Here is a 72,089-nt window from a genome sequence, read left to right on the forward strand (position 1 = left end):
GCGCAGGATTCATCAGTGTGCTGGACGCTCTTGCGACCCCCTCCTCAACTGCACAACCGATGCGCCAGTTGTCCTCTGTGCCGTCTTCCCGCCCATGTATCACCTGGGCCCCCTGTGGAGCTGCCCCACAGCCCGCGGCCAGGCTGGTGGAGAGCACATCCCTGCCACAGTCGGGAGTCGGGGGTCCAGCAGGGGTGGTCCCACCACCAACTGGACCCCAGCAAATGCAGGATGTGCAGGCATCATCAAGTAGGGCACCTGCACGATGGCACCGGGGGATTCCATCAGCCCGGAGGCCATCGTGGTGGCAGAGGAATTTGGCATTGAGGCAGCAGCAGGCTCGGCGTGGGAGGCATCCTCACTCGGGGCCAACAACATCCCAGGGACAGCCATCGGCCGACGGGGAGGAGGACCCAGGACTGCAAGTGTCTTCCGTGTTGCAGCAGTTGTGCCAGCAAATCAATGCAGAGCGGCGGCGGAGAGGGCACGGCTCACGATGGTCAGGGCGGAGAACTCCATGCACCGGGCATTGAGGCGGGCTGAGAGCCTTGTGGTAAGTCGCAGGGACTTGGAGGAGTCCATGGCAACATCCCTGCAAGCCCTCGAGGGCAGGAAACAGGCCCGCCTGCGAGACATCGACGTGGAGTTCAATGATGCCCTGCCCCGGAACATCAAGAAGTGAGCCGTCGGACTAGCCCACCACCTTTGTACATAGTTATTTAGGCATAGGTTTCCTTTCCTTTAATTTATGATTTGGAGTCCACAGACTTTGCTCCTCCTTTTTGCATATAGTTCTGTTTTTGATTAGATTTTTGATAAGTTTCCTTTGTTTTTGGGATCATGGACCCTTGTGACTTGCATTGTGGATAGTTCCGGACATGTACATACATTCTTTATTTTTTTGACAATGGACCACTTTTCATTTTTCATGTCTTTGATTTTTATTTTACCTTGGATTTACCTTTCTTTTTGGTATTGCTTTGATAATTTGTTCATTTGCATGTGGTGTTTTGAATTTGTCATTTTGTTTTCTTTTTAATACATTTCACAAATCTTCATTATTGGTGTGGTCTACTCTCATTAGTTTTGTGCATGTGTCACTGTCCATTGCCTCTGTCATGTGTCAACACTGTGTGGCTCTGTTGGACATGTCTTTGGGTGCATGCGTGTGCTTTTTTGAATGTCAAGGCATGGTGCATTTAGTGGGGAGTGGGTACAATATACGGTTGTGTGTTTGGACTGGGGTGCTGCAGTGTGGCGTGGGATTTGGGTCGGCATTTCGGACATGGGCTTCTATTCTGACAGCACGTTGGGTGGGGGGGACATGTGTCGGGGCCTGCTGGCAGGTTGCCGTCAATGGGTGTGAGGTGAGGGGACATGTGTCAGGGCCTGCTGGCAGGTGCCCCTAACTGGTGGGGGGGGACATGAGTCGGGGCCTGCAGGCAGGTTGCCGTTAATGGGGGTGGGGTGGGGGGCCATGTGTTGGGGCCTGCTGACAGGTGTCTGTCACTGGTGGGGGGCACATATGTTGGGGCTCACAAGTGCATGGTGCCATGTGGGCTGCCTGCAGGGCATGGTCAGAGGTTGTAGGGGTGTCCCCTGTGGTGTGGGCTGCCTGCGGGGCATGGGGAGGGCACACCCGGGAAGGCCCACAATGCCAAATCGTGTGTAATGCTCACTCGCGTACCCCGGAATACATGTACCCCACTCGCGCCGGCGAAATCGTGTGTAATGCTCACTCACGTACCCCGGAACACACATACCCCGCTTGCGCAAGCGGAATCGCGTGTAAAGCTCACTCGCGTAACCCCAGATTCGCGCACCAGTGTGGTGAGGAGCCACATGCACCATGCCCACAGCCAGCCCACACCACAGGGGGGACTTTTGCCACGCATTTAGCCTGGGTACGGGTATTCCGAGGGGTGCGCAGGGAGTTTTACACACAATTCGGCTGGCGCGAGTGGTGAACACATATTCCGAGGGGTGCGCAGGGAGTTTTACACGCGATTGGGCAAGCGCGAGCAGGATACGCGTATTCCGAGGGGTGCGCGGGGAGTTTTACACGCATTTGGGCTGGCGAGAGCAGGGTATACTATTCCAAGGGGTGCGCAGGGAGTTTTACACGCGATTGGGCTGGCGCGAGCAGAGGGACGCGTATTCAGAGGGGTGCGCAGGGAGTTTTACATGCGATTGGGCTGGCTCGAGTGGGGTACACGTATTCCGAGATGTGGGCGGGGAGTTTTACACGCGATTGGGCTGGCGTGAGCAGGGGGACGCGTATTCGAAGGGGTGCGCAGGGAGTTTTCACAGGATTGGGCTGGCGCGAGTGGGGTACACGTATTCCAAGGTGTGCGCAGGGAATTTTACACACGATTGGGCTGGCGCGAGCGGGGGGATACGTATTCCGAGGGGTGTGCGGGGACTTTTACACGCGATTGGGCTGCCACGAGTGGGGTATGCGTATTCCGAGGGGTGCACAGGGAGTTTTACATGTGATTGGGCTGCCGCGAGCGGGGTACGCATATTCCGAGGGGTGCACGGGGAGTTTTACATGCGATTGGGCTGCCGTGAGCGGGGTACGCATATTCCGAGCGGTACAAGGGGAGTTTTCCATGTGATTGGGCTGACGCGAGAGGGGTACGTGTATTCCGAGGAGGGCACGGGGAGTTTTACATGCGATTGGGCTGGCGCAAGCGGGGTACGTATATTCCGAGGGGTGCGCAGGGAGTTTTACACGTGATTGGGCTGGCGCGAGTGGGCTACGCGTATTCCGAGGTGTGCGCAGGGAGTTTTACACGCGATTCGGCTGGCGCGAGCGGGGTACGTGTATTTGTAGGGGTGTGCAAGGAGTTTTCCACGCGACTGGGTTGTTGCGTGAGGGGCAAGTGGCATTTTTAGCGCAATTTCTTTTTTGGGGGGCTGAATGCTGGTCCACTGGCCTTTGCGCCATGTAGGGGATTCGTGCAGATGTTTTTGACGCAAGGGGCGGGGTTGGGGGCATAACTGGCGCTGCTGCAGAGTTGCTGCGCCATGCTGCGCCATGGCTGGTTATGGAGGTTTAAATCCATGAATACGCGGTGGGTTAAAATGGGTTTTGGCACACGCAACTGGTGCACGCTCCCTCTGTGCGCCAGCCGCGTGCGCCACTTCTGCGCTTGATTCCATAAATTACCCCCTTTCACTTTCCAGACCATGCCGTCATTAAATGCACAGTATTCGTACAGACATTTTGGATTCTAATAGGTTTTGGCAACAAATTTTCCCATCAATAATCTTCCCTGAACATGATTTTGATCAAATCTCAGCCTGGAATATGTTCCGTTGCATTTGGCACCCTTACTTATTCCCATTTTACATTTCCCACGAGATCCAATATTTCACTGTTTTTCCATTACTTCTCGGCTCTGATGTGCTTGTTAACAGTGGCTCCGATGAGTTTGGTGTTTAGGGTTATGCGCTTCACTGGAATTCTTTTTCCATGTGACATTGAGTTTTAGATTATTATTTTCCAAGTTTTAATGGCAGTCAACATTATTTTCAACCGACAGCTCAATACTTTCCTTTATTACCTTAGCCATCCTCTCTAATAGCCATTGTTTTGAGGGTGATACAGTGATTAATTATATAGGAAGTCCCATTTTCTGCACATTCCTTAATCTTTGAGCTTAGAAAGTGTGGACTATTGATGCTAACTAAGCACCCCTTCATGGTAACCCTCTTTCATAAATACCTCTGATGAAAATGGAATCACATTACCTTCCCTGAAATCCTTCACAATCTTGAATTATGGCCACTTGTTGAATCTGTCCATGATCACACTGGTAAATTAACTTAAAGTCCCTAGAATCTCAGAGGGACCTTAATTGTCTATGCAACGTTTCAACCATGACTCCTTTATAATTGGTAACCGTGTAAGTGGCTGTTTTAACAGTTTCATAGGACTTGTGAATGTTGAGGCAAGCCCTGAAGTACCTAACTTGCTTCCCAGGAACCGTGTCCATCCCTGGACACTAACAGTTATCCCCACGCCTTAATGTAGTGTGTGAAATACACAGAATATCTTCACATCAGGGACTCTACCAGGCGGAATACATCAACAACTTCTGCACCACCGTCTAACTATGATCGAAAATTGGTCCCGGAAATCCCTTTTAGCCATTAATTATCCTAGAATTAACTGTTTACTAGGTCACGGATGAGTTACCTAGGAACTTACTTTACTCTTAAGATTTGCCCCCAACTTTCCTCCAAGATGAAACAATTACCTTAAGAGGGAAGATTGCCAATCACACACTCTTCTATCGTTTAAACCCTGCTGCTTTTACCTAGTACAGGGTCTTGCACTCTTTGACTCTCCAGATATTTTGGACTACAATTCCCATCATCCCTAGCCAGCATAGTCAATGACAACGGATAATGGGTATTGTAGTCTAAAACATCCGGAGAGCTAAAGGTTGCAGACCGCTGACCAAGCAGATGCATAATACCAGATTCATTTCAAACTGAGAAAATCTAACGTCCTTTTCAAATTTCCTTTCACTCATCTACTAGAACATGTCGTAGGTGTGAAGGGTACATTTACTTACCAAAACCTACTATATAAGTAGATGTAGCTTCACCGCCATGCAAGTAACCTTCATACCAGCATCTTCCTTCTGACCTTAGAGAAGAGCAGTACCAGTAGGAGTTGTTCCTAATTTTCAATACACTTAGGGCCTGATTCACAGAAGCGTTTTATAATGGTGCAATCTCATTGAAAACCACTGTGTGAATCAGGCTCTTAGTGACTATCCATCAACACGTTTCTTGCGCTATTTATGACATGCTTGACCAGGACAATTGCAGGTTCATTATTCTGTCGTGCTCTCATTGAGCAGCCAGGGCCTCAAGATTGTTGGTGAAATTGTGGGAACAGTTAGCTGGACTCTTTGCTCTAGCTCCTATAAATTGTGTCTTCCTGCCCCTTCAAATTGTAGATTACTTGGCAGTCCACTGAGAGCACAGATGGATGGAACATATTGCTATATAGACGGATAGCTAGAGATGTCGCCAGCTGTTTTCTAAACAGGAACTAGCTTCTGCGTTTCGCTCTGTAAGCAAATTTGAAACTATACAGTTTGAACATATTATATAGGATTTCTCTCAACTCTAGACTGTTGTGCCTGTATAGACCCTTGCGGTTTTCATTCCAGTGGTGGATCGGCACATCTGGACCACACCTTTGATTACCAATTGACAGGGATGTACTTGAATGAACGATTTTTGACACAGTCTAAAAAGTGTGACTCATCCTGAAGAAGGCAGGTGTGATGCATCTGTAGTGATTCCCCCCAAAACCTTTGGCCTGGGACCTTCCTCATGTGGCCAGGGAAAGGCAGACACTTCCTGGTCCCGACCCTGGGAGTGGTGTTCTGCAAGAGGGTCACACAGGGGATGGAAGAGGTAATTGGGAGATTCCCCTGTGTAGCTTTCCCTGATACCCTAGTCTGTTGATGGCTTATTGTAAAGTGGAAAGAGTTGAGAAAACAAACTCTTTCATTGGGGCTTTAAGTCCCATAATTCACTTAGTACTGGGACGAGGAAGAGGAATGCAGAGGAACAAAGATGTAGATATGGTCAGATAATAAACAAGAATGACCTTCACCTGAGGGAGACTGGGAGGCATAAAAGGCCCCCTCAGGTGTAGGTAATACAGAAGAAGCAGGAGAAGCAGAAGAAGTGTGGGCTGTTTATGCTGCGAGAGGCAGGAATGGAGGAGCCAGAAGATGCCGGGGCTATTGTGAGTTCTGAAATGGTCTGTGCCTCTAGCAACCCAAACTTCAGAGGTCATGCAGCAGGAAATGTGGGCAGTAACGCTTGCCCAGGAACACTACGTTGTGCAGAGCTTTTGCAGCGGAACGGGCATCGTGTGAGCCGTCAAGAGGTCTTGGTTACCAGGGTTGCACCAGAGTCTCTCGCCGGTCAGGGCGACTCCAAATCAGCATGGCGGAGGCGATAACGACCAAAGGGACTGGGCGCATCTGGTCGTGAGAAGCAATGGTTACAGCAGTCCTGCGAACACACAGAGGAGCATCTGTATGCGATTTACCCATTGAGTCTGAGCCAAGCAAGTGACTCTGGGACGCTTTGTGGCAGGCCACGTGTTCCGTGCAGGCAGGATCACTCACGAGCAAGTGAAAGGCAGAATAAACAACGTTACGAATACCGAACTGTTATTAATGGGCAAATAACAGCTAATAAGCATGAGGAAGACAAAACTATTGCAGGCTTACAAAGGCAAGCTAATAGATGTTATGAATACTAAACCATTACAAACTTCCAAGGGCAAGTTAATAATTCTTACAAATACCAAACTGGTTAAAACTTGCAAAAGTGGCTGATATTAAGCCAAACGAAGTCCAGAAATTAAAGCGTGAGTTTGAGTAAATACCAACAACCTTGTGGGGAGGTCCTATTGGAAACCCTGGCATACCACCAATACCCAAGCCAAGAGGCCTTGTGAAACAGTCAACACCAGTCCACACAAGAGAGGTATGTTGGAGAGCCCCAAGGTTGTAACGGTTGCCACTTGGGTCAGGGGACACCTATCATTGCAACTGATGAAGACTCACATTGCTACAGCAAAAATAGAAGCAAGAAAAGACTTTATCATGAACGTTATCTTCGGTATTGATGCAGAAAGGAAAGAAAGGTGGCAAACCAGCTGCCGTTCTGTAGGCAGTTATCCAAAGGGAGATGAGCATTGTTTGTGGAAGGACCCTAATAAGGGTCAATTTGTTCTATTCACTGAAAGTTGCTAATATGTTTAGTTGTTTTATTTTTTAAATCTATTGTGCGTTTGGTTAAACAATATAACCTTAAGCACAGATATGTTTATGCTACAGAAGATCATTGAAGTTGCTGTTATTCTACTATCACAGTTACCATTGGAGCACTTATCTGTTTTGGTTCTGAAAAAGTAGACGGGCAGGCAAGTAAACCTGTAGGGCAAGAGGTGATTGCCCAGAAGAAACCTTGCGAAACGTTAAACCAGGTACTAGAAGTTGCAAGTGCTGAAGAGTGGTACTACTGGAAAACAAAATACTGAGTTGTGACATATGGGGGCAATTGTGAAAGCTGATTGAGGACAAGTTACAATTCTTCCTGCAGTTGTTATTGAAGCAGACCATTCTAACCAAATCATTGGCTGTTGCCAAAGATGTGCAAGAGTTCTTATTCCAGGAGGAGTGAGAGGCTATGACTTTTCTTTCAAGATATTTTTGGAGAGTTCGTATTCAAGGAGGCGTGAGAACCTTTGACTTTGACAAGATATTTAGTTTGAAATCAGAACTTTGTGTTAAAAATGGATTTCCTTGTTTTTCCTTTGAACTGTGGAGGAAATCCTTTTTTGGATCTGGCGAAGGGGAGTTTGCTCAGTCCATGACAAGAGACATTGATCATACTGTGAACCAGGTTATATCTTGTATGTATTTTGTTAAATTGAGTTGCCATATTATACCTTTTTACTTTGATTCTTGTGTAAGTGTGAGGGTCAGAGATCCCTTGGTTAGAGTGTTACCTTTAGTTTACTTTAGGCGGGGAAATCCTCGTTATGTCGTTATGGTAGAGATAATGAGGCTTTCATTCCACCTGTTTTATTTAATAAAATGGCAGCAGTTAAAAACCCTCAACCAAGTTGTCTGCCTCACATATCTCACACGTCACATGGGGTTACAGAAGCAAATAACCTAATGTTGTGAAAGCTATAGTGGCCCCGATAAACAAATGCTTGAAGTTGATTGTACGCATACACTTAGAGAAGGAATTAGGCTCTGCCATTGGCCAACAAAATGCACTAATGATGTTGAAATGTATGACTATTGTTTCATCCCTGCATTGATTTTGATCAATTGGATTTTTCAATTCTTGTTTGGATATTTTTTGGCAGATTATTTGTGTTATGTGCCATGTTATCACTACAATCTGAATACTATCAGATTGTATTTTTTGGAGTGTGTACACTTTTAAATATTTATGTATGGTCAAAAATGGATTTCTGTATGAAACCGATTTTGTACATCAAAAACTACAAAAAATAAATTCCAAATGTATTATTTTGGTAATACATAGTTTGTCTGATCTTTCTCCATACGTATAGATCACATGCATAACAATCAACACTGAAAAGGGACTTCCCTAAATGTAGTCCTATTTTCCTTGTCACGTTGTAGCAGAAGGAGAAGCACACATGTGCTAACACCCCGGGTAGGATTACCTTTGCAGCTTATTTTCAACTCACCGTGGGATTCTTTTTCTTTGAACACAAGCTCAAGTAAAAGTCAGAACTATACCTGTCCCACCTTTTCTACTCTCTGTTTTTCCACAGCTATCATACTGGGATAAACATTTCTTTAAATTCCACACCTGCTTTCCTTAAAATAGGTCAGTTCAGAGTTTATGAACATACATTGTTCACACATTCCATGGGCCCGATTCTCATCTTTGCACAGTGAGCGTGCAAAATAGCACAACTCACTGCGCCATTTCTTGACGCCCAGGCACCACTGCTATTCTCATGTGGGCCTGGGCGTTTTCGCAAAGCACGACAGTGCTTTCGCTGTAATGTGCCTGTTTCTAATGGAAAGAGGTGGCTTGCAGAATCTTGGCAGCATTTTCGTTAAATAACGAGGGAATCATTATTTAACGAAAATGCTGCCGATACACCAAAGTGAGCAGCTTCAACATTGCAGGATGTTGAAGCTGCTTGCTTTGGTGTACATGAAAGTGTCCATATACAACACGGGTGTATATGGACACTTCCATTCACACCAAACAAGGCTTCTTGTGGCACTCCTCCATACGGCACCAATTGTGTACCGTAGTTCAGCGCCAATTTCAAGCGCTTGCGACATTGGAGGAGTGCCACAAGAATAACCATGCAAATGCATAGTTAACGAGACTAGGTCGGTTTCCAGCCCTTCCTAGCAACCGGCACCCATATTCCTAAAGTGGCGCAATCATTCCGATTTCGGAATATTGTGCCACCTTTAGAATAGGGTGTAATTACCGAAAATGTTGTTAGCCCTTTTAACGACATTTTCGGCAATTACCACCCAGTTGAGAATCGGGCCCCATGTGTCTAAAATAGCCCTCTTTTACATTGTTTTTCTTCATACATCTGTTTCTGTACAACCTAGCTCAATCTACTCTCCCTCCTATTTTGCTGTTTGAAATCAACCCGTTTTGTTTCTTTTTTATTTTCACAAAATGTATATTGCCCTGAGGAAACACCTCCCATGGTGCAATTGCATGAAGGAATAAAAGCATGCATGCATAAACATCTTGGAGAAATGTGTATTTATTAATGTTAATCACACGCATATTTCATGCTGCACTATTGAGGTCCAGATTTTTGAGGACTTTGTGGCTCCTTTTTCAACTATTATAATTCTTATCATATATTTGTGTGATGAATACCTAGCGCTCCAGAGGGTCGGGAGGGTAGCTCAGGGGCAATGTGCTCGCCTTGGAAGCAAGACGACACAGGTCATACATAACCTATCATATCCGGCAACAGAGCACTGTCCAGGTCATTTCTAAAAATCGTGGCCATCCAACATACCTGTCTTGAGGTACCAGGGCCCTGCTAGCCAGCAGAAAATTGGGTCCAACTATAGGACAAAAGACAACTGCGTCCACCTGTAGGATCATCACAGTTATCAGTTACTGAGATTTTGGACCTCATTACGAGTATGCATGTTTCCCCGACAGCACACTCCAAGTTTGCCAGTGAGGTGCCTGATTTACCTCCAGCCAGGAGCTGGTGGTGCCTTTCCAGCTAAAAATTGCCAATTCCAGTGCCGCTTATACAGGAATTTCCTCTAGGGAGCCCTATCATTGCATTTTGTGTCTTTTGCAAATTCGAAGTCAGGTGTGTGTTTTCTTTTGAACTTCTCTGAACCCATCTGCTGTACTAAAGTATTCCCAGTGCTTTGCTCTATTATTTGACTTAGTTGCTAGTTAGTTACTAGGCCGCCTGACTGTGCTGTGCAGCCCCTCCTCTTTCTTCCAACTATCCTCCTCCACCCATTTGGCACTCACCATCTCTCTTATCATCTATAACTGCTACACTATCACCTATCCTACCTCTCTCACGAAGGCTGGAAGAAAAAAGCATAAGGAAATCATCCTGACCACCAACCCTGGCCTACCTATCACAGACACCTATGTCAGTGCAACTTCCAGACAGATCTTCACTCATATCCTCTTTTCTGTCCCCTTTCCAGATCTATGGACTCCTCATCTCATCTCTATTCTCTCACATCCTCACCCATTAATGGTGGCACTAAATGGGAAGTCCTCTTGGCAGGCTTCGCATCATCCAGGTGTATCATTAATGTCTATCACACTGGCACTATCTTGGTTCAGGGTCCTCAACCCAACCTCCTCCTCTTGGACCAGCATCTGCCATCCCTCATTAACTTCCTTCCCACTCCTGCTACTCCTTCTTCCACTCTCTCTCCCCCGCCCCCCCTCCGGCTAGTGTACCACACCCCTGTGCCCCTCCTCGGATGACCTTCAAAGGTGGAAACCTCTTGCATCTAGCCACGTTTAATGCTCGTCCTGCCATCAAACACTCTGTCAACATTTACCTCCAACTTTAAGACATTGACATCAATATCCTTGCCCTTGCCGAGACGTGGTTCAATTCCAGCTCTGTCCCTGCTTTGACTCCCTTCTCCCTGTTGGCTACAAGATCATCTCCAAGCCTCGGCCTAACCGTGCTGGCAGTGCTTTGCTCAACGGTGAGTGGGTCCCTTTTTCCTTCATACCCACCCAGCCTTACTCTTCCTCCGAAATCCTGATTTGCAAGCTGGTCATTTCCCCCACCTCCTCTCTGGCCATTGCCACTATCTACAGGCCACCTGGCTCCACCACCTTGTTCCTCTCTGAATGGGCCGATTTCTCCTCCTCTACCTTCACAACCACCTCTAAACTCATCCTCGTGGGAAATTCCAACATCCATCTTGAATCCTCTCCCACAGCATCCACTCTCTTCTGTTACCTTTGCACTTCACTCTCCCTCTCCATTCTCCCTTCTGCTCCTACCCACTCGGCTGGACACACTCTTGATAACTTAATCCACACTGATCTTTCACTCTCCTCCCCACTGATCACCAACTCTCTCCTCGTCAGACCACTCTCTCCTCTCACCTTGGTCCTCTGGGCCCTCCGACCACACCTCCCCCAGCCCTGCCAACCTCGATCACGAACATCCGTCCAATGAAACGAGTGTCAGCTGCTGCCTTCGCATCTACCTTCATCCCCTCTGCCCTCCCCTACAGAGTCTACCTCTGATTCAGCGCTCACCGACCTACATCTTGCCATTACTTGCCCTCTTGCCCTCAACATTCTTGCCCCAGTCATGAGGATCCACCTGAAACATGCCTCCAAGCGTAACACCTAATACGACTGCGAACTTGCAGCCTTGAAACGCAAGTGCAGAGCTATGGAACGGAAGTGGCAGACATCAGACTCACCCTCTGAAAAACTGGCCTGCCACCTACTCCAAAGGCAATACAGACTTTCCATCCGCACCAAGAAAAGGACCATGTCTCTGGTGCATCCAACAACATGGCTGGACTCCTTCAAATATGCAGGGAACTAGCCAACCCTCCCACAGTCCCCTCCTCACTTCTTCCCTCCCAAGCCTTCTGCAACACATTGACCACACACTTCACTGCAAAAACTCAGGACATCCTGAGCACCCCTGCGTCCCTCTATCCCTCCCTTTCCCCCACCTCCTGCCTCCTACGGCCACCCATCCTGCCTCTGCCTTTCTCTCCTCAATCTCTCCTATCAAACCTGATGAGGTCACCAGAGTTGTTCGCTCCATGAAGGTCTCCTCCAAACAGGTTTTCCTGTGCTCCTCCGGAACCTGTAAGGACAGTATTGTCTCTCTTGTCCCTGCACTTGCTGATTTCTTTTCCCTCCCTCCCTCAAGCACTCCCTTGTGCACCCCGTTCTGAAAAAAACCTTCTGCAGATCCGTCTTGCCCAGCCAACTACCACCCCATATCTATCACCCCCTTCCTTTTGGAAACTCCTGGAGAAGTTGGTCTTCCCCCAACTGACCAAGCACATTGAACTTGTTGGTTGCCTCCAAGACCATTCATCTGGATTTCGAGCATCCAACTACTCCTTTGAACACCCGTGAGGAACTGTTCGCATCTCTTGAGTCCAAATCTCCAGCTGTTCTCATTCTACTGGATCTCTTCTTTGCATTGGATATGGTCAAGCATTCCATGCTCATAAAACGGCTCCATGATACCCTAGATATCACAGAGCGAGCACTGGCCTGGCGGACCTCCTTCCTCAATGACTGTCCATGGCCATCTACTAGGGGCTCTCCCCATCTTCTTCGTCTGAAGCCAGAAACCTTGGAGTAATCTTCAACTCTTCTCCCTCACATTCAGGACCTTGCCAAGAAGGCCCTCTATCAGCTCCACCTCCTCAAAGGAATTCTTCCTTTCCTCACTTTCCCCCAGAAGTTCAGTGCCTCCAGAGCTCTAGTTTTCGCTAGGCTAGACTACCGCAATAGCCTTTTCCTCAACCTACCCTCTTCTTCTTTATGACCCCTCCAGCTTATCCAGAATAGGGCTGCAAGACTTATCCTTGGCCTCAAGCCCAGGGACCGCATCTCTCCAGCCCTAAAAGCTCTCCACTGGCTCCTGGTTGCTAGAAGGATCAAATTCAAATCCCTCTGCATCATCCATAAGAATGTCTGCGGTCAGGGACCACAGTATCTACAACTTGCTCTCACTAAATACTCTCCCTCCAGATCTATACATTCCTCCTGCACCAGTGAACTGGTGGCCGGTCTCTTTCCTCAGCAGGCTCCCTCCTAGGGAACAGCCTTCCTCTACCTTTTCATCTTGAGCCGGGTCTCCTCAAATTCCAGAAGCTCCTCAAGACTTTCCTTTTCACCTCCTCCTTTCCTTCCTCCCTCCTCTGCTAAACCCCACAGTTGCTGAGATTGTGACCATGGATCTCATGTGTCCTCTTGGGCCCTGGTCTCTCACACCCAATCCCCTTCAGCCTCCGTCCTCTCTCAGCACTTGCCTTGGCACCCACTGGCCTATGCCACCAAGGTCTGCACTTACTATTTATTGGCAGCCGACCACTCACCTAGTCACTTTCAGCAGCTCACTCCCTAGCACTTCCCTCTTGGTACACCTAGCACATACCCCCTACTCCCTTATCTCTTCTGCACTTTCACGTTCTCAATCCTCACAAGGCCTAGTAGGTCTGCCTCTATCTTTTCACTCCCATGTTTCCTCCTTGTTGCCCTGTGGGCGCTTTGAAACACAATTTACTTGATGTATACATGCCTTACAAATACACACTAAATAAAATAAATACAAATACAATATGGGACTCCATGGATTAAGGAATTTCCACCCTATCCGCGACCTGTAATCTGCTGGTAATTCCGGCAGACCAAGTGGCGGAAATTGTAATTCTGTCTGGTGGTATGCTGATGGGTTTCCCAGGGGGATACCACCTGACTTGTCTCTGCTTCTTCTGCCCCGATTTAGAAAAGTTTGCACGAAGGTGGACACAGCAACAGAAGTAGGTAAAGGTTGACCTGCAAAGTCAGGAACTGGTTGGCAGAGCGCAGACCTGTAAGATGGATGGTTGCCTTTCAAGAGGTGGCGTGGAGATGTTGTGTGGCATCAGAGAATGACCACTTTTCACCAGTTGGGAAATTCAAGGATGAGTCAACACACACAGTTGAGAAAGATAAATACTTTATTGATTGCCCTCTCAGCACCATCGTCCCGTTCACAAATTAGCAGTGGCTAACAACAAACCACAGTCCATATGCCAGATGAAGGGCATGCATTATTACCTGTGCCATCCAGGGCATGGTAAAAAATGAGCTATGCAATGAACAATGACACTGCATAGAAGACCGCAGTTTTGTGGCAGGGGCTAGTAAACGAGTAGGGATGGTGACTAGTAAATGGACTCACAACTATCAGAGAAGTCAGGAAAGACAAGCAGAAGTTGGCCGAAGAACTGGCAGCGGTAGAGATACTTGGACTGGCAGCTGAACTAGACAACCATACATGGAGACGCGAGTGAACAGCTGAGGAAAATGGAGATACAAGACCTAAGTAGTGATCAAGTGTTCAGATTACTTTTGCAAGGTAATGACAAGAATGTAGAGGAAAGGTGACCGCAAACGAGTGGAGAGACAAGGGGAGGAGACAAGTGTCTGGAGGTGTGGTAAGAGAACCAATGAGAGCTGACAAGAGTGATGTAGAGAGGCGCAAGGGGTATATGGAGAGCGGAGCAGGCCGCAAGTTCGCAAGTACAGAAAGACGGGTTGAGGGACTGGTCTAGAGATAAGACAAAACATGGGAGGAAAACCTAGAAAGGAGACGGGAATAGTATAGGGGCTGTTCCAGTCCATCCGTGAGGATGTCACTGCGAATACCCTGGTACTGGAACACAGGAGATAGAATGGAATGAGAGTTGAGGACTATTATTGAAATTCCACCTGAACAGCAGAACAGTGTGTATACTGTTCACTGAAGGTGGGTGAAATGTGGCATCCTGAAGCAGACAAAGGTGTTGCGGCATTGAAAGAAACTCTGAAGCGGCCGATCATGCTCTTCTTCTTTGTCCTTCCTCGCTCTCCTTAAGACACATCACAGCCATTATTATTGAGGCACAAGGTAAGACCTAGTGAAGGGGTTATAGAATATTTGAAGATGGGATCAAATGGGATCTATAATAACACATTGTTTAAAATTGTGATTCTGGTTGCACAATGGCAACCTTACACAAAGAAGAAAAACACAACATCCTCACACAATTATAATCACCTAAAAGGCATAACATTACATCTCACGTACGTGCAAATGGTATCCAGTCATTTTTTCGAAGACCAAAGTTTCGAATGTAAATGCTGAGAATACATCTTTTCGAAAAGTCATTTTTTCGAAAAGACATTCTTCCGAAATAAATTCTAATATGGTATCTAAATGAAGGTAAGTATTAGTGCAGGGCTGGGGACAGGGTTAGGGTTGGGGCTTGGGTTAGTTTAAGGGTTACATTAGGGGGTTAAATTAGGGTTAGGGTTGGGGTTAGGGTTAGGGTTGGGGCTAGGGTTAGTTTAAGTGTTAAAATAGGGTTGGGGTTGGGGCGTGGGTTCTTTTAGGGCTTAAATTTGGATTAGGGTTGGGGCTAGGGCTAGTTTAAGTGTTAAAATAGGGTCTAGGGTGGGGTTTGGGTTAGTTTAAGGGTTATATTGGGATTAGGGTTAGGGTTGTGGCCAGGGCTAGGGTTTAGGGTTAGGGTTGGGGCTTGGGTTAGGGTTGGGGGTGGTAGTGGGAGGTGTGGCGTGTGGGTTAGGGGGGTTAGAGGGGGAACCCCCCCAATATACACACAAACTTTAAAACGTAACAAGGGGCTGGCCAGTGCTGAAATTTCAGCACTGGACAGCTCCATATAACGTTTTAAAGTTACAAAAAAAGCATTGAAATGCTACTTTTAACATGTAAAAGTGTGTTTCTATTGAAACCAGTCCATGTCTATTGTCGACGGATTGGTTTCGATAGAAATGCACTTTTGCATGTTAAACATAGCTTGCCAAAGCTTTTGTTTTCGAAACTTTTGTTTCGAGGCATTAGTGATTCGAAACTTTTGTTTCGAAACAATCACTATAAACCCGTGCAAATAAATACCATGCGTGTATATAAACATAATTAACAATAAGCAGACTTTTTACTCTTGTTCACTTAAAACATTTCTGTTCCGTCCCACAAACAGAAAATACATAGGAATGAAAAAATACATCACAAGTACCAATCATATTATCAAGTAATTTTCACCAAGCCTGCATGACTAAGTAACCTAATAGAAGCCACCGTTAAAAGGTCTCCTCCCCTCTGTAGAGGCTATAAAAAAAAGTCAAAAGTATTGAAAGACGCAACATTATGTATATTTACTCAAAAGCAATCGTCTATAGTCTGGAAGTGCATATCTTCTGTTGTTGGGGCTCTGTAGACATAGTACAAAGGCCTACTTCCTTGTTTTCCAAGTTAGATCTACTCTGACAAATAAGTCAGTAAAACAGTAAGTTCAGTGTGCATCTAAGGAACTGGCTCCTCCAGTAAGCGTTCGGAAACTTCTTTAGATAGGCGTGGAGCATCCCTGGTGGTTTATCCAAAATAGACAGGCTTTGATCAAGTTTATATGGCCTTGCCCTATCTATGGTTTGCCGCCAATCTGTGTCCCAAAGCCGTTTCTTCACAGATTTTGGATTCGAGACCCATTCCCCACTCCACAACCACATTCCAACACAATAGAGTCTGCAAGATCTTTTTTTATATATTTAGCAATACATATATCATCCTCATAATAGCGTTTTGCAAGTCAATATATGAAGAACTCGGAAGAGAATCCATCAACATTCGGTACAAAGCCAGAACCTTCCATTTCAGATGGCAAAACAGGGATACCAACCCCAGCTCTAGCCGCAGCGCTACCAAAAGGAGACAGTTTGGCAGACCAAGAACTTTTAGCCACATTTTTGCTTCTACTCTTTTCCAATATAGGCATAGCACCATATAGCAAGGCTGGGATGACCTTCATTTTGTAAAAATCCAAGAGCGGCACTAATGAGAAGCGACAGAACTGGGCATATATTCTTTTCATCTGCGCTGCCAGTTGACTGGCCTTCTCCATCACTCATGTCACTAGAGAGCCTTTGTTAGGAGTAGCGTCCATATCGGAACTCAAATATGTTATACTTACTTTTGGTAGCAGAGGATGTTTATTTAGATCCCACTTAAAGTACAATGGTTTCTTGCCATTTTTCCAACACCTTATAATATGGGTCTTCTTCTCATTAACTTACAAGCTTGTTTATTCAGGCATATGATTCCGTTGATCTTGCACGGCGTTTCAGTCCAACCGGGGCCCTAGCTAATATGAACATTGTCTCCATCGTAAGGTACAAAACTGACAGAGCGTGTATCTTAGGCGGTGTAAAACTCTCAGACTGTAGATGGTCTCCCAAACCCGACAGATTAAGTTAAACAGGCAAGGGGTCAACACACAACCCTTTCTTAGTCCTCTGAAGGTTGCAAACGTGTAAATCGGTGACCCTTGCCTGTTTAATCTCACCTGCGGAAACACTGTCCTCATGCAAATGAATCAGAATTGATAATAAAGCAGGTGGACAATCCGAATTCCTAAATGTATTCCAGAGTAAGGAGTGGATGACAGAGGCAAACTCGTGGGAGAAGTCGATTTTCATCAAATACACTGGCACTGAATCCGCCTCCCAGGCTCGCTCCTGTATACAGCCCAGTATAAATCCATTTAAGGTGGCCGACAATCTCCTCCTGAAACCGGTCTGAAACATCGAGATTGGGTGGTTGTTTCCAAAGGATCCTTTTTTTAATAATTGGTATGACTATGGATTTTTTCCAAACAAATAACAAAATTGGGATTATATTTTTTGCAGAAAGCTCATATTGTGGAGTGCACACGGCTGGGCGTGGATCACGAGCAGGGAGGTGGTCTGTGCGGGAAGGCATGAATGACCAAGAGGAGAAATGTGGTCTAGGGTCTGTATGGATCAGAACAGATTGGCTTTAGTACACCTTTGACCGTCAGAAGGTCAGGCTCAAGGCTGACGTGGAGGTAGAAAGGAGTTCCAGAGGAAGGGGTCTTGATGAAGTGGGGACCAGCCACCAAAACCTGTGTCCTTCGACTGGAGGATGCACAGCATATGTTGTGACATCCAACTTAGGTGCCTAGTTGGTGTCTGTAAAACAACGGCTGAAGCGATTAACGCAACTGCTATGAAGCTCGCACCCACCAATTATCTTATAAGCTTTTGGAATCCTGTGCAGAATTTTATTTTAAATAACATAAATGTGACAGATGAAAAGGGAATTATTTTGTTGCAAAATGTGGTATCACCATATTGTATATTACGCTAATTTGAACTTCGCTAGATTGAAAGAATATGTTAGATGCTCGACTGTTGTTCCTTTCGTTTTGTACTCTGCATTGTGGATTATGATATTGAACTTTTTAAACCAGGCTTATAACCTATAGATACATTTGAAGGTGAACAATCATGCTTATAAAAACCCAGCTTGATGAAGTGTGCCGACTTAGAAATTCAATGAAAAAAAGTCAGTGGTATACAATACACACCCACTGTCAAGGGACAATACACAACGCGCTGCAGTATTCCAGTAATTGGATGGGTGGTGTGCCCCATACTGCTAAGTATTCACAGCTATTCAAATCTCATCTACAAATCCCAAGACAATTTGGCAGAACTGCCTTTTTAAATTCAGATGCATTCATCATCTTCGAACCTTGTTGACTGTGATTATACATACACTTGAATTATATGAGCACTCACAGTGGTATTTAAATACATCCGGCTTGGTCTGAATGTAAATGTCTTGCAACCAAAATCAGAACGCCAATCAAATGACTTTGATTTCCAACAAAGAGAATCATCATCAGAATTGGCAATCTGAATTCTCAAAGCGTGTTTTTGCCCAAGCAACAGAGCGACGCCATTTTGTGTTCAGCTGTCGCACACTGCATCTCTGTGTGCACTAACGATGGCTTCCATCTGCAGGAGAGCAACATTTTACATAAAGGCAACTAATTGGGTGCCCATCTGATGAGCCGCCCTAGCAAAACAGGGAGAGAGGACAGCAGACTCGAAATGAAAAGGGGACCCTGAGTGTGATCAGTAATGTCGCAGCTTTCTGCCTTTTAGATTCACATACAAATAGTCATCGCCTTCTCGCATCTTGTTATGACTGCTGCCATTTCGTTAGACATGGATAAGTCCCAATGAGACATAATAAAACCAGGCAGCAGAATCAATGTGGCCGTGGACGCTGCTGCAGCCTTCCTATTTTGTCTGTGTTATTACAGATGGGGGTTGAGGGTGCAGGGATACAAGCTCAAATTACTTTTGAACCTAGCAGGAAAGGAGCAGTCCAGGCTTCACTTCTAGGTCACATCCCTTCTGCACAGGACCAAAAGAAGAAAGCTCTGGCGTTTAGCATATTATATCAGTGCTGCAAGGCCAGGTCTGCAAGTCCAGACCCATACTACTCCAGTTGGTAGTGTGCTAAAGCCCCCTTTCTGACTCCGGCGGTCGTTTCACGGGGAGATCTTGACTGAGGGTGGGGAAGATTCCATGGTCACCCTTCCTTGGTCCCCATCATTTGGAAGGGAACAGTCACTGTGACACCTCAAACCCCTCATATATAATAGGGGAACCCGATACTCCCACCCTAGTGACCCAAGACGGGCCGCACCTGGTCCTGCAGAGCTGTAAGCATGCTTCCCACGAAGCCTGCAATGTCCACGGACCCTTTTGTGGGGTCTGCCGACCCGCTAACACACCAAGGGTCCACAAAAGCATGTAAAAGCTGAGAATATTGTTAAGGAATCACATGCATCAACAACACTGGACTTACCTGAAAAGCATGATAATTCAGGGCTGTCCTATCCTCACAAAACCCCTCGCAGCTCGCATACGAAAACCAAGATGGCCGCTGGACCTGATCTAGAGTTGGTCTCAGCTTGAACTGAGTCCAACTGCGGCTGGAAGCACAAGCCAATCGTGGGCCTTCAACAATGGGGAATAACAGCTGCAGACCCTTGCCCCAAGTGCAGCCCAGCTGGTGGGTCCATGGCCCTATAAGAAGGCTGCTACACATTTTGGCATTGTGGGTTATTGGAACAGGTTGCGGCTGGCACTTAGAGGAATTTCAAATGTGATATAAATACTGAGGTGGAGGGCTGTGGGCTGTTGGAGGCAAGAGGGGTCGACAGAGTCAGGACGGGGTGGTTAGGGTTTGGAGGAGGTGGTTATAGCAGGAGGAGGTGAATATCATGAAGATGCAGTCCCACCAGGCGGAAGTGGCGTGATGTGATTGCAGTAGAAGAAGGATGTGAACCTCAGGAGGAGGCAGTTACTGCAGGAGGGTGTGGAGAGAGTTTGGAGCAGGTGGTTGACGTAGAAGGAGGAGGTAAACATCAGGAGGAGGGATTTAGCACAAGAGAAAGTAGTGAGAGTTTGGAGGAGGTGATTATAGTAGGAGGAGGAGGGCACTTCGAGAGGAGGCGGGCTACAATGGATGGAGGTGGAGAGAGTTTGGAGGAGGCAGTACAGCAGGAGGAAGTGATTAGAGTCTGGAGGAGGTGGTTACATCAGGAGGAGCAGGTGCAAGTTGGGTGGAAGCGGTTGTATTCAGAGGAGGTAACAAAAGCCAGGAGGAGATGGGAATTGCTGTGGGAGTTAGTAACAAAGTCAGTAGGAGCAGGAATGAAGGGGGAGGCCAGACGGGTCCAAGGCAGGAGGGCGAGGAGGAGAAAGTGTGAGACCCTGACAAGAAGGACAGTGCAGTAGTGAGGACACTAGAAGGGAAAAGGCTTCCGAGGGAGGCAGTAGAGGAGGTGGAGTGGGAATCTGGACCCTAGAGAGCACCATGTGGGGCCTCCTGCCTCGAATTCAAAACTGTATAAAAACTCTGGTGATGGCTGGATGCAGTAGTGGGCCAGCCAGAACACACAGGAACAGACAAAGGACCTCTGTGGCTGGACTTTATGTTGAACTCTCAAAGGACCCTTAGTGCCAGGCAGTTGTAGAGTAGTGGTAGTGCAAACGCATACAACTACCTAGCTATCAGGGAGCCGCAACACCTGGACTGGTGGACTAGTCTCCTAAGGGTAAGAGACCTTTTTCTGTTTTTGAAGCCAGAGATTTGTCTACATATTTGCATATGTTCTGCTTTAATCCCCTTTCTTTTGGATCTTGTTATAGAAAAATGACTGTAAAGAGATAATTCCTTGTCTAGTCATTTGTGTGCCCCACCCGGCGCACATGACGGTAGCTGAGTCCTTGGTTCACCCAAACAGCCATTGGCATTGCTCTGGCTAGTGCAAAACTAATGCAGATCATTATTCAGGACCATGATATCTTTCCCCAGAGTAGAATTGTTAAGAGTAAAAACAAGTTACCTGGACCTTTCATAAGTGTCATTTTAGGAGGCCCAGTGCTAAAATGGTTTTTGAATAGGATAATTAATAGGACAAGTGCAGTCTAGAGAACCCCTCTTCCATAAGACAGCAAAGGTCTTATAACAACAGGAGCAATTGTTTCAAACATATACAATAGAAAAAGTAATGTATGGAAAGAATTCTGGTTCTTTGACTAAACACTGGGCCTCATCATGATTTGGGCGGTCATTGTGCCTCAGCAGATTTACCCTTACTGCCATGGTATCTGGCAGAATTACTGCTGTAATAGAACTTGGCGGGCGTGCGCACAACCCACTGGCGAGAATGGGAATTCTGTCCAGCAGAATTACCGCCAAAAATGAATATCTGACAGTAAATCTGCCCGGAATCGGTGGAATGACCATTACCGCCAGCCCATTCGGCAGTAATTACGCTGCTTACAAGATTACTGCCGGTGGAAATAGCGTCATCACCAGAACGGGAAGCACGGCGGCGGCCTTCTTGAAAAGTACAATCCCCTCTGAATCTCCCATTTCCTGTCGCCATCCAGACACCACACTTGGGAAAACATGTCACAGGAGATGGGAAAGTCCAAGCACCCCGAGAGGAGGCTGCGAAAGCAGAGGTTTACAGAGGCTAAACTTCAGGTCTTAGTAGACTAAGTTGTCTGACAAGGGAGGAGTTATTTGGCAGCAGGTAGGCGAGGACCTCAGAGACGTCATTTAGGGGTCGCCAGGGGTGGAAGGAGTGACCTCTGCTGATTGGCTAGCGACCTCTGCCAATCGCTTTCGACCTCTGATGGGACGTAGCCAAAGCACAGTGCCAAATGTGGGCTCCTACATTTTGCGGTTTGCCTCGCAGCTTTAAAAGCTTGTATTTAGAGCAGAGTCCTTTCCAGCATGTAACTTTCTTCGAAGGGAAGCAGCTACTGCCGTTTCAAAACTGGAGACGACAAGAAAGCCCACGCTGTCGGCGCAGCCCAGGCCGCTTTGCCAATCGGTGAGTGCGTATTTGCATTGGCTGCTGGCAGGTGGGGAGGGGCGGCGGCTGCAGTGCAAAAGCGAACCCCAAATTGTCTGCAGGCTATATTGACAGTGATCATCAGTCACCTGCCCGAGCTCCCTTCGCCCGCAGAGGCAGCAAAGGTTGCACTGGGTCACAGGCTTTGGAAAGGCACGAAAAGGCATGCACGTCCCAGCAGCGGGCCCAGCTCCATCTGAGCACAAAGTCGCCCCCCGTGGGCCACGAGGGCTGTAAATTAATACCCAGTCTCGGGAGAATTTGTTCAAATATGTGATATAGCGGCACAAAGAAAAAGCTCTGCTTGCAATTACTACATTATTTAACAGACTTTAAAAGGGGGCATTATTTTTTGGTTTGCCAGACACTAAAATGGCAGTGAAGCATTAGAAAACATATATTTGCTGTATACTCACGTTACAAAAGGACTATAAGCAAGCCGATTTAAAAAAAAAAAGTGTGTAATTAAAGTGTGCATGCTTTTCCTCAGTTTGGAGACCCGATTACCGCAGATAACATAGAAAGCACGCATTTGCTAGCCGAATACAAGACAAATTGCTGTAAAAACAAGCTTGAATTCTTGCTAATGTATTTCCCAAACCTGCCACTTTTAATGTTATGAAATACCTGGGCAATAAAATGCAGGATACTCTGCGCGTCTCTCCAATGGCAACGTTCTCTTTCTTTGAGTTTATGTAAACACTTAAGACTTTTAAATGGTATCGCGCAAATAAACCGAGTGCTTTCAGAGAGAAATTGGTATTGCATTTTTAAGACAGTCTAGTTTAAAAAGAAATCTATGTCATCCCAGTCAGAGCTCAAAGGCTTTGTAAATTAACGCCTCCTGCTTTAATAAAAGACAACAAAGTACATGTTCAGCCTTCACTTGGGTCCAATTAGAAGGCTTGATTAGCTTGTTTTCTGGGAATACCGCAAACATAATTTCCTGGCACTGGCAGATACAAAAAGAAAACCAGCGCAAGCCGACAATTCAGCACATGTTGGATACACACCCAACCGGGCGGATCGACATAAAGGGGATTTGGGTTCATACACTTCCCATCGCAACATGGACCTTGACACACTGCTACATATGATGATCCATTCTTGTATGAAATATCACAATACAGTGATATCGTAACCATATCTGTCTTGGTGTACTGAGGGATAATGCTGTATGATGCCACTTCTTGTGATGTCACGCGGGGGCGTGGTCAAATGACATCACACCCTGTGATGTCACTCTTGGGGGCGTGGCATTGTGATGTCACTTCCGCTACCCCTGGCGTTTTGGTGAAATGACATCCCTGGAGGACCTCTGGCCAGAGGAAGGCTGCCACCTGGTCCACAATCAAAGAAAAGGTGGTGGCAGTGGGCACTGTCCCACAGGACACTGAAGACCGTAGGAAGCGATGCAATTACCTAAAGGCCATGGTCCACAGCCTCATTGCCAGGCACAGGAGAGAGAGCGCAGCCACGGGAGCGGGCACTGTGGAACTCCATGCCCTGATACCAGGGAAGAAGGCCCGCCAGCTCCATACTAAACATGCAAGGTTTCGAGGGGATCGGAAGTGCAGAAATAGGAGCAGCAAGCCAAGGGGATAGCAGCCAGCACATCAGTCCCCGCCACAATGTGAATGCACTGGCCTAAAGCATGCGCCCCCCAGCACTGATAAGCACAATGGGCTGGGGAATGGGCAAACAGATGGCAATCAGTATAAAGGCACAGTGACTAGATGCATTTGTCAGGTAATGTGGGATCACGTAGTAATGCGCAAGCACTGTAGGGGAATGTGCATATGAAGCCATGGAACCATGAGAAGCACCCACGTGTGCTGTGACAGTCCATGTTCCCTGCGCCGCCAGAACAACCATAAATATTGGCACCATCAGAAGGCACTACTTCCACCGAGCAGTAGCTGTACTCTTGACCTCAAACCACCCATGCCCATCCTACAAAATGTGTGTAGGAAGAACAAACCTCATCTTGCATGAGTCTCTTGATAGCGCACATACATGTATGCAAAATGACTAACAGCATGTCATTATCCACCCAACAGGTACACAGTCGACTGATGCCGAAGAGGCGGGGCCTTCCACTGCCCAGGACACCCCCACTGCATGCAGTGCATCCGCCTCCACCCCTGCACAGACTGGATCTGAGAGCAGTGGGAGGAAGAGCTTGAGGGAGGCAGCAAGACCACAGGAGACCACCACTCTGTCAGCTGTGCCAGGTGTGTAGACACCCACTGTCCACATGCCGATGCAGGCACAGACACAGCCAGCCCCTCTGGATATGCCCAAGGATGCCTCCACACGCAGGCACCCACCCATCTGGCCCCTGTTACCCCCTTGTCATCTGTGCGGGACGTGCATTACCTGCGCCAGTCTGAGGCAGACACTGGCAGCGATGGATCTCCATATGAGTATCAGGCAGTATAGGAGGAAGACACAGGCTCGCCCTGCTTCAGCCCCATCCCTCACCAGAGCCCACCACTAGTGCCACAGAAGACAATGGCAACAATATGGGTGAGGTTGAATGCAATGAAGGAGCACCAGGCATCCATGGAACAGCTGAGAGGCCAGTAGGAGCAGCATCTGCAGGCAATAAGCGACTGCCTCCAGGGATCATGCAGGAGGATTTCCCGGTCCCTCTGCCAGACCACTGCTGCCATCACCACAGTAGGGCAGAGGATGAGGGAACACACTGAGGGCATGTCAGCCTTTACCTATACCCTCACCTTCTGCAGCACATCCGGGGCCAGGAGTCTGAGCCCTCCACCTCCATCACCCACACAGAGGAATCCATGTCAAGCACCAAAAGGCGCCGCTCCTTGCACCGCCTGATACCAACGATGCTTGAGCAGGCTGCCAAGTGCAAGAGGCGACAGAAGTTACATTACATGGCACTTTTTGTACATAGTCACAAGGCAGGTGGGTGTGGAGGGTGTATTGGGGTTGGTGTGTTGGGGGGAGGTGGGTGGATAGGGTGTGTTTGAAGGGCGAGGAAGTTGGGGAAGGTGTGTTGGGGATGCTTTTTTAGTATGCTAGTATCACATTGTAGTTCCCTTGAAGCAATGTTAGCACATTCCTTATTGTGTGCATTTGTTTTATTGATTACATGGCTATATACAGAGATACATAGCATGTGATAGTCTATGGGCCTCATTACACGGTAGGCGGTGAGCCATGGCGCTATTAGCGCCATGGCTCATGCCGGTAAAATACCGGCACCGCCTTGGTGGAAAGGGGATTTACCGCCCCATTCCAAGGTTGGAGGGGCGGTAAATCCCCCTTCCACCATTGCCCTTCCCCATTCCCATTTCTGCCCCATAGGGCTCTATGGGAATGGGGAAGGCGCTAATTACGGCACCGCAATTTTGCGGTGCCGTAATTAGCTCCGAGGTCCCTTTGCGGGTTGGATTTTAACACCTGGAAAAAGCAGGCGTTAAATCCCCCAACCCGCAAAGGGACCTCGTAGTAAGGCGGTAAGGATTTACCGGTACCGGTATTTTACCGGTACCGGTAAATCCTTACCGCCATCCGTGTAATGAGGCCCTATGAGTTGTTGCTGAATGAAATGACCCCCCCCCTACCCTCCTCCCGCTCACTGTGCGGCAGCAGGTAGTGAGTCGTCGCCTTCTGGGGGTGGCATGTCCGCATCAGGGGGCAGGAGGACATTTTGCCTGAGGCAAATGTTGTGCAGCATCGCACAGGTAAGAGTAATTTGTCCAAGCGATGCTCTCCCTGTTCAGCCAGTACAGGGTGATCACCTGGTTGTCAGTTAAGGTCCAGGGTGAAGGCCTGACCCGGGGTCGACTTGCATAGCATCTCCTCCTCCTTTTCTCTGCGATCTGTACCCTTGGCTGCTCTTCCAGCCTCTGCAGCTCAATGCAGAGCAGTAGCAGCTGCATGTCCAAATTCACAATGGCTAGTGGCAGCATGGGGTTGGGATGTGTGTTTGGGGAAGGACTGGGGCTTATGAATCCCCTCTGAGGGGATTGGATGCACCTGTGGCTTTATTTCCATCACCTGTATACATTTACCTCCACCTTGCAGGTGGAGGCAACTGCACTGTGCTTTTGGCAGAATTCCTGCCCATTTTTGGCAGTATTTTGGTGGTATTTCAACTTGTAATGCGCCGGATATAGCATTTCTGACCTCAGCGGTAATTCCACCAGCAGAATTAGCCCCTGCGCTAATTTCGCCAAATGCTGACGGTAATTCCACCATCTCTAATTCCGCCGGGGCTAATTCCGCCAACGGAATTACTGCCGACTCCATATTCGGCAGTATGGTAAAAGTGTGGGTAATTCAATTACTGCCACTTTTACCGTGTACCACCAAACTCATGAGGCCCTTTGTGAGATACCCCTTATCTTGTGCAGTTTTTTTCTGCTTTTTTGGCTAAACACTTTGTGAGACACACAAAACACTGGCCACGATAAGGGGGTATCTCTCAAAGTTTTTAGCCAAAGAAGCAGAATCATGTGATTGGCTACAACTATGGACTCGTGCGCATAGTGGCAGTCACACCCACCACACAGAGGCACATGCAAACAGACAGACAGTCACACATAAAGAGACACACACTCACAAATACACATACACACACGCAATCATCAGGCACACACAATGATGCAGGAGCACAGACATACACAAAGGGACACAAATATCCACACACTGTGCAAAGTCACCTTTATATTGCAATGTGAATGACCCTGGGGAACTCTTTGGGCGAGGGGACATAAATGGTGGATGCCCCAGAGCTCATTAAGTTGTCCTTCAGGGACTTCTGCAAGCCTCAGCAGCTACCCAATGAATGGGAAAACCCTCATGCCATAGTACAAAAACCGTGTCTAACATTTAAGACACTCCCGTCCCCTGCACACCCTTAAAACTGAACAAACAGTCAATCTATTTATATCAAGTATTGAATTTTACTTGCATAATATTGTAGTTCACTAACAAAATAGTATTCATTACAAACACATATCAAAGTATATTCGCAGTTTCAGTTTCACAACTATGTTTTTGTAAAACAGTTTATCTCCCACAACAAACAAAAAAGTTCTTGGTTGTGAAGTATTCAAAGCTCAACGCATTTCGAGAGTGAACACCTTCTTCAGGAGCAAATCATTCTGAAATAATATATACAAAAAGACGATTCAGGGTTGTGTTATCCTATACATTACAAAATGTCTATTAGTCAGTATCAGGGATGTACTTGCCCTATAAGTTTCATGATCATCATCACCTTGTATCTATAGAGAGATTACTCAGTAAGAGTTAGATCAACACTCTTAAGATTATACGTCAATGAGAAAACAAATCCTCATGCCATCAGGGGCTTTATGAATAAGGAGGGAGGATTCCCCATATTATATTCCAACTGCCTCCCCATCCCAAGATTTAATCTATCCAAAATCGGGGGTTGCAGTTTCCCCGTCAAAGCGGCCCAACTTTGGAACTCCTTGCCACACCCCATCAGAGAAGACCAACCTTACCTGAATTCTCACACATAGACCTGCCCTCCACCTCTGCACACCACTTGCCCTCCTCTCACCCAACTATATTAATTCTTACTGCAATTTTGTATATAGATTGTATACAATTCCCACTATGTATGTTACCATATGATGTGTTGTATCTATCACCCTGAAACTTCTGTACTCAAGCTTTGTATATCCTGTAACTGTTGCACCCTGATACCTCTGGGATCTGGTTCGCATTACAAATGATTAAACAAACAAACAAACATATTCATGTGTTAGTACTTTCGGACCCTGAAAATAATCACCCCGGGATGCCTCTGATATCTCAACAACAGAAGTATGTGCTTTGACAAGCGCTTCAGGTTCCGCTCGAGGTTCCATGTGTGGCTCAGGACTAGGCAAACAGCGGCCCAGATTGCGCAAGTCCTAGCATGGAACTGTAGGCGCATGAAAATCATATGTCAGCAATGAAGCACGGGCAGAACAAGTGTCCAGACTTGTTGCAAGGGCACTGACAGCAGGAAACAAACTTGTTTTCAATTGATAGAGCCTGAATGCTGGATTGGTCAGCCAACGTGACACTGCTGTCTGATCACCAAAGGGCAGACAGACCTTTTGAGATCTCTGACTGGGGGGGCAGAGGTGTGGGACAAATCCAACCATTACCACATGCACAGCACATGCCATTAAGTGAAACTAGAGGTCAGACACCAGAGGAGGAGGTGGACCTATTAACAATTCACCTCTCATGAACAAACCTACTGTCATGCAATGCATCTCGCTGGGGCTGTGTACCTGTTCTTTGTAGCTGTTGCTGTGGTGAAGAAGCCAGACTGCCGGGGATTGCAGTGCAAAAGAGAGCGTAGTGTGGGATGCCAACCCAACACCTCCCCGAAGGAAACAGGGAGTCCTGGATCAACTCCACATGGCACGGGACGACATTTCCTTGATTTGCATGATGTAGGGACAGTGCAAGCACTGGCAGGGAAGGCCACACAGTATCGCTGACGTCCTCAGTAGATAACTAGAGAGCACTGGATTCCAGTAGAGTTGGAGAGATGTGCAGGCGTGGATTCTGCAGCGAAAGACTGACACACCCCAGAGGAAGCATGGATCACAATGCACCCAGGACGATAGCTGATAAAACTAGATAAGGAGAGCATACGAGTGGGGTAAGAGGGAGAGCCAGGGAACAACAGGAAGGAGAGAGGAGACCCACAGAAAAGAAGGAGCAAGGTCCAAGGAGTAAGCATGCCAAGGTGGCCAGGAACAGGAGCAGGATACTGGCAGGTGGAACGAGCAGAAACTAGTTCCCGGGGCAAAGCACGGTTTGGGACAAAACTGTGTTGAGACGTTGCAAACCAGTAACTGCTGGTGCCTGAAATAAAGTGCGAGGGGAAGGCGAGGCTTGAAACACAAGCTGTTGATGCCGTAAAGCCAGAAAGACTGCGCATGCACAGATTACCGGACACGGACACCCGCACATCCACGCCCACAGAACTCGATGCTCGGATTGAACGAGTCTGTGCCAAATGCCAGCATGGATACAACTGCCACGTTAGAGCCCAGGGACTACATCGCGTTGAGGTGAGTGGTGTAACATCTACTAATTGGGGACACAAAACAACCAACCTGCACACTCATTTGGACAATTACTAGCAGAGCCCAACCATGAAACAGTGGAATAGGCCTCCTGATTTTGAGGTTGTTAGGATCGAGTTCCAGAGTTTTTAGTTGTGTTACCATAAAGCGAGAAGAGCTAGAGAGGCAGAACTTGCCTTGGCCAAGCCAAATAGGTCATCTGGTAGAAAAGATACAGAACAAGAGGCAGCCATGCCAAGTGAGTCATGCTTTTGAACAGGCCAGGCTCAGAGAAAAGGCTAGACAAGAGCCTGGCAGAAGCCAGAACTTCAAAAGAGAAGATGGAGACTAACCTGCTGGGATCTCTCACCCAGATACTGTTGCTAGCTGCAAAGCCACCAACATCAACTACAGAAATGTGCATGCTTGGATAGACCCTTGACTGGGGGTAGGGTCATAATTACTGCAGCCTGCAAATTACCTTTTTAGGGCAAAGAAAATCCTACCCAGAAGAATTCCTGACACAAAAGAGAAAGCTACATGACTAGCCTCTGTAGTCACTGGAGAACCCCAAGAGAAAGAGGGGAATCTAAAGGTGTTGCCTTAGTCAAGCGTGCAGAGACCCCTAGAGCAAGGGAGGTATGAGACAGGGCTTTTCCCATGGGCATTTTCAAGGCTCCTGCATCCCAGACAGGACTCAATGGCAGTATCATCTGAAAAGCTCAAGATAAAAAACAATACCTGTCTTCCACCCTGGGGTTGTGGGGTATCTCAGGGATTCTTTCCCGGGTGCAGATGCCACGGGAACTTGTGATTTAGCATAGAGACTGCACTTTGGACTCAGGACACTACGCCCTTTGAGAATAGGCCCCTTCACCTGATTTAAGTTAGTCTTCCATACTTGTAGGTTTTCCCAAAGAAAACCCAGAGAGAAATCTCCCTATTTTGTTATTTAGCTCTTATGGTAGGTCCTGTGGGAGTTTCTCTCACCCTACAGTACTTGTCATCAACGTTTGCAATCTTGTCCGAGGCATCATGTGCCGTGGGTCGGAATACCACATATCGCTCGCAGAACAAGCACATTTGTGTTGCCCTTCTTGGAATGGTGTTGGCCAAAATCAACATTGCATGCTTCCTGCATAGGTACTTGCAAAATCCATTTATGAATGTGCTGCCTTTATTTGCATATATTGATATTCATAAGAGTTTTTTGTGTGGTGTTGGATTGTTTTTATTAAAAAAAAGAAGCAGCCTCCAATTTGTTTAGTATCTGTCTTGTGTAAAAAATAGATATAGCGCATAATGTGTTAGATAACATATGACTGCACACTGCTCGCATTCACAAAATATTACATATGTGAATTAACACAGGAGGAAACGAATGTGCTTTGTTGTGACTCTCTGAGGACATGGTACACAGTATTCTAATAAAGTAACACTTTAAGGTCACATTTTCCCTATCACTTTGGGTGGTCCCTACCTATTTTACTAATTTAGGTGCTCATAAGTCAGTCGTGAACGTCCAAAGAAATAAGTCTGCTGTCCAAAACCACCCTAACTGACCGTACCAGTATGAAAACTAACTAGGTCAGGAAAAGGACTCCCTTCTCTTGGGGGTACTTCTATTACCAGTCTGTAGGGTTTTCTTTAATTCACAATCTGCAAATAGTCTCTTGAGACTTCTTGATCAGTCTCTTTAGTTCTTCAAATGGGCTATTGAGTTTTTTCTTCTCTGTGGGAATCCCTTTTGGGGATCGCTTATAAGAACTATACTCCTGTTTGTTGGTCTCTGGTTATTCTTAGAAGGTATTATTGCTCTGGCAGGCTTTCCCTCCTGGGCAATTATAGTTCAGCTTGTTTTGGTCTGCTTGACGTTGTATGTGGCCCCTTGTCCAGTTCCTCTAAACCCTGGCTCATATCTTTCTCTATGTTTGGCATTATTTTCTTCTTGTACAGGATATAGACACTTTTTCCCTTCCCAGGGGTTTTGTGATACATTGTTCTTTTCTCTCACTATTCAGATTTTCAGTTACTCTTTCTCTTGTAACATAACATTTTGATGCTTTTCCTTTTCCCCAGGGTATTATTATGACTCTTATTCCCTCGCATTATTCAGCTTTTCAATAATTCTTTCTCTTGTATCACAATATTTGGAATTAATTTGTTTCCAGTATGCCTCGGTTCCATAGCTTCTACTGAAATGAGTTGCTTGTGCGGTACAACGATTACCTCTGGGCCTCCTGTGCTTTCCGTTATTCCTGTTACCTTACTTCTTGAAGCTGAACATCTTTGGGAGCCTTGCCCCTCAGGGACCTTATCTCTGGTCGTAGACCGCTGTCACCTTCCCTTCGCTGGCATTTCTCTTCTCGTGTTCTCTCGTTTGCTTGCGGTGTCCCAGTGCTTCAATGCGTGACCAGACACGCTGTGGATTGTTATTGTCAGTGGTATCGGTAATGGTTTGTGGACAAGCTTTACACAACAGATCCTCCTTCGTGGTCTCACTACCACCTTCTCCTGGGCTCCTGCCATGCCAGTTTCTTGTGCTTTAGGTCTGCCGTAGCTCTGGTGTCCCGCTCTGCAATATCGAGCAAGTTTCAAACTCGCAGGCTTACTGGTTTCAATCTTCTCCATGTGTTACTCAGCTTGGGGGCTTCCCAGGCCTGCTTATGCATTCATCTCTCTATTATCTTGAGTGCACGTTAATCAACGTACTCATCCCAGTGGATTCGGTGTTTCTTCCTCCAAGTCTTGGTATTTCACAGTTTCTGGTAATTTTGAGCATCTCATGTAGGCCACAGTATGCACAGCTTTTGGGAGTTCCTCGCCGGAACAGGAGCCCTTGTCCCCTAAAGGGGTGTCTCTCCCAGTGAGGACCCACTTGACTCTACCCCCAGGGTGGGTTTTGCAGAGCAAGCTCACCTCCCTAGCCTCACGGGGTGTGGGGGGCTCCCCATTGGGGAGAAGGGATGAATTCCGTCGATTCGTCACAGCATTTAGAAATCAAGGAGCTTTCGTTTTCTTTCTGTGCAGGGCGTTTGGACAGATGCCACTTGATGTGTGGTGCAGTCTATCTGCATTGCACTGTTCGGCCATGGTCGCCATTTTACTTAGGGGTTTATTTTGTTCTTTTTTCTTATCGAGACAAGCACTTCTAGCAAGAGAAAAAGGGTCCTATGTCCAAATGTCACTTTCAAGTTTAGTATCTTAAGCCTGGGACTCGCCGGGTATGAATGTGAGGTCTGGAGCAAAGTCACGCAAGGAGTACCTTTTTTTATTCCATGACAAGCTTGAGGCCAAGGGGGAGACCTACACTAATGACACTGGGGTTACCCCTTTACACTGCTAGCCACAGGAAAGAACAATGTATTGATGCATATGTCACAGTGCCAAGTAGACTCTATGTTGAATCCGTTTTTTTTCTACTAGCCTTAACCTCTTCTGTTAGCTTCAGAATAACACTGGCTGTATACCACTTATCGTGTGTACGGTGTGATGAGTCAGAGATAATTCACCTAGAGAACCTGGCCTGGAACCCTTCTCATGTGGCCAAGGAAAGACGGACGCTTCCTGATCCTGACCCTGGGTGGTGTTCTGTGGGAGGATCACATGAGGGAGGAAACAGGTCGGGATGAATGGGAAAACCCCTTAAATAATTTTCTCAGACACCCGACAATTCGAATGGCTTGTTGTAAAATTGAAACTGTAGAAAAAAGGTAATTTGAACACTGGGGGACTTCAAGTCCCATAATGCCCAAAGTAGACGAAGAACAGGGATGCAGAGGCACTGATCTGCAAGTTGCAGGTTAATAAGGCTAATGCACCCACCTGACGGAGACTGGTAGGCATAAAAGGCCCCCCAAGGTGCAGGCCATAGAGAGCAGCAGAGAGCAGTAGGGGAAGGTGGAGCAGTTGCTGTAACTCCACATTGAAGCTGAAACTGAAGAAGGGAGACGCCGGAGTCACTATAGTTTGCAGTGACGGTTCTGAGAGGGTCTCTTCCGTCAGAGACTTTGGTTACAGAGATCGTTCAGTAGGAATTGTTATATGTGAAAGCCTTCCTCCGAAGGTCATTGTTGCAGAAGTAGCACATCAGGAAGCGTAAAGCTGAGAAGCTTTCCCCATATTAAGGCAGGCTCTGGTGGCAGGCGAGCACCAGAGTACCTTTGGAGCAAGGAACATTCCTTTGCTGACCAGCGCGGGCAGGGGAAGACAGAGTGAAGCAGTTTTCTGTGCCGCCCAGAGCAGAAGCAAAGCGAGCAGAAGCGCAGGCCAAACCCATCGACTTCACTCGGTTTATAGTGACATTTTCGAATCTACACATTTTCAAAATGCCATTTTTTCGACACCAAAATAAAGGAAAAAAAACTTCCGAATGGTTTTTTTTCAATTTTATTTTTTAAATGGGGGGTTTCCCCCAAGCCCCCATTTTTTTTATTGACACTTTTTATTACTAACGAAACAAAAATAAAACATAAAATAAAAAAAAAACATTCAAAAATTTTTTTCCGCCATTTTTGTTTCGACAAAATAGCATTTCGAAATGTGTTTTTGAAAATGTAACTGGATACCAGTTCACTCGTATGCTCTGACCCCAGAGCTCTCCATATAGGCCCGCTGGCCAAGCCCATGAGGTTTTAATATTGAATGAATGAAAGAGGAGCGAAGTGGCAGAAACACAATTAGTACACGGCGAGGGGGGTGTGGCGGCCTCCCAGCCAATGGGGAGGCTCAGAATGCTGGCATACCACACAGTAATCCCACTGCCCTGAGCCTCCTCACGGCCGGCGGCCGCCATCTCCCCTCAACGGGGAATCAGGTAAGTCTCTTCCCACCACATCCCCCATCCACAGAATTCCCTTCCCGCCCTCCCACCGCCACTTACCTTCTTTTCTATCCATTTTGAGAGCGGACACGCTGGGAATCATCAGTCCCCAGCGCGTCTGCTTCCAATCTGTGACCGGCCATCCTAGATAGGAAGAAGGGACTACGTGTAGGCCCTTCCCCCTTCCCATGGTGTCCATTTTGTTTGTTTACGTTTTTCCTATTTTTTCAATGGCTGCCATGGAAAGGGAAAACAGACTTAATTTTCCCTTCCCCGGTGGCCATTATTTAACTTTATTTTTTCTCTTCTGAAATGCCTGAGCTTTTCGGAACAGAAATCCCGGTCTAACGGGCCAGGATACTAATGGCAATAAACCCCTCACCTGCAGACCATTACTGCATAAGGTAAAACCCCAGGGGCCTTTGTTAAGGCCCTCACTACGCTATGGCTTGTAACTATGGGCCCCGGGGGCATTACCTTATGCAGTAATGGCCCGCAGGCTCAGGGCTTATTGCCTTATTATTACGTATGTCGAATTGATATGCAGCAGAAAGATCATTATTCTAAATACCAAGCTAATACGAAGTGAAGAAAGTGGCAATATAAGAACTTGGTGAACAGGCCAGCCAAGGTTCATTATAATTTTGAAGGTCAGAAAAACTACCGACAACACAAGAGGGCAATTTTGTTAGAAATTAGAAACCAACAAATGCCAAAAGACTGCATTAACAAATCAATTTAGAAATAATCAACTTTGCCAAAGCCAAGATAGAGTAATTAAGAAACCAGTTGTTATAGACCCTACTGTCAGGGGAGAAACAAGCAATAGGAGGAACTGACCTAAATAAGCATTGCCTAAGCCAAAGATGATCAGGAGAAAGAACAAATGATTATCAGCATTTGGTTAATGCAAGAGTGGGAAAACAAGAATGGCAGGAAGGCTGCCCTTCTGACAGAAGGTGTTCAGGAGCAGAGGAGTGTAACCTGTATTGTATGTGGCAATCAAACAAACAGCATCAATGTGTCCCATGTTTTCCAAAGTAGTCAAACTTGTTGCTGATCAAATCATAAGACGTTCTGAGTTATGTGAAGACAAACTAAACCACAGAAGTACTCGTGAAAGTAGTAGCACTTTTACTAGCGTTGGCAGGAGAGTACACCAGGACAAATGGACCTTGGCAGGTGAGTGGACCAGGCAGAATTAATTGAAGTACTGTGGTGTGGTTAACAGTGTTGACTAAGAAGTGGCAAGACCACAAAAGCACATTGTGAATAATTGTAGAACCACCCTGACAAATCAATATTGCTGATGCATGTAATTTATGAACTGTTACTGAACTATCCTAACAGAAGCCTTTTGTTGATCTTGATGAACTGTAGAAGTATACTTATTTTCTGAAACAAAGTTGTGTAGAATTCTCTACCCCAAGTGGAGAGAACAAAGATTTGTTGAACAATTCTTGAACTGTTGGTCAAAATCCAATTGAGAGACTTGTTGGAACTATATTGGAACTCTTTTGCATGACAGGAATTCTTTATTCTTTAGAACTGTCTGTTGAAATCCTGATTGAATCCAGGTAAGGGGGATTCGCCCAGGTTACAAGGAGAAACCATTACATGGTCTTGAATATAACTGTTAATTGTGTTGTATCTGAATTACCATATGTTACCTTATTGAGTTTGTTGTATGTACAAGTGTGAGGGCTTTGTTAGAGTATTTCCTTTAATTTATTTTAGGCAGGGAAATCCTCATCAGGTTAGGGATAGTGGGGCATGTATCAAACCCTTTTTGGGTTTAATAAAATTGTATCTTTTGAAAAACCTTCACAAAGTATGAGTAAGCTTATGGCTGAATTCGGATGGATTTGTGGAAAGATTTAACCAAACTCTAAAACCTCACTCCGCCCCATCACACCCACTCCACAAAGCCCCTTCCCCAATCCCACTCAACCCACTGCCCTGGATACCTCACAAACACACTCACCTCTCACAGACGCACCCCCTGCACCCTGCATCACAATGATGTATAGACTAGAAAGACTTAGAGCTCGCACACTGACTGCAGAAATCAGCACACAACCCCCTCCCATAGAACACAGAAACTATAGATTGAGCTCCCGCACCACTTCCAAACACATCCCTCGCACTGAACTTCCACATCCCTACAAACAACCACCCACTAACCACGCCACACCCCACAATACCACCTCACTTAACATATCAGATACGACCACCACTCAAACAAACCACACACACCTCACATCAAATGTGCCCTCTTCAATGTCCGATCACTCCCAGCTCATGCATCTGATATTCATGACCTCATAACCAACAATAACATTGACCTATTAGCCATCACAGAAACATGGTTACATGAAGCATCAGGCCCCGCTATTGCACTTGCACTACCACCTGGCTTCACCATACTCAGACAAGACAGACCTGAACGAATAGGAGGCGGAGTAGCCCTCATCTACAAGGAGAACCTCCAGCTCCGACCTGTCAGTCACCCCTCGACCAGCAACTCTGACCTCTTATCGGCCAAACTCACACTGTCACCGAAACAGTACCATCAATATTCACTTACTATACCGTCCCACAGGCCTCACCCCAGACTCTCAGGAAAACCGCATCCACATTCTCAGTAATAATATCAAAAGCTCCACTAAAACCCTTCTACTAGGAGACCTCAATCTGGGATTCAATGATGCTAAAGACAAACCTGCGGTCACCCTCACCAAGGAACTCAATGACCTGGGCTTCACCCAGAAAGTGGACCATAATTGCCTCGCTACTATCACCTCTAACAACTCACTGCCCTGGACCGATCAGAACTGTATCGAATTCTCTGTTCCCATCACTAAAAACCACAAAACTCTGACCCCTGCTATCGCTGTACAAGTCAGAAGCTCTAAAAAGTTTAAAGAGGATAACCTGCACCCTTACCTCAACACCCCCGAACTAGCACCCCCTTTCGCTAATGACCCCAATATCCTAGCAGACATCTACAAAGATGTCATCACTAAAGCTATTAATGAAATAGCACCACTCGAATGAAAGAAATAAAAAAAATCACTACACACCAACTCTTGGTTCACTGAAGAACTGCAATCAATGCGCTCCCGCAAAAGAGAAGCACTAAAAAACTGGCAAACCAACCACTGCAGCAGTGCCAAAAACAAATTCAACTTAATCTCCCACCAATACAAAACAGCCATCACCGCTGCCAAAGCCAAGGCCTTCACACACGAATCTCTAATGCCAAATCGCACTCTAAAGAAATCTACGCCATTTTTAAAGAGCTCATCTCCTTCCCCAATACACCTGATGAAATAATCAAAGATGGAGCTTGGTGTGCTAGTATCCAAGCTGCCATGCTACACAAAATTGACCTTCTCCAAAAGAAAATCAAAGACCACTGCAAAGCATTACCTCAACAGACAGGAACCAAGCCTACTAACTCCACACCCGCCTCGTCTAAGCCCACCATAACTGACTTTTCCTTCAGGGACGTCACTGAACCAGAAGTTATCAATTTATTAAAAAATCTCAAACCCTCCCCTTGTAAAGACGATATATGCCCGCCCAAGCTCATCAAAGACTGCGCAGACTGCTTTGCGCCGATCTTTACGGCCTTAATCAATGCATCCTTTAAATCAGGCATTATCCCAGCTAGCCTCAAAGAGGCCTGGGTCCGCCCCCCTCCTAAGAAAACCTACCCTTGACCCCCTTCAACCCAACAATTACAGACCGATAACTACAGTGTCATTCCTCCTGAAATTATTGGACAAAGCCGCACACTGCCATATCCAACACTTTCTGGAAACCCATTCCATCCTAGGGACCAGGCAATCAGGCTTCCGGAAAGGACATGGCACCGAAACAGCCCTGGTGGATCCAAAGATTGAGATCACCAAATCATGGATAAGGGCAAGCTAACCCTTTTACTCCTCCTAGATCTCTCAGCCACATTCGATCTGGTTGATCACAAGACCCTCACCTCACACCTCACACACTCAACCAATTTCTCTAAAGAATCAGCTCTCTGGATCACCTCCTTCCTTGAGGGACGAACCATGAAAGTCTTCTCGGACACTGCTAATGCCACACCCACTACAATCCATTGCGGGGTCCCTCAAGGATCCTGCACTGCACCCACACTTTACAACATGTTCACTAAGTCTCTCTTTGACAAACTCGACTCACATGGTATCACGTACACAAACTACATGGATGACACACAAGTACTTCTACCTCTCTCAGGATCATATCACGAAGACGCCAAGTCAGCCCACACAATCTACTCCATCATCCAGGCTTGGATGGCAGTTTATGGCCTCTGCCTTAATGGAGACAAGACTGAGATCATGATACTAGGTCAACAGAGCACCCTAGACAAACTGTAGACCAACTTCTCCATTGACAACTCCATCATCCCCGTATCCACAGCTGTCAAGACACTGCGAGTATACCTAGACTCCTCACTATCAATGACCAGACAAGCCAGCGCAATCACTTCCTCATCTGCGCATACCACCAAACTTATAAATGCCATCAAGCCATACCTCTCTCAAGACCTAACTGCCTTTCAATAGCCAGAGCAACCATTGGAGCCAAACTGGACTATTGCAATGCCCTCCTAGCAGGCACATCGGCAAAAAACCTTAACAGACTACAAGTCACACAGAACAATGATCTCTGGGCCGCTCTTAGCATCCCAAGAAGAGAGCATATCTCCCAGGCCAGACACTCAGCCCAATGGCTCCCGGTTAAAGAGTGGATCACACTCAAAATCCTCACCCTCACACACAAATGCCTCTCTCTTTCCGCCCCGTCCTACCAATCAGAGACCATCTCCAAACCCTCCTCCTCATGTCCCACCAGGATGCAATACACCAACCTTCTCCATATCCCACGCATCAAAAAAGCCAAAGCCGGTGGCCTAAGCTTCCCCTGCATTGCTGCCAAGTCCTGGAACGCTCTTCCTGCAGACATTAGAGCGGAGAACTCACTCCCGATTTTTCGTAGAAAACTTAAGACCTCCTTCCTTGCACAATAATATGTGACACTTGCTAACCTATGTAAATATACTGCACTGTAAATTTGTACAAATGTCATACCTGCTCCTGTAAATTATGTATTACTTGTGTATATGCAAATAAGATATGTCTGTAACAAGATCCACGATGCCCCCGGGCTGACGTGCGCTCTACAAATCTGAATAAATAAATAAATAAATAAATAAATAAATAAATAAGAAGTTAGTAGAAGCTGATGGAAAACATTGGGACATTGGAGGTCATTACAACCCCAGCGTTAAGGGTTAACGACGGCGTTAACCCTTAACACCGGATTCCCACTTTAACGCCTGCTTTTGGCAGACGTTAAAGTCCATGGCTCTAACCCGCCATGGTGCTAATTACGCCGCCGTAATTTACTGCGGCGTAATTAGCGCCTTCCCCACTCCCATTATGCCCTATGGGGCAAAAATGGGAATGGGGAAGGGAAAATGGGAAATGGGGATTTACCGCCCCACTAACCTTGGAATGGGGCGGTAAATCCGCCATCCACCATGGTGTAAACAGAGTTTACACCATGGTGGTAAAGTTGGTGCACTTAGCATCAAGGTTGTAATGACCTCCATTATGATACCATGGGCCTTCCTGGCAGGAGGAGGCAAATCAGCCATGAATAGAAGTGTGCATGTACAGGCCAGCTAGACACACATCATATACTGGCGGTAACCTGAACAAACTTGGCTGGCCTGCCTCATGCATAATAAATAGTTCTGCCGGTCCTATATATATGACATTTTCACTGGTTGGTAAACTATTGCTTGACATTATACCCCATTAATAGGTGGACATGGCACATTACAAGCCCACAACCATTGGCTAAGCAAGGCCAACTCTAAATGGCTTGTTGGGCCGGACCATCAGTTTTTAGGTAAATGCTCAGCAACTAAATCCAAGCTTGCATAAATGGTTTCTAGCCAGGGGTGGACTGGGAACCAAAGGTTTCAATGTGGCTCTATATTACAAATTTTCAGCAAGCCCAACGCTTTTCTTATCGGAAAATGTGGAAATACCACTCAAAGTGAGGCCCAGGATGCAGAGGCCTACCAGGAAATCTCCAGAGTTTTCTACAGGCCAGTTCCGTCCTGTTTCTAACCAATGAGGATACTAGTGTACCAGCATTATTGTAGTTCCACCCCTTCTGGAGCTACTTATATCTTTCCATGATAAGCAACTCTTATTGAGCCCACATTTGATGTCACTTGTTAAATCTTTCTGTTGGAGATTTCTTGTGATGGCTCTCGGTGGGTGAATCAGTTTCTCCAAATACCACTTTTATGTTTCTTGTTGAGTTGTGCTCATTAAATATCACTAGTTTTGGCATTTCTTGAAGTGTGCTCACTGAGTGCCCCTTGTGATAGTGCATTGGGGAGCCACACTCACTTCACAACACCCCAATGCCCGCAGGCTCATCACTCGAATCACAATCACCATAAGTGATTGATGCAAAGGTCCCTACGCAGTCTGGATGCCAGTGAGAGAATGGCAGCACACAGGCCACTGTCACACAGCACACAGCTTTCAGTAAAATGCTGTGTGCATTTATCACAACCAGGGCAGCTTAAATTGATGGAGCGTTGGTGCCCCCCGTCTGGTAAGTGGTTGTGGGGGATGGACAGGGATGAGGCTGGTCTGGTGATGTGATGGGGTGGAACGGAGAAGAAAAAAGGAGGGCTAGGGGAAACCAGCACAGGGAATGAGCAGCATAGCAGAAGGAGCTAGCAGCATTGAAACCTGCTGGCCTTCTGGTGTGCAGGGTGCAAGAGTGGCATTTCTGGCCGTGAAATTCTCACTGGACTTCGCTTCTGCTTGTTACGGTTTCACTGCCGCTGAAATGATGCCCGGTTTCACGCAGAGCGTGGTGTTTCGCTTCCATGTTGGTTTTGTGTAGCCAGACGAGAAACTTAAACAGGTATTTTTTCGATCCCTGCTAGTTTCAATCCGTGAGGTGAGAAACCTCATGCAGTTCTTTCTGAATTGTGTTAGTTTTGCACAGTGCCACGAGAAACTTTGCATGTTTTTTTTTTCAATTCGTGCTAGGTTCTCCTAGCCGTATAAAAAAGTTTGTGCAGGTTTTTTTTTCGAACCATGCTAGTTTCGTGCAGCCTCACGAGAAACTGTGAGTGCGTTTCCCCATCCGGGCTACTTTTAAAAAGCAACACGAGAAACTTTCCATAGGTTTTTCAGCTGGTGCTAGGTACGGGCAGTGACACAAGAAACTCTGAGCAGGTCTTTTTTCAATCCGTGACAGTTTTGCATAGCAGCACAGGAAACTTTGCATAGATTTTTCAATTCGAGCACAGTACGCGCAGCGACACAAGAAACTACACGCAGGTCTGTTTTCGATCTATGTTTAGTTCACGCTGCAACACGAGAAACTTCACACGGGGTTTTTCGATTTGTGCTAGGTTCAGACACTTCTAATTCTGGGGCATGGTGAAACAAGGCAAAATGGAACAGACGACCTAGGTATTACATGGGCCAGTGGAATGCTGCAAGCATTGAGGGATGCCAGCGTTCTTCAACTTCATTTGCACATAAATCCACAAAGATCGGAATTAGTCCTGATTGGTAAGCCCTATCTTAAAGTCAAGGCTTCGTGCTAGATTCAGAATGCCTCTGACAGTGGGGGAGGATCACCCCCTGCAAGTAGCATCAGTGCCTAGAAATCCAGGGAACAGGGTCACAACGCATAGACGGAATCACTCTCTTGTTCGGGCAAGCGGCTCCGCTGCTAATGAGACAACACAAGGTAGCTGGATATCCGTGTGGGGCTCTCTGGCGCGTGCCCTGAGGCCCTGTGCCTTTTATTGATGTGGTGATTCTCTCCTGGTGCATGTGCGCGGGTCTGCTTGCAGTGCACGCTGACAAAGCGCAACCACGTCGTCATGGCAACGCATTGCACTGCACATTCCTTTCCCCTTACAACAAATATGCAGCAAGCTCCTTCAGTGCCATTTTAGCCCCGCACACATTCCTTGAGTCTCTCAGGTGGTTGAGTGAGTCTCCCCGGTGGATATCTGCAGACTTCAGGAGAGGGTGCCGGAACATGGTTATTAGTTCGCTCTTCATCTTTCGGGTCCCAATAGCTGGGTGCTTTGTCCTCTTCCTGGCTGATGTGTTCCTGGGGGGGGGGTGTTCCAACAAGGGTACGGTTCATGAACTGGCATCAGCACAGGTCTCCCAGGAAGTGGTGTGAAATTAGATGGTTTCTGCGTGAGTGAGGACTATCCCCTCTGTGTGGTCAGCATACTCCCCACTCTAGCTGTGATGGTCAATGGGGCAGGGTTTTAAGATAGTGAGAAGTTGCTCTGTGGTGTTCATGGGTCAGTGTTCGGGCACCACATCCTTTGCTCTCATTATCATTCAATTTCTTTCTTTTCACTGTGTATTTCTGGATGTGGAAAGTCGGTGGTGTCCACTCGGGAATTGCCGGGGTGGTGGTTCTGTGGGCTCATCCCATGAGTACAGTGGCCGGTACTACTCCAGTGGCGGCATGGGGGGTCAAGCGCTAATCCATCAGGAAATGGAAGACGGCTCTTTCAGCACTCTCTTGCCCTTCAGAGACAATCCTCAAATTGGTATTGATAGTTCTCATGAAGTGCTCTGTGTCCTTACTCACTTGGGGCCAGCAGGATATTATTTTCCAATGTCTTATGCAAAGTTCTTGCAGGAACACCTGACTCTGAGATCCCCGGAACAGTGGTCCATTGTCAGTTTTGATCACCTCCAGCAAATCATGAGTGGCAAAAAGCTTCTTCAACTTTGGGATAACTGCTGATGCTGCAGTGCAAATAACAAATTCCACCTCCGGGGTAGTGGGATTTCTCATAGATCACAAGCAGAGTGTGTTGCATATTGGGGAGGGAACCTAAATCCGCACTGACATTGGGCCTCATTACAGGTCGGGCGGTCTGGAAATAACAGTGGCGGTAAACCCGCCGCCACTGTTAATTCCGGACTGCCCGATCCCAACTCCTGCAGGCGGGAGGTGATGTTCCCGCCAGGTCTGACCTGGCGGGCTTAACACCTCCCGCCTGCAGGCGGATGTGGAAACACCGGCACCATCACAAGATGGTGCCGGTGTTTCCACTTGGAAACCGGGAATGGGGATTTACCGAATTCCGCCTCCGGAATTCCCAGGACACCAGGGTCGTAATGCCCTGGTAATTCCGAGAGTCACGGAGGCGGAATGGTAATACGAGTCCGGCGGTAACCAGGCGGTATTACCGCCTCGGTTACCGCCGGACTCGTAATGAGGCCCATTCTCCCACAAAGTTTCTCCATGCGGTATAGATTGTATGGGGGCCTGTGGATTTGCCAGGAATGGGTGGGAGTGAGAGATTATCATCTCAATGTCTTATCGTACCAACCCCTGCAACCATACCCTCTCCCTTGGCCAGGACTTGGTTTTACAGCTGCCCTGGGGATCTGCATGTGCGAGGGGTACCACCAATCAGATGGTGAGTGATGTAGGGATCCCAATGCATGATCCTCTTAAAAGCCTCTTAAAATTATGTTATATCTAAATATCACAATCCTTTTGAGTTTAGAGTGGAGTTCCAACAATTTATGAGAAAAGTCCACCTTAAAGCATTTTTTGAAAATAATTCTTTTAATGGTTCAAAGAATTGTAGCGGCCTTAGAAATCCTTCTACTTTTTGTGCCCCCCCCCTCTTCCTACTCCCCTGAATCCATTGTATTTGAAAAGAAGGTATTGGAACATTTAAGAGCACTTGAATCTATGGGCATTCCTAGCCACTCCAACCTCAGTAAAAATGAACAGAGTACTTTAAAATCTCTAGGGTCGAATCCTAAAATCATCATTCGACAAGCAGATAAAGGTGGCGCGATAGTAGTTTTGAATAGAACCCAATACGTGGAAGAATGTTTGAATCTACTATCCAATACCAATCACGACAAGAAAATAGACAAGGATCCCAGAAATGAGTTACTTATGATTACTAGAGATAAAGTGACTAAAGCAGTGGACTTAGAACTCATTAGCAAACAAGAAGGAGAATACCTTGTGAGAGAGAATGGCAGAATTCCGATCTTTTATATACTCCCTAAGATCCACAAAAACTTAAGGAATCCCCCTGGGAGACCCATAGTCTCTGGAATTAATTCACTGTTGGAACCGTTGTCCAAATATGTAGATCGCTATCTCCGCCCGTTCATACCTAGCATTAAAAGCTATGTGAAAGACACCACTGATGCCATAATTAGAATTGAGGGCAGCCAGTTTAATCCAGATACTAATCTATTACTATGTCTGGACATATAGGCTTTATATACCAACATACCCCAACAGGCAACCCTCGAGGTTGTAGAAGAAACCCTCCTCAAAAGAGAAGATGATAACCCTGTTTCCAATTCTTTTATAAAATGGTGTACGGAGATGGCTCTGACGAACAATTATTTTCAAATCATGGGTCAGTTTTATGTTCAAATTGAAGGGACGGCCATGGGTGCAGCCATGGCACCGAATTTACCAAATTTGTACGTCAACATGTTCGAAGAGACAATCATATATCGCAGTCTCAACCCTTTTCAAGACAACATAGTGTGTTGGCTGCGTTATATAGACGACATCTTCGTCATTTGGAAGGGCAGTGTAGAAGAGGCAATTTAACAAATGTCTCAATGCACAAAACAGGTACCTTAAATTTACAATGAATATGAGCAATGACATGGTAAACTTTGTAGACATTTCGATATACCATCATCAGGGGACTCTACTGAGAAAACCTTACAACAAAGAGACAGATAGAAATGCCCTCCTTCATTTCACCAGTCATCATGCCCAACATGTGAAAAATAATTTGCCTTTTGGTCAATTTCTTCGTATCAAGAGAAACAGCAGCACAAAAGAGTCATATGAGGAAGGTGCCAATAAATTGATTACGAAACTCACAACTCGAGGATACCCTAAACGCCTGTTTAAAGATGCAGCCAAGAGGGCATTTAATAACAATAGAGAAGCCCTACTTGACCACCAACTACACCAGAATAGGACACGTAAGGAGAGTCCCTTGGTGTTCGTGAATACTTTCAGTAATTTATCCTATAAGATCAAAGGCATTATCAACAAAAATTGGGAAAAGGTGATGTCAAAGGAGACTATTAAACCACTAGTAGCTTTTAAGAAAAGTACCACAATACGCAATCTAGTGATGAGGAATGATATTGGAAATAATGGAAACAGAGAGGCCCAACAGACAAGACTGTGGAATTTACCTCTAGTAGTAGGACACCATCCATGCGGTAAATGCAGCATGTGTGCACAGACTACAAAAACAGTTAAAGTAGATTTAGGCCTCAAAAAAGAATGGAACATCACTGAGCATACAAACTGCAATACAGAGAATGTTGTATATGTTAGTAGATGCCCATGCCTAAACATCTATATTGGTAAAACTAGTCGTAAGTGTAAAATAAGAATGACTGAGCATAAGAGTTGCATTAGGGACAAGGTAGAACAAGCACCACTCGTCAAGCATTTTTTGGAAAAAAATCATAAGTGTACAGACTTTAATTGGACGATTTTGAAACATATGAAAGGTAAAACACAAGATTTGATCAATAGGAAGCTTCTGAGTCTGGAACAAAAATTAATTTTCCAAACTAAGAGTCATATTCGGGGTTTAAACGAAAAACATAGAGTGGCATAATGCATAATGGATATATTCTTTGCACAGTCATTCTTGTTACTAGTATTGAATTACAATTGTACATATAGATGTATTGGTAGAAGGAAGTCCTCTAATTTCTGTGGTGCCATGATCTGTGTCTCCTGATTCTCACATTTTGTTTTTTAAAAAGAGTTTGCATGTTGGTACAAGATTCGATTTGGTATGGCAGTAACATCACCACTGTGAAAAATAATGTATGTTGTCATCAGTGATAGATGCCAAAAAATGCGGTGAACAGATGTTCAAGATGTACATTTGAAAAATCATGAGAATTTGCAACTTTTGACAACTTGATAAGTAGAATTTTGTGGAACATGAGACTTATTACCGTCTTGAGCACTGTACATTTGCCTATACAAGGCGTGTTAATTCCTTAACATGGTGGAATTTGTCTTAACTTTCCTGTCCCAGCATGGATGTTATTATGCCCTTCGATCTGATTAAGGTGATTTTCACAAAGGCTAGTTATATCCTTTGCACTTAGCTCTTCTAATTCCTTTTTTGGTAAGTAGATAGTGACCTCTTTGAAAAAATACAATTTAAAAAAAACATTTTCAGGGACTTACAGCATCCCGTGGTGGTACTTTGTCTTCTTTTGCTCTCATGGGCTAATTTAAGCCGTGGTTTCTGGGTTTCTCCCGTTTTCTTACGACCTGTCCTACCCATACTACATATCCCAGCAGGCTCGGGTAGTAGAGGGTGTGTTCCACCCCGCCCCCCTCCAATGCCTCAGGTTTTCTGTTTCATTTACTGTGTCGGACGGGGATCCGACGTCGCGTGACATATGATGACGTCATCACGCGATTCTTTGACGCGTGACGTCAGCACGGCACATGAAACGCGACCGCGTCGCGTTAGTGACATAAAAAGCGGCCATTTTGTTCGTGCAAATGGCACACGCGTACTTGGAACCTGTTTTGTGGCCAGAACCTGTCTCCTTTTTGAGGTAAGAGGGAGTGTACATACTATCCTGCAGTATAGACACATAATTAACTTTTTTTAAAAACTCTTTCAGTAAGAAAAACTGATTCCGAATTACCTGTTGCAACCCTAGAGGTTTGAGGTTCTGGTTTGAATTCTACTCCCTAATGTAGTAACCACATACATTGGGACATGTAAAAAATGTGTTTCAGAAATAAGTGGTTTGGGCATCTTGTAGTAAGTTTAGTCCACTGATTTTAAAACCCACGTTTCTTTCCTGTTTTTTGATTCCATAGGAAGCCCCTTTTCGCCTTTTCATTTTACCACCTATCAAGATGGAGGCATATTCCAATCCCGAGCACTGATCTATGTGAAGGATCTGTAAGTAAGGTTCAGGTGTTTAAAGATATAGGACCATGTAAGGTTCCCACCCCATTCTAAAACTAGGTTTTGTATTTTTTCTATGTGTTTCTTTGGAGAACTCGAGAGGTAGTTTGTGAGCGACCTTCTGTAACCACTTGGAAGTCGCTTTTATCAATACCAAAGATTTGGTGTTGTTTTGTGGAAGTTATGACCACAGTCTAGAAGGTATGTAAATGAAGATATATACCAAACACCCTTTTTTGGATCAGGGTGGTTATGTTTGTAGTCTATTTAATAAGACACAAAACATCCGCACAATCTAGTAATATACATTGTTTTTATTCCACAGTTTGTTAATTTTAGATGTTCTATGGCTCCAAGAAAGTGATAGGAAGGAAATACCATCACCTTTGAGAAACAAACACATATCATTTTACCCCTGATGAATGTCCCACATTAATCTGTGTCTCTAGGACAGAAACTTGTACAAGTTGGGTTATTGAGAAAGTACTAATAAGACCTAGACAAAAGAGAAATCACTCCAGTGTGGAGCCCCACACGGAGTCAATTTAAAAATCAGCAGAATCAACCCATAATTTGGGATTTGCATGTGTTTTGTGAAGTACAGTCCTTTTATATGTTTTATATTTTGTATGTTTGATTATGAATTTTATGTAACATGATCATTTTAAGAGTGTCATAATTAAATAAATATATGTATTAAGAAGTATATTTGGTAATATATACGGTTTCTTGTGTTTGTCATCCCTGTGGATATATTGTTCGGTGTTTACACCTTCTTTTATATATACTATCCCTCTTAAAAGCAGACCATTTTCTGCCACCAAGAGTTCCTATTTCCTGCAGACGAGACCGAGCAGGCAGCGTTGGACACACTCAGTTCTATTCTGATGCGCCTTTAAGAAACATTTCCATTGTCTGGTGAACAGGGCCATTTCCATCACCAGGAAGCATTTGTCACTTCGTGTACTACCTCTTTGACAGTCCTTTGGGTAAAAACAGCACTGGGGCCGAGTGGGCTGGCGTCAACAATCAGTTCAGTTGGCCTCTGAGGGTCAAAGCACAACATTGTTGTGTCTTCAGCCAGGGCATTCTTAGTAGCCTTGTAATCTTACTGCTGCAGCTTACCCAATTTCCACAGCTCGGTGGCACTCGTGAGGTAATGTAAAGGTTCCAGAAGCTTCGCCAAGTGAAGAAGAAATCTCCCACAGTAGTTAACCATGCCCAGAAAGCTCAAATATCTTACTGATTCTGTTGGGCCAGTGCCAACATGATATCTTTCCGTTTCTGGGGGTCTTCTGATACACTTCCTTTGTGGAACACGAAGCTGAAAAGAAAATCAAGCCTGTTCTAAAGGAATTCACACTTTCCTTTGTTGAGAGTGAGGCCATGCTTACTAATTCTTTGAAGGACATTTCCTAGGAGGATGTGTTCGGCATTTGTTTTGGCGGATATCAGAATGTCATCATTGACATTTACAACTCCGGGGATGCCTGCTATGACTCCATGTATAGTGCTTTAAAAAGGCTTCTGCCACAGATGATACGCCTAAGCTCAGGCATTTTGTGGTGGTAGGAGGGAGGAGATTGTGGTAATATATCTCCCTATGCAGTAGGATCTGATGGTAGCCCACTTCCAGGTCTATATTCAAAAACTATTGTGCAGCTTGCACATCTGCCAGCATGTAATTAAGGGTAGGAGTTGATGCCTCACTCTGCTCACTGCCTTGTTTGGTAGACACATGTCCACACAAATGCAGACTTGGTCGAGTTCTTGGGTTTCCTTGCGATCACAATCGGAGAGACCCATGGATTGGGGACTGTGCCTTCTCAATAATACCTGCCTCTTTGAATTTTTGCAACTCTTTCTCCACTTTGGGGCACAGTTGGAATGGAATCTGCCTGTGCTTGAGAGCCATGGGTTGAATCATCTTGTAAATGTGTAGGCATAATTCATGGGTGCATAGGCATATAGTACCATCGAAGACAGGTTTGAGCTCATGTAGGATGCCTTCCATGTCCTCTGCGTGTACACCGAAGATGAAGCTAACTAGCTTGAGCTCTTCTGCAGTATTGCAGCTCAGTAGCATTGCAGTGTCAGCCGCAGTGATGTACATTTTGTCTTCAGTTGGTATGCTGTTGTGTTGAAACTCAACACAGGCTACTTCCCCGTAAGGGAATCGAGTGTTGCCATCATATGCCAAAATTCACACCTTAATCGACTTTTTGGTGGCACACAGTTTGAATAGGGTCAACTGAGATATGTTCATAATAATAATTTGTGTGGTAACCTATTTTATTTCCACATTTTCTCATAGGAAAATGGATGGGCTTGTTGAACATTTTTAATATGGAGCCATTTTGAACGTTATTTCCAGGTCCTCTTTTGGTTTTGGGTCCACTCCTGGGCATAAGGTTTCGAACCTGTGTTGCCATGCGTTGTCTTTCTTCCAGGACAAACACGTTGCCCCTGAGCTATCCTTTCCCATCACATTCAAAGCTGCGCCCGATTCATTAAAGCTGGCACAGGGTTTCCACCCATCAAGAGTTGGCGCTGCAGCTGCTTCCTTTTTCCTTATTTTCGACATAGGGTGGAAATCATGAATACCATCTGAGTCTTCAGGGTCAGGTATTGCCACCGCCTCCACGTGGCGCACATTCCGGTGTTGCTGCCGCTGTATTCTGAAGGGTGGTGTAACTGCGCCAGATCTGCACACTTTCACGAAATGGCCAATTTGGCTGCACTGGGAACATCCTGCTCCTCGAGCTGGGCAAAGGCCCTTGTGGGGTAGTGGAGCACCACAGTAGTCACACGCAGGTGCAGTCAAGAGGATGTGGGGGTGTTCCCTCTGCTTTTGGGCAGAGCTTTTGCAGAGTTCCCCAGGCCTACAATGTCGTTATTGAGTGATGAGTTGTGCTTCTTGGCTGCTCACCAACTGGAATGCTTCCTCAGTTTCTCGGCCCTCACTTCGGTGTGTTTGTGTGAACGGCATAGCTCAAGGATGTGCTGCAGAGTGATGCCCGGCCTGTAGAATTTTCCGGTAAGGCATATTTGAGTGGCAGCCTTGAATCAGCTAGCCTCTCACCTAATCCGCCCCATCCAGGAGGGAGCACGTCATTGCGACGTGGCGCAGTCTGGCATGAAAAGCATTGATGGGTACAAGTGCTGTTTGCCTGTCCTGTCATAGTGGAAAGCGCTTGAGGACTGAAGTAGGCAGCCAGAGTTCTTTTGGCTTCACCATAGACTAGAGTCAGCAGGGTTTCATGTATCTGACTCCTGGGCCGGCGTAAAAGAGCAGAGCTGACTTTTTCTTCGCATCTGCTCCAAAGTCTTGGCTGGTGTCAAAATATAACTTCCGCATCTCTGCCAGTAATGTCCATTTGGGCCCTAGTGCAGATGGTGCCCCTTGAGTGTCGAGCTCTTGGATGGGAATGGCTCCTGAGTCGCGCTTGCTTGGTTTTCAGGGCATGGCGGGGTTGCCAGTGGGGCAGCATCCTCATCTGAATGACCTTTGTGGCCATTTGTTAAGGTCTACCTAAAGTCAAGATTTATTGCAGGACCACGACGCTTCCGAGCTGTTGCACGCTCTACAAATCTGAATAAATAAATAAATCCATAATTCCAGGGAACAGGGTCCCAATACACACAGAGAATCACTCTCTCGTTAGTGCTAGCGGCTCCACCTCTAATGAGACAACACAAGGCAGCTGGACCCCCAGACGGGGCTCTCTGACACTTGCGCCGAGGACCTGTGACTTTTACTGACATGGTGACACTTTTCTGAATTACCATGTGCCATGGTGTGTTTGTATGCTCGGGTCTGTTCCAGGGACGTCATTTCACCAAAATGCCAGGGGTAGCGGAAGTGACATCACACTACCCTTGACCCCCTGATGACATCACAGGAAGTGATGTCATTTGACCCCACCCCGAAGTGCTATCGCGGGAAGCGATGGAACACAGCCTTTCACCCGTTGACAAAAAAGAAAGTGGCATCACATAGCATTGCACACTACGAAAAATATGGTTACAATATCACTATAATGTGATGTACATTCCATACAAGAATGGATCACCATATGCATCGTTAAGATCAGTGTTTATAGGCCCATATTACCAAATTACTGTGAATGCAAGCAGACGTCCAAGACCAAATGATAATGATGTGTTATTATATAGCACTTACGCTTAAGCGCTTTATATAGAAACAATATACACCCAATATCACCCAAACTGTGTTGGTACTCATTTATCGACCTCAGAAGGATGGAAGGCTGAGTTGCAGCATTTAAAACAGACTAAATCAGTGACTCACCCCCTGAAGTCTGCCTGAAATACACCTTTAATGAGTCTAGCAATTATTGTAAAGAATTCCAGAAAGATACATTTGGTATTCCTATTCTTTCTTATTTAAAGTCAGTGCTGAAAGTGTTAGCCTTGTGGCACTCCTGAAAAGCCAGCCACTCAAGAGGTAAAGAACCACATGGTGCTGGCCACAGCCCAGTAGCTTGCATTAAAATCAAAAAAGATTTTTTTTAAAAGATCGTTTTTTTTTGCAATTTTTTTTAGAGGTCGCAAGGGAGACCTCAGAGCTCGTAGTTGCGACCTCTGGCGACCCCTAAATGACGTCCCTGGTCTGTTCGTGCTCCAGACTGGCAAAGCACAATCACGTTGTCATGGCAACGTATTGCGCTGCCACACTAACAAATGGGAATTCCTCTGCGCAGCTTGCATTCCAACGGTTTTTAGTCGACCTGTTGGTGCAAATGCGTTCTCGGAGGTGGGCAACCTTAAAAGGTAGACCTGGTCTCAGGAGGATAGCTCAGGAGTAACGTGCTCGCCTTGGAAGTGAAGCGATGCGGAGCACCACAGGTTCGATTCCCGGGTCCGCGCTTAGAAACCTCTGGGTATTAAGCGCGTTATAAATAACCTATCATATCTTACCTTAAGGGCCTGAAGGAAAGGAAATGCTCAGAGAAAGGAGGGAGGAAGTGGAGGGGCTACTAGAGCCCGGGACACACATTTGTAGAGGGAATACAGATGGCTATGTCTCTGACTGCTTGATTCTGCTGTCCCTACCGCTGCCAGAGCCTTTGTCCTGTCCCTGCTCTCCATTCCGACCGACCAGCATTAGGGGATAAAACATCTGGCGACGAGGGGACACAATCCATGCACGGAGACTACACTGGTAAGTGCCCTCCACCCGCCGATCCCAGCGTTTGCCGATCCCGGCTCCTGGAAGACTAAAGGGCAAACCACCCTTCTAAAAAAAAGTATAACAAATTATAATACAAGAGGGGAAAATAACAAAGGGCAATCAGCCTGACATAACACTTGTGCCGCCCTGGCCAAATAGATATTGGTAGTCTGCCGCACCAACAGAAGACGGCAGTCCGCCACGCCAAAAGAGGACGGCAGTCCGCTGCAGCCAAATAAAAGGGAACATGCTGCACCATAAACTTTAGGGAGTCAGACGCCAGGAAGGTGACTGAGTTCCACAGCAAAATAGGTACACAGCAACCCGCCCTCCTTCAGAACAAAGATCATTTGCCATCATTAGAAAAGAAATCTGCCGTCCGGAATAGAAGAAGCACTGCCCACTCAGCCAGTACCGGCCTCCATAAACAGCGACATCCACTTCCGACACTGTTATAAGCGGGTCACTTGGTAGGAACCTCCCCATGTGGCGTGAGCCCCCCCTGGCATACAAACAACACAGGAGACACTGGCCCTCATTACGACCCTGGCGGAAAGGGTTTTACGCCAGCGTAATGCATGGCGTACCTTTCCGCCTTACTACGAGTTCCCGTAGCGCCATGGTGGTTTTTTCGCCTGGTTTTTCCGGGCGGAAAAATCCATGGCGCTACGGGACCTGTTGTTAATTACTCTACCGTAATTTACGGTGGCGTAATTAACGCCTTCCCCACTCCCATTATACCCTATGGGGCAAAAATGGGAATGGGGAAGGGTAAATGGGGATTGGGGACTTACCGCCCCGCCAAGGTCGGAATGGGGTGGTAAGTCCGCCAACCCCCATGGCGGAGTTGGCAGCTCTGCGCCATGGACCATGGTGCAAATTGCACCATGGACCTCCGCCAGGGTCGTAATGAGGGCCACTGTATCTCTTCCGGGCTCCATGCGTGCTGTGACGAGTGCACGTGACCGGCGCCTTTTATTAAAAACCACAGGCGACGGAGTTATGTCGCTTCCGTCGTGTGTGCTAACCTAAAGGGACACCACACTCCTCCTTTTTCATAACAACAAACAGCAATTTAAGAGCAACCAGCACCCACTCAAAACACGTGGCAATCAAACTAAAACACCCAACAACAGCAGGTAAGTATCACTGTTTCCGGCCCCTCTGGAGTGCTTGACTCATGGGTCCAGTAAATAGTCATTTAGGTGGGCCTTCCAGTTTGTTGAGGATACCGACTGCCCCCTTCCAAGCTTGGTCTCTCTGCAGCTGCATGCCCTCGATCCTGGGGAACCTGAGGGCTGCCAATCCCTTCACCTTCATCCGGTTCTTCAGCACAGTCTCTGCCCGGGGACAACCCCAGCCGTGTGCCTTCTCCTAGTCTCTTGAAAAAGCTGGCATTTCTCGTCACAGTTGCTTTCCCATCAAAGGCCGTCACAATCGACCCCTTCACAGTGACCACTCCCATGGGGTGTGGTTCATACGTTAGTCACAGCTTTCCTTGGGGATGTCTATTCCTTGCAATCACCTCACCCCCTGGGACCAACTGGTGCTGTCGAAGCCCTCTTCTCATACTTCCGCCCTCATTCTGGCACCTTCTCTCTTCTTCCACCTGAGCATCGTCAATTACAGCTGACTCCTGGTCACTAGCATCGGGCAGCAGGCCCCTGGGGCATCGCTTCAACATGGCCTCAGTGGGGGCCACCCCAGTCGAGCAGTGGGGAGTCGCTCAATATTCCCTGAGGAATTGGTAGAGGGCCCAGCAAACCACTGGTTCTGTCCATGGGCGATTCTAAACACCTTGTTGATTGTTCTCATAAATCTCTCAGCCTCGCCGTTCGCACAGGGCCACACTGGGGTGATTTTCCTATGGTGAACACCATATTGTCTCAAATATTCAGCAAAACTCTCACCTTGGAATGGTGGCCCATTAGTTGAGCACGGTGTCCAGTCATTTGGTCGACTGAAAACTGGTCGAATGACATTTGGTCGACGCAATTTGGTCGAAAACCAAATGGTCGAATTTTTTTTTTAATTATATATTTATTTTTCGGGTTTTCGTTTTTAAAAAAATGGGCTTTTTAGAAAAAAAAGGGGGTTGGGTCCCCCCCCCAAAAAAGGGGTGAAAATAAAAAAATAAAAAATTCGACCATTTGGTTTTCGACCAAATTGGTTCGACCATTTGTCCAGTCGACCAATTTTTTTCGACCAAATGACTGGTAACCGTTGAGCACAAAGTCTGTGGGAGACCATGGGGCACAAAGATTTTGTCAAATGCCACCTCCACATCATCAAACACCACCAAATCAATGAATTCCACTTCTGGGTATCTAGTCCACTGGTCCACTACCAGGAAGTGGACATCTCTTCCCGTGGATCCAAAGTCTTTGTGTACCGTCTCCTGTGGTGGTCTTTCTCGAGGCATCAACTCAATGAGGGGGTCCTTCTGCTTTGGGGAAACCACCAGACACAGGCACCTACAAACTCCTCCACTCTCTTCTCCAAGTCCGGGAACCACACCTTTAGCCGTAGCCTGGCCTTGGTCTTGGCCAGCCCCTAGCGACCATTCTACGCTACCCCGATCACTTGCTGTACCTTGTGATTAGGCACCACCATTTTGGATCATCGCAACAGTAACCCGGAGTCAGTGAACATTACCTCGTTGCAGATCCTCTACAACTGCTCCAGTGTTATTTGAGCTTTCTGGATCCTTTTGCCCAGACCTTCCAGCACTGATTTCCACACCCCCCCGCCCCCTCTGCAGTGCACTCCGAAAGATCCAGAAGCATTCGTCATTCTCGGATGCCCTTTCAAACTCCTGGATGGGCATCAAGTTCGAGGTAGTGGACTCCACGATGAGCTGTACGTGCTCTTCGGCCTCCTCAGCACTGGATGCATCCATACCTTCTCCTCCGTTCTTGGGGTGATGCGACAGATAGTCTGCTGCGTTGTTTGCCCCTGGGCAGTATACCAGCAAGACCCCATATTCCAGCAACGCCAGCATCCATCGCTCAATCCTTGCAGGTGGCTTGGAGGACGACCCCGCCATGATCGGCAGAAGAGGCTTATGATCCGTTATGACTGTCACCCGCCTCCCTAGCAGAGTCGAAAATGTCGGCACCCCCACAGTACCGCCAGGGCTTCATGCTCAATCTGGGAGTACCTCTGCTCGGTGTCCAACAGAGCGCGACTGGCATATGCAATGGGCCTTGCTTCCCCTTTGCCATCCGTCTGTATGAGGACTGCTCCCACACCAAACGGGCTGGCGTCCAGCACTACTTCCGATGGGAGGGCGGGGTCGAAAAACACCATGGTGTCTTCCCCCATGAGGGCCCCTTTCACATCCTCAAACACCACTTGCTCGAAAGGGCCCCATTGCCAGGTGGTGTCCTTCCTTGTCAGGCTCCTCAGTTGCTTATTCATGAAACGGCCACAGTAGGTGACAATCCCTAGGAAGCAACAAACCTCTGTTACATTCTCCGGGTGCCTAGCTTCCATGATGTCTTTGATCATGCGAAGATCCAGGGACACCCCTCCCTCTTTGAACATGAATCTGAAGAACTCGATGCTCATTCGAAGGAACTCGCACTTTTCTTAATGTAGCGTCACACCCAGAATCTGAATGCATTTTAAGGTTCTGCCCAACCATGTCATGTGCTCCACTTCAGATTTGGTGCATGCCAGAATATCATCACTGATGTTCAGGATGGCTTCCTGGACTGCCAGGGCCCCCCATGTCAGGTATTGAAAGACTTCAGCGGCTGACGACACACCGAAACTGAGGCGCTTGTATCAATACAGCCCTCAGTGTGTTGTGAACGTCGTGATGTATCGAGATTGTGGGTGTAACATGACCTGGTGGTGCCCTGCCCTTAAATCCAGATTAGAGAATAATCTCGCACCCTTGCAGCTCCGCAATCACATTGTTAATAGTCGGGGTAAGGTGCCTCTCACGCTTGATGGCCTTGTTGGGGAGTCGCATGTGGATGCAAATCCTGACAGAGTCCAGTTGTTTGGGTTTGCGAGCAATTATGATGGGGGAGACCCATGGCGTCGAGCCTTCCATCTTTTCAATGATGTCCAGGTTTACGAGGTTCCCCAACTCCTTGACCACTAGGTCCCGTAGATGAAAAGGGACCCTTCGCTGCTTGAGGGCCACCAGCTGAATGGACTTGTCAATGTGTAGCATTACGGGCTACCCACCATCTGTCATATCCCTGTGAACAGCTCTCAAAAACCTTTCAAGGACCGCCTGCACATCCTCTACATACAGGCTGTAGGCAAACCTGACAATGCCTAACACTTCAGCCGCAGCACAGCTCAGAAGGATGTTGGTGCTTACGTCCGTCACAAAGAAATGTGCCTTCATAGAAGTATTGCCATGCTCGACCTTCGACACAAACCTCCCTACCAGCAGCATGGGCCTTTCACCTCCGAATGTGAATATCCACGCCTTCGGATGTTGCAGGGTTGGGGGTTCTCTCAGTGTCTTGTAGTGTACCCTTGCCATGACATTGACTGAGGCACCTGTGTCTACCAACACCGGTATTGGCGACCCATCCACCTGTATCATACACTTTGGCTGCCTCCTGGCCCTCGCCTTCTGGAGACTTACACTCAAGATGAAGAAGATATTTTCATCATGCTCCTCTTCCTCCAGATCCTGGGTGGTTCTGTCCTCTTCCTGATTCACCAGTGCTACATTCGGCAGATGCTGCTGTTGGAAAAATTCAGCTCACATTGGCCCTCCCTGGACAACGACTGGCAACGGGGCACTGCACATGCAGGCATAATGGTCCACCGTGCCAGACTGCCCACAAGCCTTGCCTTTTACGGGGCACGCTGCAGGGTTCGGCAGATCATACCCACACTTCATACATGACTCAGGCCTCTGGGTGTTCTTGTCTCACTGCTGCGCAGTGGGCCGACGTGCCCCTCTTGATCCTTGGCCACAGGCAGTGGCACACACCTTTTCCGACCTGGCAGGGTGAATTGCCACGCCCATTCTTGATACCTGCGTCTCTGCCACCTCATGAGACCATCCTAACTCCAGCCTATGGGACAGTGTGAGGCCTGGCTCCTGAAGAACTTGATGTTGGAGTTTCTCCGACACACAGCCCTGAATGAGCTGGTTCCAAATCATTTTTTTTTTTTTTAAATAATTTTTATTTTCAAAATAACACAATACAAACCAAACTTGCAGCATTATACATTACAAACTGTAAACATCAATTAATACCTTATTACTGCACTTAAACCCCCCCCCCGAGAGCTTATCAACCTTACAGTTCTGTGTACGCTTGGTGCGGCCGGGCGCCGCCCGTCCCGGAAGCAGCAGGGTCCATTTCCGCGCCAAAGAGTCCCGTAATTAACATTCTCCAAGCCGCCAGGTTGCCCATTTCTTCCTCCCCACAATTACCACACGCTTCTTGCCATACCCCCGTTTCAGCCTCCGCCCACTTCTGCAGGTCCCGCCACCATATCTCTATTCTTGGCCCATGGCGTTGCTTCCAACTCATAGCTATCCTTCTCTTAGCAAGTACATCCGCCAGGTCTCTCAGTTTCCCGAGATGTTTGGTGTTCCGTGGTCTAGGGAACCCTCCCAGGAGGCAGGCCCAGGCCGTGTCAATGCGTAGCAGAACCCCCTTATCTGCTAATTTCTGTGCCACTTCCCCCCAGAAGCCTTCAATCACTGGGCAGGACCAGAACATATGTGTCATGCCTGCGTCTTCTTCATCGCATTTCGGGCATGCTTGTCTGCCTGCGTTCGCAAACTTAGCTATTCTCTTCGGGGTCATATATGCTCTGTGCGTGATGTACAGCTGTATTTGCTGCAATCTAGCATTCCTGGACACTTTCTTATGGTATCCCATGGCCCGTTCCCACATCCCATCAGTCATCTGTGCCCCCACTTCCGCTTCCCAATCAAGCCTCAAATCCATCAAGTCCTTCCCCACCCGGGTCATCACCAACTCATATAATCTAGAGATCTCATGCCCGCCCTCTGATATATCATATATCATTCCGATCAGTGCATCTGGATCTTCCTCCAGCACCGTCTCCGGCCAAGTCTTGCGGATGATCTGCACCAGCCTTAGATATGTAACATATTGGCCCCCGTGCAACCCTGTTTCTTCACCCAGGTCTACGAATTCTCTAATGGCCCCATCCTGCCATATGTCTCCCAGTGTGGCCAGTCCAACCGTTTCCCAATATGTCCTGATAATTTTCCTGAGCTGGCTGTCCCCCATAGTTAGGGCGACCAATGGCACATGCGGGGAACACGGGTGCGGGCTCTCAATCAGCTGGCACATTCTACGCCAAATTCTCCACCCCAGCAGCAACATACATGGGCATCCTTGCAAGTCCGACCTAGGGACCCAGACAACCTCTTTTAGATAAAACGGGGCGCAGTCCCTCCCAACCAGCCTAAACTCAGGAGTTTCCTCATCAGAGAGCCATCTGGTCACGTATTGCAGTTGGCTGGCCACATAATAGGCCTCAAAGTTCGGCAGCTTGATGCCTCCCCTATCGTGGAAATTTTGCAGTTTCCACAAGGCTACCCTGTTGCGGATGCCGTGCCACAGGAAGTCCCTGCATACACTATCAAGTTTGACAAAGAACTTCCTGGGTATGAAATATGGTGTATTACTAAAAAAGTGCAAAAGCCTGGGCAGGACCACCATTTTAAGCATCGCCCCCCGGCCCACCATTGCCAGCGGCAGCTTCACCCAAAACCGCATACTCTCGCGGATTTTTTTAACCGCCGCCTCGGTATTGTGCAAGTGTTCTTCCCTCACAGCATGATATACATCAATTCCGAGGTAGCGGAAAGACTCAGTCGCCCAGGGCACGGGCAACACCGGCAACCGTTCCAGAGGGACCCCAACAAAGCTCCCCAGCGGAAACATGCTTGATTTGCTGGGATTAACCGCTATGCCGGACAACTCCGCATACTTTTCCATGACCTCTAAACTGTACTGGAGGTTTTCCTCCGGACACCTCAGGTACAACAACAGGTCGTCAGCATATAGGGATATCAAATGGTTCTCTCCTCCCACCTCGATGCCAACCAGGTCATATTGTTGTCTGAGGTACACCGCCAGGGGCTCCAGGGCCAATATGTACAGCATCGGGGACCAGGGGCATCCCTGTCTGGTGCCTCTGCTAAGTCGCCACCTTTTGGATATCACAGATCCCGTGCGCACCCTGGCCAGTGGCTCGCTGTACAGCAGTTTCGCCCACCTCACATAGCCAGGCCCAAACCCGTACCTCTCCAAGGCCGCCAGCAACCACGGCCACCTCACTGAATCAAATGCCTTAACTGCATCTAGGGACACCACCACCATCTCTTCATCACTTCTATTCCCCTCTTCAATCACCCGGTGAAGTCGCCTGTGATTGTGAGTTATGTTCCTGTTGGGGACATAGCCCGTCTGATCCGGGTGTATCAGTTTACTGATGATCCTACGTAGCCTGTTGGCCAGGACCGCCGTAAGGATCTTGCTGTCCTGGTTCAACATCGACAGCGGCCTATACGATCCACAGCTTTGTCGGGGTTTATTAGGTTTGGGGAGCGGCACTATCAGCGCTTCTCTGAGCGTTTAGCTGGTTCCAAATCATGGCCTGTTCATTGTCCCTCACATATGATATCGCCATCCGCCGGAGGCGTCCATAGAGCATATCAAGAGACTCGTCGTCTTTTTGCCTGGCACTGCACATTATGAAGCTCTCATAGTTCACATTTGCTTGATGCATAACATGTTCATGCAGTGCATCTTTCACCACAGTATAGGACGCATCCACAGGCTCCAATGACTGAAACAGCTGGTGTGCTGTCGGTCCAGCCGAGTACAAGAGAGTTGCCCCCTTACTTTCCTCATCAGTCTCTTCCATGGCCTTGAAGTATATGTCAATGCGATCAATCCAGGATTTCCAGGGTGCCCGAGACGTCAAACTCAGGCATGGGGGCAAGCGCACCTTGTTTTCGCGGGACTCAAGCACCCCCTGGAACAGCTGGCAGAACTACTGCAGGCCCTCTGCCTGCCTGCACTTTGTCCCCCCATGTTGGTGGGCGCACGAGCACCCCTTTGTAGTTGTGGCCAGAAACCCACGTCGGATCCAGAGGCAGAGGAAGCAACAAAAGAAAGTCAACGCACCAGATTTTTCAGCACCACTGGAAACTTCTTTACGTTTTTGTTTTTGCAAGTCCTGCCCCTCCACACTACACATAAGGGCTGAATGAAATATTGAGCACAACCAGGAAGGCAGAACTCCCCCAGCTGCACCCAGTAAACCAAACAAAGTCACTGAGAAAAGACACCCTCTCACCAGCACAGATGAAAGAGTCACAAAGCAAAGAAAAATGCTCGAGGGCGATAGAGACACCAAGACCATGTGTTCCTCCTCCCTGCCTCCAAATTTACTATCTCTCACCTTCCCTATCTTGGGTGGAGGATTGCAGATCCCCAAATACAGTTTAGCACCCACGTGGGTTTCCAAAAATTGGGCGTGGGAGTTGCACAAGCACTCCTTATGGAGCCGCAACCTCCTGTACCACATGCAGCAAAATGGCGGCCGAAAACACTGTACGCGAAGGTTCTGCAGCTTGAGAGAGAGTTATCATGCATGCGAGCCGTCGCTCTCCTCTCACTGCTGCATGGCCCAGCTGGTCGTTGTCAGCATGCACAACCACCTCGTCACCAATGTTTAATCAGGGCTCCTTGGTAGGAACCTCCCCGTGTGGCATAACCCCCCCCTTCCCCAGCATACAGACCACTCAGGAGAGAATGTATCTCGTTCGGGCACCACGCATGCTCTGATGAGCGCAAGTGACCGGCCCCCTTATTAACAAACACATGCAATGAAGTTTTGTCACTCTGCTGTGTGTGCTAACTTAAAGGGACACCACAGACACCAGAACGTGCACCGGCCCACATTCTACAAGGAAACCAGGAATACTACCTACTTCTTCATTGTCCACCAGCAGCATTCACGCTGCTTACCAGGGGACGAGGCACAGAACATTTCACTGCTCCAGTGCCCTCCCATACCAAAAAAGACCAGCCAGGAAAAGGGTAAACTTGCAAAGAAAGTGCACAACACCCTCAACAGTGGGGAACACGAAGGGAACATGAAGGTCAAAACTGAAAGATATCAAAACAGGGACCCAAAGCATCACAGACATTCAACAGTTAGGGACAAATATAGCTCACAGAGGGGAGACGAAAATTATAAAAGGGTTAGGAAAATCTATCACGAGAAGGAAGAGTACTGTGCCCCTGTGAGGTTGAAGACCGCGAAGGATCAGAACAACGTCCAACAATACATGACAAAAGAAAGAAGGGAGTACAAGTGGCTAGGGAAAAGAGTAACCTACAATACAGTGATAAACCAGCCAAGAACACAGAAAGAACATGGGCAAACAAAACCAAACAGAAGGAGAGAAGAATGTGATATTGCAAAGGACCAAGCAAGCAACACAATAACGTAATGAGGAAAAACAGAACAGTAGCACACGGGTACGTAAGGAACAGAAAGGTGGGAACAGCAAAGACAATGGACAAATGAAAGATAAAGGACAGATCACAAAACTCAGGTGGGAGGAAGCTGTTAAGGATTTCAATCAGGCGATACACCGTGGTCTCAGCCTAGTATGCAGTGCACAACTGAAATGCTTATTTTGTTTTATATAGGTTCAATATTTGAGAGCTACACCACTCATATCACACCCCCTTTTCAAATACCCCAGGTCACAAGGGACCAAGAACCAGGCTGGTAGGTAAAAGTAATATTTATTTATTTATTTAGAAATTCAAGAAAATGACACACTTTTTAATATATGGGGCAGCAATCACCAATCGGGTGATAATAACAATATGAATGTAAGCAATGCACTTAGTTTAACCTTCTATTAACACAACTGCAAAACACACCAGGGAATAGAGATATTTTTGAATTTCTGGAAAGATAGCATTGGAGTTAGAATTTCCCCCTGCAACGTTCCCTCAACCCACAAATAATCAATTTTAAGTGGATAAACAGAATCAGCAGGTAATCAGGAATGACAAATAAGAAACAGAATAGAAATCCAACTTTCCCTCCCCAAACAAGAGAGAACACATTAATTAAACCCTGGCAATGCGAAAATGACACTCGGAAATGGAGGAATAAACAATGAATGTGTCTAAAACTCTTGAAACAAAAACAATTCTTTACTGGAGCAACACTGGAAAGATACTAGCAATCACAAGCAATGGATTGAGCAAAAGCATACAATTGGAAATTGAATGGAAGATTGAAAACCGTTTATAACCAAAATGACAAGTTGTAAAATTACACACTTTTGCAAATCCCACCTGAATTTACCAAAACGGTTTTTAATAAAAATGGGTGAAATATTGTAAATCTGTTTAGGGGGGTAGCTATGGATCCTACGTACAATATGAAAGTGAAATGAGGTCTCTAGCTGTTAAATTGAGTGAGTTATGCAAGATCTAGTGAGGTGTGTTTTTGGAAAATAAAGGCGTGAAAAAGGAACAGAAATCAATTTTGACAAGGACAGTTTCACTCTACACTGGGGCATTCGGGCTAGGCGACCAGATTGAGACACAGTAAGCTGAATCTTGTTCCACGGAATCAACCCTATGTCATGACCACAAGCCCCAGATCACAAAAACCACACCATCTAGTGATGGGGGCAATGGGTCACTTGACTCACTTATGTCCCTTTGGGACCTATAAACACAGGGGCCCTGGCTGGACTCAGTCCTGGTGCCTTTGGCGCCAGGCTCATATAGAGATGTGAGCAGGAACACTTTATTTCAGTGCTGGAGTGCTTTTATTTTACAAGAACTTTCCAGGAGCTGAAAGCCTTTATTCCAGAAAACATCCTCATGTGCTGACTCATCGGGTGTGGCAGGGTGTGGCAGGGTGTGGCAGGGTGTGGCAGGCAGGCTGAACCTGGTGGGCGTGGCTTCAGAAGCTCAGCTATATAATCTGCTCCATCCTTAAGGCCGGTGCTTCACGTTACTGTGCACTCGCGTGAAACGTAACGCTCACCGCCGCTTGTACCAGTTTACTTACCTTGGGAAACCAGGCGTTCTCTTGTACACTCACCGCCAGGAAAACCAGTGTTTCATCTGCAGACTCATCTTCTGATATCCAGTGATCTTGATCCCGATGTGGCAGCACTGCACTCCACATCCACGAACTCGGACCCTGTGAAGAAGAAGAAAGACAATGTTAGAACAACCATCCTAGGGCCGCGCCACATTTGAACCCCACGTGCCCCCTAGTTAACTGACCAGCTACTGTACCGCTGCAGCTTCGTTCCTCATTTCCTCCAGCTATCGCCTCAAGCTCCGCAGCTTCTGCCAGGCTGGCAACATCACCTACAAGGGAAGAAAGCAAAAGAGCAAACATCAAAAATAGAACGCACAGCAATACAATACAAGACAACAAACTTTACAATACAACAAAAAACAGACTAGGAAAGACAAAGGCAAACAGGAGCACTTACCTGAAGTATAGTGGCTTAGTCGCAGCAGGACTGGACTACCATGTGCAAGGGACCAGTGAAGGAACTTGATTCAGATCATACAAGCGCCCCTGCCAGAAGCAGCAGGACGGAGTGCTCGCCAAAACTAATCAACAGATGAGATTTTCAGAGACAGCGCATCCCACAGGTACCACGGTTTGGGAGAAGGGGCCTGGAAGGGAATCAGGCACACAAGCTGGCATACTCACGCCCCCTATTCTCCACGCAGGAGCAGTCCCGAGCAGCATCACCTATTACCACCAGTCACCACATAAGCGCAGAGGGCGAAGTCGGACTCGAGCAACCTCACCCCCTGGAGGGCTGCAACCGTGCCCCAACGCCTTCGCAGAGACCAGGTGAGCATAACAGAACGCGAAGCCTCTTCAAATCTCTGCCTGGGGGTTATGGAAACTTCTGAAACTGATCAGTTGGCCCGATTACTGGGAGAGTTACGGGCTGAAGTTCATGCATCAAGACAGGAAACCAATGCCCAAGGAGGGATCTAATTGTGAACCGGGAGCAGACAGATGAACTAGCAAGGCAAATGCACCGGGCACAGGCAGGCCAGGTCCCACTGCCGGGGTATGCCCCTCCTGCCGCGCCTCCACAGCCCACGCCAGGTGGTTCTTCCAGGGGGTGTTCCCCTGGCCCCACCAGAACGTTTCACAGGCGATCCGAATAAGTAAGCCATCTTTATGAATCAATGTCGCCTACATTTCTTGTGCAGACTTGGGGCATTCCCCAACGATCAAACAAGAGTGGCATTTGTACTCTCATATTTGGGAGGTAGTGCAGCGGACTGGTCAATACCCTTGGTAAACCAGGATGATCCTTTGCTTCGAGACTTCGGAGGTTTCCAGCGTGAAATGGAGAAACTATTTGCACGGCATACTCAAGGGCGGGCTCTGGACAATGAACTGTTATCACTATGGCAGGGTAATGAAGACCTACTAACATATATTGTTTCCTTCAATCGTCTGATAGCACAAACTAACTGGCCAGAGGAGAAAAGAACTATGCTCTTTTACTGAGGCTTGTGAGGGGAACCTAAGGACGTATTAGCCCTAGTAGTAAATCCCCCGGAAAGATGTGCTGAATACATCGACCTGACAGTGCAGCTCAATCACAGATTGCAGAATTGAAAGATGGATCGGGCCAAGGCCGAGGGGCAGTCGGTCTACGTGCGACCCCGTGAGAATCAAACCAAATCACACGATCAGTCCGAGCCAATGCAAATCGGAGGCTTGTGGAGCCCACTCACAAAGGCAGAAAGGGAGAAAAGAAGACAGCAGCAGCTTTGTTTGTACTGTGGTAAGTCAGGTCACTATCTCCGAGAATGCCTGGTCAAACCACCCAGTAAAGCAGTTGGAGCACCTTACAAGGGTGAAGAAGAAGAACAGGACTTGGGACACTCCAATGCCCAGCAAGCGTAGGGGTCCACTTGTCAAGCTGTGAAAAGGAACCTATACAGACCTCACATCTAGTCATCCCTGTGCTCTTGGTAAAAAACAAGCAACCGTCGAAAATACATGCCTTGGAGGCATACATCGACAGTGGGGTTGTGGGAAATTACATGGCCCAAGATATGGCTACCTGGATAGGCCTTCCTCTCCGACAAAAGCAGGTTTTGAAAAACCTCACAGCAGTTGATGGATCTCAGCTATCATCCGGCCCAGTGACGCATTACACCGAGAAGGTCACGCTTCTGGGTCAGGACGGTCACCAAGAGGACATCAACTTCGATCCCATCGGCGCTCCTCAGTTCCAGATGATATTGGGAATGCTCTGGCTGGAGACCCACAATCCCAGGATTGACTGGCGTGAACAAGTTCTGACCTTTCCCTAAGACTGCACCGACACCTGTTATAGCAAGGGATTCTCATTAAAAGGTCTTACTAACCCAGGTTCGTCGAAGAAAGAAAGCATACTGGGCCCAGTGCTTTTAGTGGGGTAAGAAATTGAGGGGGGGCCCTCGTTTGGGGGCGTGGCATCCGCTGTGGGCGTGGCCTAAAAGTGCACAAATCATAGTAGGGTGCGCAAACAAATATATAAATGTAGTAGAGCATTTATATATTTGTATGCGTACTAGTATGGTTTGTGTATTTTTCAAGCCTTCTTTTATAAACATAGCAATGTTACATATTTCTATGTTTATAAAAGGTGGCTTGAAAGTGTACAAACCATAGTAAGTTACGCACACTTGTGTGCTTACCTTACTATGGTTTGTGTACTTTTCAAGCCACCTTTTATAAACATAGACATTTGTAACATATTTCTATGTTCATAAAAGACGGCTTGAAACGTACAAGCCATCTTTTATAAAGCGTTGAGGACGGACAAAACCCAAGGTGGTTTTGTCCGTCCACAAAGCTTTATAAAAAATGCCTTGAATTGTGTACGTTTCAAGCCATCTGTTATAAACGTAGAAATGTTTCTACGTTTATAAAAGATGGCTTGAAATGTACACATTTCAAGGCATCTTTTATAAAGATTTGGCAAAGGAGACGGGCACCTCGGGCTCAGTGATCGCTGCTCTGAGCAGAGATCACAGAGCCTGAGGCGTCTTTCACCCTCTGGGAACCCGCGGGCTCCGTGATATAATCTACATATTAGATCATGGAGCCTGCAGGTTCACAAAGGGTCAGTGACCTGGCGAGAGCAAACAAAGGAACTGTAACTTCCCTGATGACCCCTCAGATGGGGGGTCATCAGGGAAGTTACAGTGACTGACAGAAGTGCCAGCCAGCCTCAGCGACGCTGTGGCTGGCTGGCACTTCTGTCCACTTGCCTAACGTTACACTGGCGGGCACATCTCCCGTCGCGGCTGCGGCCGTGACGGGATAATGCGTCCTGCCATGGCGTGGTGGGACGGGGGGCCCCGGCAGGGCCCCGGCTCAGCCCCACTTTTTGGAGACTGGCGGGGCCCGGCCCCGGCAGGCCCCGGCCCACTTAAAGCACTGACTGGGCCTCACCAGTTCACTACCACCTGAATACCTGGATTACCAAGACCTTTTTCAAAAAGAGCAAGCAAACACCCTGCCTCCGCACAGACCGTATGACTGCCAATTTGATCTGGTACCTGGAAGTCAAGTTCCCTGCAGCCGGATTTATGCCCTAACAGAACAGGAAAACTAGCACCTACAAACCTACCTTGATCAGTATCTGGCAAATGGCTTCATTCATCCGCCCAAGTCCCCTGCATCTTAGCCCCTCTTTTTTGTGCCTAAAAAGGAGGAAGAACTGAGAACTTGCACTGACTACAGAGCACCTAACGAGATCACGGTAAAAAACCGGTACCCATTACTGCTTATCCCCAAGCTCTTGGATCAAGTCAAAAGCGCTCAGATATATACAAAACTAAACTTACGAGGGGCCTACCATCTAGTAAGAGTCAAAAAAGTAGACGAGTGGAAGACGGCCTGAAACATAATCAGGTTATGCCCTTTGGACTATGTAATGCCCCGGCAGCCTTCCAATTTTTCATGAATGTCGTGCTCCGCGAACTGTTGGACGTCTGCGCACTTGTCTATATTGATGACATTCTTATCTATTCGACCACCAAGGAGGACCACGTCAAACATGTCCGGGTAGTTTTGGAGAAACTGCGGCAACACCGGCTATATGCCAAATTGGAGAAATTCTTCTTTCATGTGACAGAGGTAGAATTCCTCTGCTTTATTCTCACACCACAAGCACCCCTGCCAGAAGCAGCAGGACGGAGTGCTTGCCAAGACTAATCAATAGGTGAGCTTTCCAGGGACAGCGCATCCCACGGGTACCACGCTTTGGGAGAAGGCGTCTGGAAGGGAATCAGGCGCACAAGCTGGCATACTCACGCCCCGTATTCTCCAGGCAGGAGCAGTTCCGAGCAGCATCACCTATTACCACCAGTCACCACATAAGCGCAGAGGGCGAAGTCGGATCCGAGTGACCTCACCCCCGGGAGGGCTGCAACTGTGCCCCAATGCCTCCGCAGAGACCAGGTGATCGTAACACCCTAGCACCTTCGCGCCCGCCTTGGCGGACCCAGTCCGATCACCCGAGGGAGGACTAAGGGTTTAGGATTTCACAAGACAAAATTATTAAAGAAGTTAGCACTAGCGCAAGGAATCAAAGGCAGGGTTTCCAGAATGCTTGTGACAATATTACAGTTATCAGGATAAGGATTGGATGACTTAGAGATTGGGATGAACAAGCAAGGCTGAGGTTTACTATGTTTCTATGGTTCCTATTGATACTCACAGTCCACTTTTATTTGGATCACCACACGGATCTGGTCTGACACAGGGCAGCCGGACAAACTCAGCGGGACAGAGTCAGTTAGGCAGGGACGGGATACCAAAGGATAGTTCTTCTGGACTAGCAGTTTTGGTTACTGGTTCCTATAGGGCATCAGGATAGCAGGATAGCAGGATATCAGGATAACAGGATAGCAGGATAGCAGGATAGCAGGATAGCAGTGAGTGGCACAAGCCAGGTAAATTCAGAATGCTTCCCCAAAACACCACAGTGCTTTCCTTGGCTATTGGGATTATTTTGGAATTGAAGCCTAACTGAAGCAGGATCAGCAATTGCTTCGCCTTGTGGTTGGGATCTGGAGTTTAGATGAATAAATGTAAGATGAAGACAGGAACCGACAGGAACAGGACGCCAGTGTAGGAATCAGGAATCAGTGTGTGTCCTGAGTGCTAGTCAGGGGCCCTTATTTACAACGCCCAATTACATAATTACAGCAGGATTCACTACCCACGCCCCTAACAATAGGATTGGGCAAGGGCATAGTCTCTGCCTTGCTCACAATTGGTTGGATATCAGAAAAGTGATGTCATGTTTATGAGGTGATTTTTACTGTATCTAGAAACTCCCACATTTCCTTTACTGAAAATCCAATTTTGCCAAAAACAGATATTTATGCAGTTGCCACCTCTTAGTAAATCAGATAAACAGGTTACATATTTTGTGCAGCTCAAAGTAGGCCAAACCTCCAGTCTGTGCGATCTTGTTTCGTCTTTCTGACACATTTTGGTAATTTTACACATTAAAGATTTGGCCCACAATTCCCCAATTTTATACACAGATGTGAATTGTTCCCAGGGAGGTATGTACAAAATTTTACATTTGCAACATGGATGCCTTTCTGGTAATACAACATATATCACTGTTTCTGTCCAGAGTGTGCCACGACATTCTACCAAGTTTTCAAACACAGCCCACAATTCCACTTTTACGCTGTGAAAATTCCAAATTTTTACCAGTTTTGACAGCTGAGACATAAGTCTTTTCAAAGTTCTTTATAAAATCGTCTTAAGACAAATGGGAGTCATTGTCTGTCATTTTTTTCTTCCCAGCTAATACAACTGGCAGTTTCTTCCAAGCAGGATGTGGGGGCTCTCTCTTAATTGAAGGTTTTATTGCCCTTCTTACTTGACAGGTGAGTGTCCCAGGACTGCTATTGTCCCAGCCTGGAGCAAAGACGAATGTCTGATGAGCATGTGAACTGTCATTGTCCTATCCCATTCAAAGTTTTTCAAGCTGGTACTTTGCACCTACGTGTCCTGGATTTAGGGTGTATCTCCCTTCCTCGGAGGTGTTTCATAGCTGGCAACTGGAATTACAGGTTTCTGAGAGCTGGCAACCCCAGCCTATGTGTTTTAAACTGTTTAATTTCTTAATTTAATTCGGTTTGCAGCTCCTCAGATTGCCACTGTCTTGGCAGCTGTAGTCATTTTCCTTGCAGCAGGACTCTCATCTAAAGCATAGATACAGTTCTACTTGACCTGGCTCAGAGGGTAAAAAGTCTCTTTGAACTGCTGTGCGTGGATACATTTTGTCAAGAAATAAATGCGTGTTTCCTGTGTGAGTGAAAATGAAGTTGCTTTTGATTTCTCTGAGAGTTGGTTTTAACTGGGCCTTTTTACTCACAGTGGTTTCAGAATGACAGATGAAATTGGCATCAAAGCAGCATTTTGAAAGGGTGAAAACGGTTTCATTTTGAAGGGGTTTTTGTTTTTGCGGCAATGGCAGGCTTTCCTTTTCACTTGATTCCATATATGTTTCAGAACACACCGGCCTATTTTTCAGTGTGTCTCCTTGTTCCATTTTGCCCGAAATGCGTGAGGCAAAATGGTGCAGCCATTTTTCTGTTGTTGCTGCCAAAAGCAGTTTTGAGGTCCTGGTGCGCACAGGAGCCAGCGCAGCCAGGTTACTGTTTATGCGCACAGTCAGCACAGTGATGTGAGGCAATGCCGTTGAGTGGGTCAATATATCCCACAAAGCACAGAATGAAGTTCAGAGCAAGGACAGCACATGGGCCAATACAGGGGTGGCCAAACAACAACTGAAGCACAAGCTACACCTACGGGAAGCTGAAGAAGGCGGTCCAAGACAAATACCACCCAGACCCCTAGAGATGAAGCAGAGAGATAAAGGGGGAGGAAACACGACAAGTGGGGTGGCGATGTTGCATATGAATCCGCTGAGGTGGGCGACCTTAAAAGGGAGACCACCTTAAGGGACAGAAAGCAAGGAACCACACAGGGAAAGGAGGGGGGGGGCAAGGGCTACTAGAACTAGAGGGAATAAAGAGAAGTCCTATCCTCCTATGGCCCTGTCTCTCTAAGTGTTTGATTCTGCTGTGCCTCCCCCTCCCAGAGCCTTTACCCTGCCCCTGCTCTCCACTCAGACCAACTAGCATTAGGGGATAAAACATCTGTGCCATTACAGAAGGGTACAAACCATATACAGATGGGTACTTCCTCTGAACCCCAAAGTTCAAGCATTACCCAGATTGTTCAGGTCAAAGCACTTGCGTGGGAACTCTAGTTAGACTGCCCTGCCTGTGAGTCCCTTTTCTATGTCTATACTGTCACATTCGACCTCTCATTAAAGGAGCAGAAAACGCTCTTTAGGGCGCCAGTCTTAGCAGGTGCAGTGGCTCATCATGCACATTTACCCTTTTGAAAAGTTACAGGTGTCAGGCTGAAGGTAGTAATTACCGCGCTGGAGAACGCGAGTCTGAAGTTAGTCATGGCAGGTGTGACGCACGTACATCTTATAGATAGAACCGGATGTATGAATAGCACGGCAGTCATGGCCCTGTAGATGGACGTGCCTCATGAATATTTTAATCAAGTCCTGGAAATTCCCTGGGAAGTCTTTTTTTATTGGCCACAAAAAAAAGAGTGATTCGTCAACATTTCTTTCCGAAATTACCACACCACGATCTAAAGTTTAAAATTCCTGTTTGTGCTAATTATTTCATTCATCCGTGGGGGGGTGTGGGGGGAGGGAAGGGGCACATCATTTTAGGTTTTTTTTTTGGTTCGACTTTGACATGAAGTTCACATCGCCTTCAATCCATACGTTATTTGGTCGATTGCATAGATGTTTTGTGTACTTGTACGTTTTTATCTTTCCTTTGTTTTTATCGTGATTCATGGGGGCAAAATTACCCCCACCCCCTTTTTACTTCTCCCTTTTCCTATCTGTATTTTTGTGTGATTTTGGATGCTTTGCAGTGCCCACATGGGAATCCTGCACCGAATAAAATGCAATTTGTGACACAATCGAACAATCATCTCGAATTATTGATTTTACACACATGTGGCGCTTTTTACAATGACCAGTGATACAAAGAAGTAAGGTTTCCACATGCCCACCAGGTAAATCTGTGATACCCGCGGTCTTTGGGCAACGGGAGAGAGACAAATGACGAGTTTGGGAGCTGGGCAGGTGAGCTTTACTGCCCCACCATATACATGGCTAGACCCAGCACCACAACATAGAGAATCAGCTCACCTGTTGCCAGCCTATCACCTCCTTGCGTGTTGTTTTTCTCTACACTCTTTTCAGCCACTAAAGTAGACATATACCCTTGATTTTCTTTTCAGCTCAAGACATGTTCCTTTATAGAATGTTTCTCTCCTCCGGGAAAAATCATTCTTTTACGAAATTAGAAGAAGCAACAGTCTTGGTTAGTGGTTTATAATGTGCAAATGTCGACTGTAAGTAGTGCATCCTTTTGCTGGGGTGCAATGCCTACAATCTGGAAGCATGGGCGGCAGAGTGTTAAGGAAGAACGAGGACTGGGGCAGTGGAGGGGGGGAAAGGGGGGGGACTTCCTGAACCTGTTACCACACGTGTGTCTGTGAAGCAGGTGCCTTTGGCTTTGTAGTGGCTGGGGTTCCCAGCTACAGCAACAGGACACTATTGACATTCCTAAGAGGAGGCACTGTTCCTGCAGCAGCCTGACTTCATCCAATATCAGCTCATACTAAGGCCTGCACCCATGGGCGGCCTACT

This window comes from Ambystoma mexicanum, chromosome 9 (genome assembly GCF_040938575.1).
Source record: "Ambystoma mexicanum isolate Mex_15411 chromosome 9, UKY_AmexF1_1, whole genome shotgun sequence".
NCBI classification, from domain to species: Eukaryota; Metazoa; Chordata; class Amphibia; order Caudata; family Ambystomatidae; genus Ambystoma; species Ambystoma mexicanum.